The 60948-nt window shown below is 41.5% G+C and overlaps 1 protein-coding gene across 1 annotated transcript; it reads left to right on the top strand.

Moving 5' to 3' along the window:
* The first annotated feature begins 223 nt into the window (after window positions 1–223).
* LOC124125989 (low-density lipoprotein receptor-related protein 4-like) lies at window positions 224–37392 on the top strand. Its single transcript, XM_046489412.2, has 21 exons — window positions 224–371; window positions 11950–12406; window positions 14336–14582; window positions 14982–15123; window positions 16647–16760; window positions 17312–17584; window positions 18778–18931; window positions 19137–19271; window positions 19578–19695; window positions 22421–22574; window positions 22969–23091; window positions 24154–24390; window positions 24762–24933; window positions 25417–25547; window positions 26242–26398; window positions 26539–26648; window positions 28689–28811; window positions 29158–29409; window positions 35551–35616; window positions 36529–36628; window positions 37143–37392. Exons 1-21 carry the CDS (start codon window positions 305–307, stop codon window positions 37333–37335), a joined length of 3525 nt encoding a protein of 1174 aa, XP_046345368.2. The 5' UTR covers window positions 224–304; the 3' UTR covers window positions 37336–37392.
* The last annotated feature ends 23556 nt before the right edge of the window (window positions 37393–60948 follow it).

Below are 60948 nucleotides of genomic sequence, written 5' to 3'. Positions count from 1 at the left end.
TCCCTATCTCTAATTTATCTCACTGTGTACTCTCCCTATCTCTAATTTATCCCATTGTGTACTCTCCCTATCTTTAACTTATCCCACTGTGTACTCTCCCTATTCTTCTCGAGAGTAACAGAAGTATCAAGGCAATCACAAGTTTACATAACTGCGCTGCCTCAGGACTTATACATCACTCGGAAGTCACTGCCTCTTCCGCCACTGACTACACAGCCAACTTCCGCACTCGCCACCATTTTACTTCAGCAACGCATGCGTAGTAGAACGTCACCTATTGCCGTAGGGTGGTCCAAACAGAGCCATGCACATCCATAACGCGATATTTCATTTTGTATGGATATTTTCGTCCATTGCCAGCGTACATTCAAGTAAGTGTTTTCTTCAGTATACAATATCATTCCCAGACCTACTTTGTTGACAACGGCCACACGATTTGCATTGTTAAAGATACATACATCCAGTACTTTTCTTAAGAAAGATTTCTTTCTGTCAGATTTCTATTTATTCTTTGAGGTACCCTTTGTTGTGTTTTTTGTAATGTCCAAGCGGAAAGAAAATGTTTTGTGCAAGATGGCCGTTGGGGTAGCTACATGATGAAGCAGAACGCTGGTGGGTAAGCTGACGGTGTAGCGCTCGGCACAGCTGGGAAGGGCACTATGACCCTGTTTCCCGTATTGTCAAGTGTGAGCGTCACTGCGGCCACTTCATTACTTTACATTTTGGACACAATATCAGTTCCTGGAATTAAAATTCCTAATCGCAGTTTCTGAGATGTCGAATGCACTTTGTAATCTCAGCAACCTTGTGTTTCATTACAACCTCGTAAATCCGACCTAATCCTTGCTTTTATAACTGTAGATCACTTCGTGAAATGAATTGGGAATTACACAGCTTTCAGTCAAGGATTATGCACAAACATGACACGATTGCAGCGTTTTGGCTTTTTCTAAATTGTGAATTTTTGCTTTTCTTTGAATAAATATAGTTTTTTATGTAATTGGTTTCAAGCGCAGATGAGGGTTGAAAATGTGTTCTAATAATACTAATGCCCCTACTTGTGGTAAGCGGTGCTACTATTTTGTTTGAGACAATTCTCATTTTGAATAGGTATGAATGCACGCTAGGCTTTGATTGCATGTTGTTGATTTCATCGAGCAATGGAAAATGTGTAATAGTTTAGTTTAACTATTATATTTGTAGCAGAGCATGCTTTTCATAATGTCAGTTTTGCAATATGTAGGGTGAACATATCCATGTGGCTGATATTCACTTTGCTAGCTTTGGTATTCAGATCCAGACACAAACATCACACGCCTGTGTCTATCATGGTATTCAGATCCAGACACAAACATCACACGCCTGTGTCTATCATGGTATTCAGGTGCAGACACAAACATCACACGCCTGTGTCTATCATGGTATTCAGATCCAGACACAAACATCACACGCCTGTGTCTATCATGGTATTCAGGTGCAGACACAAACATCACACGCCTGAGTCTATCATGGTATTCAGATCCAGACACAAACATCACACGCCTGTGTCTATCATGGTATTCAGATGCAGACACAAACATCACACGCCTGTGTCTATCATGGTATTCAGATCCAGACACAAACACAAAACGCCTGTGTCTATCATGGTATTCAGATCCAGACACAAACATCACACGTATGTGTCTATCATGGTATTCAGGTGCAGACACAAACATCACACGTATGTGTCTATCATGGTATTCAGGTGCAGACACAAACATCACACGTCTGTGTCTATCATGGTATTCAGATCCAGACACAAACACAAAACGCCTGTGTCTATCATGATATTCAGGTGCAGACACAAACATCACACGCCTGTCTCGATCGTGGTATTCAAATCCAGACACAAAACACTTGTAATTATGCCACACATACATCACGTACAGATATAGGCCATCGGCTCATGAGGATGAGTGAGTGAGTATGGTTTTACTCCGCTTTTAGCAATAATTCAGTAATATCAAGGCGGGGTGCACCAAAAATTGGCTTCACAAATTATACCCATTCGGGGAATCGAACCTTGGTTTTTGGCGTGACGAGCGTACGCTACCCCACCGCCCTTCATCGGTCCACGGTACATTATCTGATACAGTCTTCAGCTCAACCCAGTACACATTATAACACTGCGTCGAGCTTGCAGATATCGCAATAATATAAGTTTCTGAACACCCATTTCATTGTGGATAAAGGGAACTAAATTTCTTAAAAATGTTTCGTTTGAGGAAGACATGAGTGTGTTAAATTTTCCCAGTGTTTGGTGGACATAATATTTATAATATAGTACATAATTGATAATAATACATCAGTACTACCAACTTTTGACTTGACTCTAAAATCTGAAGACATGTTCATTCCTCTTTTGTACTGGATTCCATAACAATCTGTACACATAGAGACAAAGTGCTGCAGTCAGCAAATGTACCACCAGGCCCCTGTCTCAAAGATTAACTGTAATGCTAAATACAGTGAAGCTAGGATGATCAATTCTGTCAAATCATTTGATTTTTCAACTTTGTATACCACTATCCCACTCGACAATCGTAGGGAAAAACTATTCCCTGAACCATGATGACAATTGGTCAAAAATGAAAGCAAATGCTGGAGTTCCTCATTGATAAATAAGACCTATGTAAACTTTTGGGGTAAGACATTGAGGCAAGAAGTGGGCATCCCCATCTCTTTCTGTATGCATATGAATAGGTATTTCCCGCTCATATTGACAACGTGTTTGTGACGGGGGCCACGGCTGAGGCAGAGTACGTTCACCTTCTCACGAACACTTGGTTTCATTCTGAGGTGATCGTGATTCATAAACACATGCCCGTGATATAATCGGTATCGTACAATCGACTTTTGTTACAGATATGGTTAGTGTTTTGACGCTTTTATGTAAATACCTCAAAATCACGAGGAAGTATTTATAGAATCGGGACACTTCCCGAGAGAACACTTGGATGGAGGGAAGTTTACATGCACTTAGCAGCAGGGATATACGCACTAGAGAGTCGTACTAGCAGCTCAGGAAGTGTGGCGGAGTCAGCTGACCAGGTACTGCTCCACAGAGTAGTATGTCAACAAACACATGACAGGATTTCAATTCGGTCCAGGGGTAGAGGGCATTTCAGGAGCATTCAGTGTGGTGTTTCTCCAAGGAACAGGGTAATTCAGGGGGAACTCAATAGTGTGTTACTTCAGGGGTAGAGGGCATTTCAGGAGCATTCAGTGTGGTGTTTCTCCAAGGAACAGGGTAATTCAGGGGGAACTCAATAGGGTGTTACTTCAGGGGTAGAGGGCATTTCAGGAGCATTCAGTGTGGTGTTTCTCCAAGGAACAGGGTAATTCAGGGGGAACTCAATAGTGTGTTACTTCAGGGGTAGAGGGCATTTCAGGAGCATTCAGTGTGGTGTTTCTCCAAGGAACAGGGTAATTAAGGGGGAACTCAATAGGGTGTTACTTCAGGGGTAGAGGGCATTTCAGGAGCATTCAGTGTGGTGTTTCTCCAAGGAAGAGGGTAATTCAGGGGAAGCTCAATAGGGTGTTACTTCAGGGGTAGATGGCATATAAGGAGCATTCAGTGTGGTGTTTCTCCAAGGAAGATGGTAATTCAGGGGAAACTCAATAGTGTGTTACTTCAGGGGTGGAGGGCATTTCAGGAGCATCCAGTGTGGTGTTTCTCCAAGAAGAGGGTAATTCAGGGGGAACTCAATAGGGCGTTACTTCAGGGGTAGAGGGCATTTCAGGAGCATTCAGTGAGGTGTTTCTCCAAGGAAGATGGTAATTCAGGGGAAACTCAATAGTGTGTTACTTCAGGGGTGGAGGGCATTTCAGGAGCATCCAGTGTGGTGTTTCTCCAAGAAGAGGGTAATTCAGGGGGAACTCAATAGGGTGTTACTTCAGGGGTAGAGGGCATTTCAGGAGCATTCAGTGTGGTCTTTCTCCAGGGAAGAGGGTAATTCAGGGGAAGCTGAATAGGGTGTTACTTCAGGAATAGATGGCATATCAGGAGCATTCAGTGTGGTGTTTCTCCAGGGAAGAGGGTAATTCAGGGGAAACTCAATAGTGTGTTACTTCAGGGGTAGAGGGCATTTCAGGAGCATTCAGTGTGGTGTTTCTCAAGGGAAGAGGGTAATTCAGGGGAAACTCAATAGGGTGTTACCTCAGGGTTAGAGGGCATTTCAGGAGCATTCAGTGTGGTGTTTCTCCAGGGAAGAGGGTAACTCGGGGAAGGGGGAATTCGTACAGGGGTAGAGGTTATTTCGGGAGGATCTCAATACGGTGTTTCTACGCTGTCGACACGAAGATGGTCAAAACCTACCAAGACGATTGGCTTCAGTGATCAGTTTGTCTCAGTGATGTTTAAGCCAACATTTAATAGCATTGAAGAAAGATCACAACAGATGTCACTAAAGTGTCTTTCATGAATTTTACCTTCGTGGGGTATCGAACCCAGGCCTTGAGCCATACAAATATAAACACCAGGTAACCGCTTGGTTCTAGGTCACTACATGTATGTTCAGCAAAACAAAAGTAAATGTTTACCTTTCAAGAACTTTATGTGAAATAACTGTGTCTTATTAACAATATTATTATTTATAAATATCTTTAAATTGGCAAAGGTCATGCTCGATTACGAGGTCCCTAGCACGACAGCGATTGTCGAAATACTGAATGATTTCTGTTGTCCTGTATCTACTGTTATTCATGCATTGATTCTATGCCCAGTACAAACATAACATCCAAGCATGAGAAATGTTATAGGAACATCATGTGTAGCGGCATGCAACTTGCCATGTATTGAAACTACATTGAGTAAAACATATTACTTTATCAGTTACCCCCAATTACAAAAATACAACACGGTTCGGTCTCTTGGCAACATTTTCGTGCAGAGTTACACATATGAGGGGAGTAATCTGCATATGAATGCCTTGTTAGTTCTTATCGTCATCAAGGCTAGATAAGACAGTCTTGATTTTTCAAATGCACTTCTCCTCTGTCAATCCCAACACAACATTTCTAACTGACAGTGTGTGCGAGGCGTCCAGTGACAGTGCAACCTATTGGGGTTCCATCATGGTTTAATAAACAAATAAATACATGAAGCAGCACCATTCCACTTCCTTGATATGTTTCCAAAGTACAAACATGCTTATGTATGAACACACGCAACAGATACCAACGTGTAGATACACTAGACATCCAGATGAAGGTAAACGGCTAGACAAACGCTTAGTCCCCGAAAATATATGATGTTGATAGAAACAAATAACCCCATTTAAATTGAAAAGGAGCCCCAGTGTGATGGGAGAAGCTGTTGAAAATCTAAACTTGCTTCATTTGGGGGCTTTGTTATTACAGAAAGGGCTGGGGTGAATTGAAATTAGGGTTCAGGGACTGTGAGACAGATCAGTAAACAGCTGAATGACTGGACTCTGGATATGAGATGACTGGCGTCACTTTTAGCAGACATTATGGATCAAACAAACTTATGATATACCCACAGAATCATGGAGTAAAGCTCTGTTTAACGACTGCTAAACTAACCTCCGATCAAACGCCTGTACTAACACAGTACTATTAAAAAGTGCTAACAATAGTGACGCACCAAACATAGGCTGGTTCCAGCGGCCATTGACGTATATTCCAATTAGCACGGGGAAGTTCAGTATAGTTTGAACAAACGTAAATCTGACAAAGTGCTGAGTAGAATTGCCTAACTCAACGAACTCTACAAAATATTGTTACAAACTTGGAACATGGAACGTTTAATAGGCTTCAACAAAGCATTTAGCTCTGAGCATAGATGTATATTGTGACATTATTAGTAAGTAATGGATTATATGTTAAAATGAAAAAGGTTACATTATTTATATATGAATGTAAAAGCATGTATAAGCACTTCTATTTAGTTTTCACGCCCAATTTGCCCTTTTCGCCCACTGGAACCTGTTTCGTCGGATAATCGATGCTGGTTATTCTCTGGCGTTGACGTTATTATATTTATGAGCGTTCAATTCGCTGCAGCCGAGCCCGAGGTGACAATGCATAATTTGACAGAATCTAGGACCGAAATGTTAGTCTATATATTCATTTGTAGTGTCAGGGCCATTGTTAAGAGTGTTAAGTTCTCTTAATGAGCACGCGTTAATTAAGAAGTGCGTTCCACAGTTTAAACGTAAGGGAGAAACAAGTTTCCATACCTTTCAGTCCTTCAGTTGATAAATTAGATCCATCTCTCATATGCTATTATCTGAACTTTGAGCTGCAATAAAGTTGACTAAGATATTCCGATACAAGACCGATATTCATTTCATAAAAGGTCTTCAATTTGAACTGGTATCTTCCTTGTTGAGAACTGGAACTTGTTTCGTTCTATGGTTTATCATGACCGGTGCCAAGAACCGCACCGCAAACTGTTCATAGCGCGGTAAATGCAGGTTGTTCTAATAAAAGAAATTGTTCTTTTGTGCCACTGTCCCAAATATGACAACACCAGTGGAAAATAGGCAGCGTCTTTATCTATATAGTTTTTCTACATACCTGGTATATTAAATTTCTTAAGCAAGATCATGGGATTTACGTTTTTGACAAAATCATCGATATGCATTTTCCACGAACAACCACTTTGAAGTGTTATACCCACGTGCTTGTGACTTTCTACTTCTTGAAGGGAAATATCGTTCACATATAAATTCGGTCTAAGACCGGGTCGGCTCAACGGTTAATGTTCGACGTTCAATCTTACCGGGATTGTATTCTATTTTCCATTCGTTCCAGTTTGAAATGTTAACCAAATCATTATTAATACCAAGCATAAATCCTGATTGTAAACTGTTATCTCTGAAGAATTTAAATACATATTTGAATATACATTTCTTAAAACATCTTTGATAAGCAACTTGAAAGGGCTACAGGTCTGTAATTTGAACAATCATATACACCACCCTCCCTTTAGAGTGGAGTAATTGATGCTTCTTTCCATGATAAAGGACACATTTTGTCTTTGGATAACAGGATATCACTAACTTCATTATCGCCATGACCGATTGACGATAATGGGTTATCAATTTTGCACGATTCGATTATCGGAAGGTCTGATTAATTCGAGTAGAATGCGTTTAGGACATTGACAATATCTAGAGTATAATCCTACATTCATAAGATACAAATGAGGGACAAAATACACTATCAGGTTGTGTTTTGACATACTTTTTTTTAACTAAGCGCCTTGGTTCCTTGTTCCTTTTTTATTCTTTATATTTTCTTCTACTTTGGATTCGTGAACCCTTTTGGTTTTTCTTACCGATGATATGACTGTGTTTCTATGTTGTCACAAAATAGTAGAATCTAACAATATCAAGAAAAATGTTGATGAAATACACGATATGATTATGGTTGATCAACGTCTCACCAGACGCCACACACCCAATACAGAAGGCATTTCTCATGAGAGCGCCTAGAACGATCTGGGGAAGGAGCTGAGCATAACAAAGGTCACGGCACACTGGGGTCCAGGGCTTCTGACTTCTGATCAGAAAGACTCCATGTTCATCATCTCTTGTGAGAATGTACGTCGTTTTGTGAGCGGTTGTAACAATGGATGAGCCGTGGGTTCGCCACTATCAGCCAGATACTCAACAACAGTCAAAGCAGTGGCATCATCTAACATCTCCTCCTATGACGTATACGTCTGTTCCGCCAGCTGGCAAGTTCATTGCTTCGCTTTTCTGGGATTACAAAAGAATCCTACTTGGGGACTACCTCCGCAAGGTCAGACCATTAATGACCAATAATATGCTAATATATTCAGGCAACTGTATGAGAATATCTAGACTAAACGTCGGGAAAACAGAACAAGGTGTGTTGTCATCTAGGCTTTGGTGCCTGAGCCTGAACTTATTGGACATTCTCCGTATTCACCAGGGCCTCGTTCCACAACGCAATCATAGCGCTCCCACACTGAACTTTCCAACTTGAAGAAAGCGCTGTCTGGCAAGCATTATGAAAATGATGATGACGTCATATCTGCTGTGGAGGACCTTTACACTACCAGGAGAAGCCACCAGTGGGATATAGACACTTCAGTATCGCCGGGAGAAGCCACCAGTGGGATATAGACACTTCAGTATCGCCGGGAGAAGCCACCAGTGGGATATAGACACTTCAGTATCGCCGGGAGAAGCCACCAGTGGGATATAGACACTTCAGTATCGCCGGGAGAAGCCACCAGTGGGATATAGACACTTCAGTATCGCCGGGAGAAGCCACCAGTGGGATATAGACACTTCAGTATCGCCGGGAGAAGCCACCAGTGGGATATAGACACTTCAGTATCGCCAGGAGAAGCCACCAGTGGGATATAGACACTTCAGTATCGCCGGGAGAAGTGTGTGGACCTATGAGGGTACTATAGGATGAGAAATAACTCCATCAACACAGTCCATCATAGTTAGGCCCAGAACCTTTCAGCCACCCATCTATGTGCTCGTTCTTGACAAGATTGATAAAAAATGAACTTTATAATGCATTATGATACTGAAATTGTCTTTACCAGTGTTTTTTGTGATTGGTCTGAAGCCTGAATCCAACTATCATATATGTTCAGCTGACATCAAACATAAGCATCGTTGGGATTAGTACAATCATATCTCAGGTATAAACTAAATAAATGCATATTAATAGAATGTATTATTCAAGTGAACAGTTTTTAATGGTACTTCATTTACATTCTTGCCAAGTAACTCATAACGAATTGAGTAATTTAAAGTAATTGACTACGATTGTAAGTAAACTAATGTGAAAATGAAATCCTTAAATTAATCAATAATTACCGTTTAGGAAATAATATCAGGATAAAAATGGGTGCAATGACATCCTGCAACTTGTGTCACAGACAAGTACCACAAACCATTGTGGATATTCTGACACGTTGCTGTGTAGGGAGCTCACGTAGCACTGCCCCGGGGGCTCACGCCGCCTTCCCATTTCCGACACCAAACTCCCACCCCAGGGTGACGTATACAGTGATAATGACTGTCCGCGGATCGCACGCTGCTCTCGTGTGTCCGTATGCTGTGACGGTATGCTCTATCGACTCGTGTAAAATGAAACTTTTAAACATTAGCTGATGTAGTAAAAACACGGGGTCATGGCAAGCAATGCATCGAACTTCTCTGTTTACGCTTCGTGACGCTTCAGTTCATATACTCGATAAACGCCTAGTTTTAGGTCAGATACAGTTGCTATAAACAACCTTGATTATCAGCAATTATTAGAATGCTTATTAAAGACTGAGTTTAAACATTTTCTCAACTTGAAGTGAGTTGAACATTACGAAATGAAAAATGCGGGTTACTCCTGAAGACGTCGCAATGCGTAACAATAGTCGGACTATCTTGACGTCATGACGTGGCTATAAAGTTTAAAATATGACATTGACGCAATCGAGAATTTACGGAAATACCTAGATACGTCAAAGTGTGTCTACGTGAAAGTGTGTCTACGTGAAAGTGTATCTACTTGAAAGTGTGTCTACGTGAAAGTGTGTCTACGTGAAAGTGTGTCTACGTGAAAGTGTGTCTACGTCAAAGTGTGTCTACGTCAAAGTGTGTCTACGTGAAAGTGCTTTATGAGTTTGATAAGAGACACTCATCTCCAGTGAATCAAACGGACATCATTGCATTGCAAGTTCTTTCTCAGCTGCCAAAAACGAAATGTTTGTATCTTTAGGCAGGAGTACTTACTTTAGACGAGAGATGGGGTTCAAAGGGGGCATTCTCTTCCACTTAGGACTTTGGTCACACGATGTCCACAAAACTGCGTCATATGTTTTACAAACAGGTGTAACAATATGGGCTCTAACAGGTGTGACAATATGGGCTCTAACAGGTGTGACATGGGGACATTCCTCACCGAGACTTCTGGCAATATGTGAAGTGGGATGGACAATGTCATGCCGCAGCTATGTCAAGTTCGGTAATGAGAATATGATAGATAAGGGACCGAGATCTGCGAGATTCTTTGTAGCAACAAAACCAGATTATTTTATTTAAACATATGAGCCAGATTTTTTAAGAAAAATGCACCTTGCAACAATACAGTTTTTGTGGTTGCTAATTTCATTTTTTCAACATTCTGAAGCATAATTATATTTATCAATACTTTTCGGGGATAATTTACTTTTTCCATAAAATCCCAGCAGCAACCTAACCGACATCTAACCGTAACCTAACCGTTATCTCTTCCCTCTCAGGGAGACACTCACACATATGAAATATCGAATCAGAAATCTTAAATGAAGTACCCCTTCATCCCCTTGTTCAAACAGCTTCGACAGTGGCAATATGTGCCAACATGCAGGCTAGTTGTTGGAAGTGTGTACTGTAGTTTGTTTCTTGTACACGAGCTCTGTGCAACTGACGTAATTTATTTCCAACTCGACAAGTATTGACTTCCGTCTCTTTGAGTACATGTTGCCGTCTTACACTGTATTTATATGACTGTTCTTTATGCTCGCCTACTGGCTGACTTCCGTTCATGTCTACTCTTTCCGGTTGCTGTTTTCTAGGTCACGAACGTCCCCCAAGACACAACTATGGGGGCACACACACAATTGTGTATACACGTTTTGTTCAGCACGAATCACAAATTGTACCCATGTGGGGAGTGAAACCCGGGTCTTCGGCGTGACGAGCGAACGCTTGAACCACTAAGCTACCCCTCCACCCTACCCCTCCATGGGCGGATACAGAGAGAGAGAGAGAGAGGGGGGGGGGGGGGGGGGGGGGGGGGGGGGGGGGATGCGCGCACCCCCCCTTTTTATTTCGAAAAAAATCTTTATTTCTGTATAAATTACCACCAAAGACAATAAATAGGTCTTAATTGTGCACCCCCCCCCCCCCCCCCCCCCCTTTTCAAAAAAGCTATATCCGCCCATGCCCTCCACCCTACCCCTCCACAAGGATCTATAACAAATATGACAAATTATATACAGTGAACTCAAGTTGGATTGACAACATGTACAAGTACCTTATCACGAATAGCAGCAATCAATAGCGCTCAACAACAACTTAGTGGCACATGTTTTTATATTTACAAAACACCTGAATTCTATTTTTTGCGAAAAATGTCAGCGTCCGATGTTTCTTTGTACTTAATGTCTCTGGCTTTTGTGGATGAAACATAGTTTGACAATGTGTATATTTTATTTTCAGTGTATGACGCAACCATGTTTACATGCAACCCAGTAGGGACATGACAAAAGAACGTGTAATGTGACAACTTGTTATACAAGTGACCAAACAAAGTATATGTGATACAGTTATGTTACTTTGCATGGGGCATAGGTATTATGGACGTACACGTGACACAAGCACGAGACAGGGACGTGACAGATATATACGCGCACGTTATAAAAGTATTTGTCTACGCGCATGCCACAACAACGGGTACGTGGACTTAGCATACTAACAGGCAGAAACCTGCACGTCGTAGACCCGTGGTAGATGTAGGAGACATCATGATGAGAGTATATGCACATGTGTGTCCCAGGGACGTTTAACCATATTCAAGTAGATGGACGATCAATGTAATCTGTTTACGATCTAAGGACAGAAATGACCTCAACATATATGTCCACAATCCCCTTGATGCACGACGGCAGAGTACTCATCCTTGTGCACCATTAATTGTTGTTTGGTCCTGATAGAATAATAATGGAAACAAACAAGAAATACAAACTGTAAATACGTCATACCTGACACTCTTAAAAAAAAGGCATATATACGATCGATAAAATTGATTTATTTAATGTTCAGCTTCTGATCATTTCTGGAGATACCCACAGGCGACCTTTGTTCATTCAGCTGGATTGTAACTCACACATTGTCGTCATGGTGCTTGTTTCAGTTCGACACGGACAAAATCTTATCTGGGCCCAAGTCCCGTCCCTGAGGAACTCTGTGTCCCGACTGGTGGGGATTGAGGGAGACCCTGATGAGTGGGTAGTTAGTGGCAAGGTTAAGATCAGGCACATCAGCGCGCCACATCTTGGATGGGAGTTTTCTGCTCTGGCTTTCGACTACACCACCCAAACCTTGATATGGAGCGAGGCCATGAACAAACGAATACAGAGCCTCGTTCTGAACGGCAGTACCGACACCTCAGACGTCTTCACGGGAACGTCTCCAGAGGTGTACGGCATGGCCGTGGATTGGCAGTCCGGTAACCTGTACTGGACGGACGCCCTGTATAACTGGATCATCATGGCGCCCCTACACGCAAGTGACAAGACCAGAACATACAAAATCATCATACAGACGGGCCTAGATTCCCCACATGGCATAGCCGTACATACAACAAGAGGGTGAGTCGACTTGAGTTCTAACCTGTAATATTCTCAGGTAGTTTACATACTAGTATTGAACGAGGGTGAGGCATGTAGGTTGACTCAACAATAAATAGTTTACCTACAGAAAGAGTCGGGACGGGGTTGCCTCAACACAGGATAGTTCACATATAGAAAGATGGTGAGTTGGGACGGAATTACCTCAACACAGGATAGTTCACATATAGAAAGATGGTGAATTGGGACGGAATTACCTCAACACAGGATAGTTCACATATAGAAAGATGGAGAGTTGGGACGGAATTACCTCAAAACAGGATAGTTCACATATAGAAAGATGGTGAATTGAGACGGAATTACTTCAACACAGAATAGTTCACATATAGAAAGATGGTAAGTTGGGACTGAATTACCTTAACATAGGATAGTCACATATAGAAAGATTATGAGTTGGGACTGAATTACCTTAACACAGGATAGTTCACATATAGAAAGATGGTGAATTGGGACTGAATTACCTCAATACAGGATAGTCACATATAGAAAGATGGTGAGTTGGGACTGAATTACCTCAATACAGGATAGTCACATATAGAAAGATGGTGAGTTGGGACGGAATTACCTCAACACAGGATAGTTCACATATAGAAAGATGCTGAGTTGGGACGGAATTACCTCAACACAGGATAGTTCACATATAGAAAGATGGTGAGTTGGGACTGAATCACCTCAATACAGGATAGTCACATATAGAAAGATGGTGAGTTGGGACTGAATTACCTCAATACAGGACAGTCATATATAGAAAGATGGTGAGTTGGGACCGAATTACCTTAACACAGGATAGTAACATGTAGAAGATGGTGAGTTGGGACGGAATTACCTCAACACAGGATAGTTCACATATAGAAAGATGGTGAGTTGGGACGGAATTACCTCAACACAGGATAGTTCACATATAGAAAGATGGTGAGTTGGGACGGAATTACCGTAACACAGGATAGTTCACATATAGAAAGATGGTGAGTTGGGACGGAAGTACCTCAATACAGGATAGTCACATATAGAAAGATGGTGAGTTGGGACGGAATTACCTCAACACAGGATAGTCACATATAGAAAGATGGTGAGTTGGGACTGAATTACCTTAACACAGGATAGTTCACATATAGAAAGATGGTGAATTGGGATGGAATAACCTGAACACCGGATAGTTCACATATAGAAAGATGGTGAGTTTGGACTGAATTACCTTAACATAGGATAGTCACATGTAGAAGATGGTGAGTCGGGGCGGAATTACCTCAACACAGGATAGTTCACATATAGAAAGATGGTGAGTTGGGACGGAATTATCTCAACACAGGATAGTTCACATATAGAAAGATGGTGAGTTGGGACGGAATTACCGCAACACATGATAGTTCACATATAGAAAGATGGTGATTTGGGACGGAAGTACCTCAACACAGGATAGTTCACATATAGAAAGATGGTGAGTTGAGACTGAATAACCTGAACACCGGATAGTTCACATATAGAAAGATGGTGAGTTTGGACTGAATTACCTTAACATAGGATAGTCACATGTAGAAGATGGTGAGTTGGGACGGAATTACCTCAACACAGGATAGTTCACACATAGAAAGATGGTGAGTTGGGACGGAATTATCTCAACACAGGATAGTTCACATATAGAAAGATGGTGAGTTGGGACGGAATTGCCCCCAACGCAGGATAGTTTACATATGGAAAGAGGGGGACTTTGAAGTCAACAATTTTAAAGAGCTTATTTTTCTCCAATTTCCCATCGTAGTTAATTAAGTACCTATAGCAAATTAAGTAGCCTGTAAATGATGGTACTGTTATTGTGCCTTACTGGTTAAGTAAGGAGACCTCAATCCTTGTACGTAGTTCTTGTAACATGTTATGCCGGGATGTCTTCAGATTACTTATATGGTCGGATTTCGGCGAGCGTCCGCGGATCGAGATGTCCGACCTGCTGGGAGCTGACCGCCACGTGTTGGTTGACCAGAGCCTGGAGCACCCCCGGGGCATCACTCTGGACGGAGACACGTTGTACTGGGTGGACAGTCAGAAGGACACAGTGGAGGCCGTCAACATTGACGGCACTGGACGGCGGATCGTCGTCGTAAATTCAGGGTCCAATTTCTTTGGCATTGCAGCCTATGGGGTATGTTTAAAGTTACTGACACTCTGGAGTTTAAGGTTGTACCGAAAATCCAACTCATGTCACTGGTGCTCCGTATCATTTCAGCAACAACCAATGATAAAAATGACATACTACACTCACTTATTCACTTTAAACATAATTCACAGGGCCACCATTGGCTCAGATTCGACTCGATCCGACCGTCTGTTATTGTTAAGTAGCACGAAATAAGGAGACACATCGTGATATGGTTGAAATAATGTTATCATCGGGGCTACACAACTGACTTTCCTCAACACAATCAGAACGTATTATCGGATGCCTGCTAATAATAGGTGCTTTGTCACCTATTTCACCATGTCATTTGTCTGTCTGGTGATGCTCGCCCACTGCTTATCATTGTTTCTATTGCTGTTTCAGAGCTACCTGTTTGTGACCGAACAAAGTAAAGGCCACCTTAAAATCGTAGACAAGAACGACGGTCAAAATAAAATCAGTTACCGCCTCGGCTACATCCCCTATGACATCATCATGTATACCAACTACACAACAGGGTCATCACGTACGTATATCACATCTACATCACAGTGTCATCACGTAGGTATATCTAATCTACACGACAGGGTATCACGTACGTATATCACATCTGTAAAACAAAGTTTCACGAACGTATGTCACATCTATACAACAGGGTATCACGTACGTATGTCACATCTATACAACAGTGTATCACGCATGTATATTACATCTATACAACAAGGTATCACGTACGTATGTCACATCTATACAACAGTGTATCACGCACGTATATCACATCTATAAAACAATGTTTCACGTACGCATGTCACATCTATACAACAGTGTATCACGTACGTATGTCACATCTATACAACAGTGTATCACGCATGTATATTACATCTATACAACAAGGTATCACGTACGTATGTCACATCTATACAACAAGGTATCACGTACGTATGTCACATCTATACAACAGTGTATCACGCACGTATATCACATCTATACAACAATGTTTCACGTACGCATGTCACATCTATACAACAGGGTATCACGTACGTATATCACATCTATACAACAGTGTATCACGTACGTATGTCACATCTATACAACAGTGTATCACGCATGTATATTACATCTATACAACAAGGTATCACGTACGTATGTCACATCTATACAACAAGGTATCACGTACGTATGTCACATCTATACAACAGTGTATCACGCACGTATATTACATCTATACAACAATGTTTCACGTACGCATGTCACATCTATACAACAGGGTATCACGTACGTATGTCACATCTATACAACAGTGTATCACGTACGTATGTCACATCTATACAACAGTGTATCACGCATGTATATTACATCTATACAACAAGGTATCACGTACGTATGTCACATCTATACAACAAGGTATCACGTACGTATGTCACATCTATACAACAGTGTATCACGCACGTATATCACATCTATAAAACAATGTTTCACGTACGCATGTCACATCTATACAACAGGGCATCACGTACGTATATCACATCTATACAACAATGTTTCACGTACGCATGTCACATCTATACAACAGTGTATCACGTACGTATATCACATCTGTAAAACAATGTTTCACGTACGCATGTCACATCTATACAACAGGGTATCACGTACGTATATCACATCTATACAACAATGTTTCACGTACGTATATCACACCTATAAAACAATGTGTCACGTACGTATATCGCAGCTATGCAACAATGTATCACGTACGTAAATCACTGCTATACAACATTGTTTCACGTACGTACATGTATATCACATCTATACAACCAGGCAACCATGTACTTTCATCACATCTAAACAGCTGCAACGGTACAATTTAGGGCTCTTCATCATGCGTCGACAAATTCCTGACGAGCTGATATCTACAGGAGTAGGAGCTGATTGTGACACTGTAATGTAACTGAGTATATCTATATATGAGTATATCGCAATGACCATTGGTCAACACACGAACATGACAGGATGGGAAAACAATTAACCATGTTTTTATCCTGTGTGCAGATAGGTGCGACACGTTGCAGTGTGACCAGTTCTGCGTGGACATGCCCGACCCCGGCGCCAGATGCATCTGCGGGGAGGGATTCAACATCACCGACGATGATCGCTCTTGTGAATGTGAGCGCCTTTCACTTTTCAAATACAATATCATACCCCAATTCGTGATCATAAATACATGAACACACATACAGTATTCATGATACAAATGGCTGTATGTACTGTTGGTTATTCAACAGAAGCACGGGTGGCCCAATGATCTAAGGCGCTACAATTCGTTGTGCGGAGTTGAGTCCCTCAGCTTTGCCAGGATCCGTTGATATAATGAAATCTTGCTTCGGTTATTATCTCTGGTATGTGAGCACCACGCCGGCGTGGGAAAGGTCGGTGTCACTGACGGCGTTCCTCCCACGTTAGACTAACATGCCGCGATATGGCTGAAATACAGCTCACAGTGATGCTAGATACAACTCACTCACTCACTGCTTCTAAGTACCGGCATCTATCATCTCACATTCTCAACCATCTTAGTGGACTTGACAGTTATGAATTTTATATTGTTCAAAGTTAACATCATTTCACGCCTGATATTGTTGGACGTGATCAAGGTGGACAACAAACGGCTTTTGTCGGCGACGTAACCTTTGCCTCATTCTTATCATTTCTTTCAGTGACGGAGGTGTTCGTTCAGCCCTCTCACATCTACGCTGTGCACGACGCCATCTGTCACTATCCCGCCAACGTGGCCGACATGTCGCTGCTAAACGTCACTCTAGACAAACAGTGCTTCCTGGATAAACGTCATGGATACCTGGCGTTAGCATTCGATGCGAGGGAAAACTTTCTCTATTATTCTGAAAACAATACAAAAACTATCAGCAGGATTAACCTTGAAGTGGGAGCCACAGCGGAGACGATAGCTGGTGGAACTGGGGTTGTATCAGGTGAGCTACAGCGGAGACGATAGTTGATGGAACTGGGGTGGTATCAGGTGAGCTACAGCGGAGACGATAGTTGATGGAACTGGGGTTGTTATCAGGACTCTAGGCCTCTGCCTGGACTGGGTGAGTGGTGTACTGAGTATACAGTATAGTACAGTGGCTGTGTATGCTCTACGCCTCTGTCTGGACTGGGTGAATGATGTACTGAGTATACAGTATAGTACAGTGGTTGTGTATGCTCTAGGAAACTCTGGACTGGGTGAGTGGTGTACGGACTATACAGTATAGTACAGTGGCTGTGTACGCTCTAGGCCTCTGCCTGGACTGGGTGAGTGGTGTACTGAGTATACAGTATAGAACAGTGGCTGTGTATGCTCTAGGCCTCTGTCTGGACTGGGTGAGTGGTGTACTGAGTATACAGTATAGTACAGTGGCTGTGTATGCCCTAGGAAACTCTGGACTGGGTGAGTGGTGTACTGAGTATACAGTATAGTACAGTGGATGTGTATGCTCTAGGAAACTCTGGACTGGGTGAGTTGTGTACTGACTATACAGTATAGTACAGTGGATGTGTATGCTCTAGGCCTCTGCCTGGACTGGGTGAGTGGTGTACTGAGTATACAGTATAGTACAGTGGCTGTGTATGCTCTACGCCTCTGTCTGGACTGGGTGAATGATGTACTGAGTATACAGTATAGTACAGTGGTTGTGTATGCTCTAGGAAACTCTGGACTGGGTGAGTGGTGTACGGACTATACAGTATAGTACAGTGGCTGTGTACGCTCTAGGCCTCTGCCTGGACTGGGTGAGTGGTGTACTGAGTATACAGTATAGAACAGTGGCTGTGTATGCTCTAGGCCTCTGTCTGGACTGGGTGAGTGGTGTACTGAGTATACAGTATAGTACAGTGGCTGTGTATGCCCTAGGAAACTCTGGACTGGGTGAGTGGTGTACTGAGTATACAGTATAGTACAGTGGATGTGTATGCTCTAGGAAACTCTGGACTGGGTGAGTTGTGTACTGACTATACAGTATAGTACAGTGGATGTGTATGCTCTAGGCCTCTGCCTGGACTGGGTGAGTGGTGTACTGAGTATACAGTATAGTACAGTGGCTGTGTATGCTCTAGGAAACTCTGGACTGGGTGAGTGGTGTACTGAGTATACAGTATAGTACAGTGGCTGTGTATGTTCTAGGCCTCTGCCTGGACTGGGTGAGTGGCAACCTCTACTGGACCGACTCTAGCAACCAGCTGATTAAAGTGGCCAGCCGGCACGGCACCTTCCAGAGAGACCTCATCACCACCAACCTTGACAACCCCCTCGGGATCGCTGTACACCCGGGACGCGGGTATGTGATGCTACCCATAACTCTCGCTCTTGTAGATACAGTCGCTTAGTATATGCTGTTATAAAAAACGTAACTCAATTCGAAGAAGCCTCAGAGAACCAGTTTAACCATTTTTCCGAACAATCGATTCCTTACCTTTGCTTGGAAATATAACGTTGCAGAAATAGTGCATGTTGACCATAGAGCCCCTGTGATCATGTTCCAGTCGCCTGTACTTCACGGACCCCGGAGATACGCCCAAAGTGGAAACAGCCTACACTGACGGCAGCGACAGGCGGGCCATTCTCGACCACGACCTCGGCTCCCCCAACCACCTCTACATTGACTACACCAATGACATGTCAGTACTGCTGGCCACATCGTATGGAACACGGAGTAACACATCAGCAGAATAGGAAACAGATATAAGACAGACACGTATAAGAGGAAAAATATAACATTTGAAATATAAGCAACATTTGTCCCCGAATGTTAAGCAATGTTCTTTATTAAATCTGGCTTTTATACCTTTCTTCACCTGGCTGTAAAATACCTTTGGGTCTCTGACGAGCAAGGACAGTACTATTTGTTGATCGACAATAAACATAAGGTCGAGTGGGGATCCGAGACAAAGGTGCTCTAATCTGGTGCTACCCTTGCGTTGCAGCATGTACTGGAGCGACTCAATCAAGAACCATGTGAGGAGCTACAATCTCAAGACAGAGCGGCTGACCATCATCTTCAACCTGGACAACAGCGGCTTCTACGGCATCAGCATCTTCCAGGTGACAAGCACATCTCGCACAGACACACCCGATAACTCACATCTCACACATACATACACGACAACTCAACCCCTCACAGATACACCCGACAACTCACACAGACACACCCGACAACTCACACAGACACACCCGACAACTCACACAGACACACCCGGCAACTCACATACCACACAGACACACCTTATAACTCACATCTCACACACACGCAGACAAGCCCATCTCACACAAACAAAAGTGACAACCACATACCACACAGACACACCGGACAACTCACACAGACACACCCGACAACTCACATACCACACAGACAAACCTAATAACTCACATCCCACACAGACACAGACTGTGAAGATCCGGGCGGGAAGGTCTTCAGCAACCTATGTTTGCCGTAAGAGGAGACTATATTTGTCGTGAGAGGCGACTAACGGGAGGGGCTGGTAATCCTCGCTGGTTTGGTTGATGCATGTCAGCGTATCCAAATTGAGTAGATCGATGCTCATGATGTAAATCAATGGATTGTTTGGTCCAGACTCGGTTATTTACAGACCGCTGTATATTATTGCTGAGTGCGGCGTTAAATAACAAACTAACACACAGACACGAGTGACAACCACATCTCACACAGACACAAGTGATAACCACATCTCACACAGACACAATGACAACCTAATCTCACACAGACACAAGTGATAACCACATCTCACACAGACACAAAGGATAACCACATCTCATACAGACACAAGTGACAACCACATCTCACACAGACACAAGTGATAACCACATCTCTCACAGACACAATCACAACCTCATCTCACACAGACACAAGTGATAACCACATCTCACACAGACACAAGTGATAACCACATCTCACACAGACACAAGTGACAACCACATCTCACACAGACACAAGTGATAACCACATCTCACACAGACACAAGTGATAACCACATCTCTCACAGACACAAGTGATAACTACATCTCACACAGACACAAATGATAACCACATCTCACACAGACACAAGTGATAACTACATCTCACACAGACACAAGTGATAACCACATCTCACACAGACACAAGTGACAACCACATCTCACACAGACACAAGTGATAACCTCATCTCACACAGACACAAGTGATAACCACATCTCACACAGACACAAGTGATAACCACATCTCACACAGACACAAGTGATAACTACATCTCACACAGACACAAGTGATAACCACATCTCACACAGACACAAGTGACAACCACATCTCTCACAGACACAAGTGATAACTACATCTCACACAGACACAAGTGATAACCACATCTCTCACAGACACAAGTGATAACTACATCTCACACAGACACAAGTGATAACTACATCTCAAAAAGACACAAATGATAACCACATCTCACACAGACACAAGTGATAACTACATCTCAAAAAGACACAAATGATAACCACATCTCACACAGACACAAGTGATAACTACATCTCACACAGACACAAGTGATAACTACATCTCAAAAAGACACAAATGATAACCACATCTCACACAGACACAAGTGATAACTACATCTCACACAGACACAAGTGATAACTACATCTCAAACAGACACAAATGATAACCACATCTCACACAGACACAAGTGATAACTACATCTCACACAGACACAAGTGATAACTACATCTCACACAGACACAAGTGACAACCACATCTCACACATGCACAAGTGATAACCACATCTCACACAGACACAAGTGACAACCACATCTCACACATGCACAAGTGATAACCACATCTCACACAGACACAATGACAACCTCATCTCACACAGACACAAGTGATAACCACATCTCACACAGACACAAGTGACAACCACATCTCACACATGCACAAGTGATAACCACATCTCACACAGACACAATGACAACCTCATCTCACACAGACACAAGTGATAACCACATCTCACACAGACACAAGTGACAACCACATCTCACACAGACACAAAGGATAACTACATCTCACACAGACACAAGTGATAACCACATCTCTCACAGACACACGTCTGACACAGGAACACAGGGCTACCTACCACACGTCTGACACAGGCACACAGGGCTACCTACAACACGTCTGACACAGGCACACAGGGATACCTACCACATGTCTGACACAGACACACAGGGCTACCTACTACACGTCTGACACAGACACACAGGGCTACCTACCACACGTCTGACACAGGCACACAGGGCTACCTACCACATGTCTGACACAGACACACAGGGCTACCTACCACATGTCTGACACAGGCACACAGGGCTACCTACCACACGTCTGACACAGGCACACAGGGCTACCTACAACACGTCTGACACAGGCACACAGGGATACCTACCACACGTCTGACACAGGCACACAGGGCTACCTACTACACGTCTGACACAGGCACACAGGGATACCTACCACACGTCTGACATAGACAACTCTAGAGACTGTTACACGAGGAACTGCAGTGTTCTCAATGACACGTGTCGGCCGTAAATATATAATCAAAAGATCATTTTGAATTTAATTACGAAACTGATTAACGATATGAGAGACACCTGACCAGTCCAGTGACATCCTGCCAGCTTGTTGTCCGGTGACGGTATCGTGCATCATTCAAACCACAAACCTTCTACCTGCTGTCCATGGATTGATCAGTGAACGTTTGTTTATGCGCCTCTTCAGGACATCATCTTGTGGACCGACAGGAACGACATGAACGGTATCCACATGGCCAGACTCGACAAGGAGGAGAAGATCCGCGGCATCCTACACCCCCATTACGGCATCGCTCAAGACCTCGTCACCTTCGACATTCACAACCAGCCTCCCTATAACAGTAAGCGGTCTTTCTCTGGCACCCATCTATTGTCTCGTTCCAGATGCTGTAACACGAGCCACGTGTGAAACTGAGGCATTGTCTCTGTTATCAGGGTCATCAGTAACTGTTTTATGAACAACATCAAACTTGACTTTTCAATAAAATAAACATGGTACTTGGTCAATTTGATTGAAACTTGCTGGTTCTGCCAATTTTCCTAATATGAATCTGTAACAAGAAACAGAAGCGGTTCAGAAGAAGGATCTCTAGCTAAGATAGACACAATGCTATTAGACAGCGGTTGTGTTAGGATAGTTATATTAACGTGTGATATAATCTATTGTGGGGTTAAGACATTCTGTGACTCATTATAGAGAAAATAAGCAAAGGACTCTAACCTTCCCTGTTGCAGGCAGCTGTCGGGAGGGTGCCAACCCGTGCAGCCAGCTGTGTCTGAGTGGGGCTGAAGACGCGACCTGGTGCACGTGCGGTCTGGGATATCACCTGGCAGAGGATGACGTCACCTGCATATCAAGTAATGCAAAAGATTTTCCTTCAAAGGAATAATAGTTAAACATTCCAAATAAAGAGCTGTTCATGTAAAGCAGAACGGAAAGTTTGAACGCATTTTTATTGAGATACCCATGTTAATACCCAGGACAATGAGGTGTTAACCCTGCCTCACTAAGTCTGCTTATTTATTTTAGTTCTAGCGATATCAGATTAAGATTGAACATAAACTATGTATCACATTTGCAAGAATATTTCGAAATCTCTATCATGTTGCCTGTTATTCTGACATTAAAGAGAAGCTCAAGTATCATTCTAATGTTGCCATGGTGTTCTAACATCCCTGCCGTGTAACGACATGGAAAGCCAGTGATATCAAAACAAATCCTAAATGCTACATTATGTCCAACAACCCTCCAAACACCTTGACACAATAGCCTGATGTGTGAAATAATGACATTTCCTAGAAACTGTGTGTCATGACATCCCGACACATAAGCTGCATGTCACAACAGCATCACATGTCATGGAAGATTGATGTCATGACATCCTCACGTCATGCAATGATGTCCTCCCATGACCTCGAAACGATTGGTCATGAAATCATCACATGATCTAGAAACTGTGTCATGAAATCATCACATGATCTAGAAACTGTGTCATGAAATCATCACATGATCTAGAAACTGTGTCATGAAATCATCACATGATCTAGAAACTGTGTCATGAAATCATCACATGATCTAGAAACTGTGTCATGAAATCATCACATGATCTAGAAACTGTGTCATGAAATCATCACATGATCTAGAAACTGTGTCATGAAATCATCACATGATCTAGAAACTGTGTCATGAAATCCTCACATGATCTAGAAACTGTGTCATGAAATCCTCACATATCGTAAAAGCTGCATGACAACATGTCATGTCCTACAAGCTCTGTCATGACATTCCGACTTGTCCTTCTATATGTTGTCACGACATCTCCACATTTCTAGAAGCTGCATATCATGACATCCCGACATGTTCACGAGGCCTCATGTCATAAGAAACCAACATGTCCTAGAATCTGTCATGTTTCCTAGGTATATCAGAGAACAACTTCCTATTGGTGACCGACGCCTACCAGAGACAGGTTTTCCAGGTGAGCTCCAGCAACGGGGTGGTCCACGCCATTCGCCATTCCACCAGGCACTCGCCCATCGCCATTGGCTTCGACCCCATCAAGATGCGCCTGTACTGGTCTGACAACACAGTCCGCATCATCAAGGGATCCAACCTGGACGGAGACTTCGCCGAGATCGTCGTTGGGATGGATGAAGGTAGGGTGATGACGAAAATACATCTGACATCTGGGCAGACCACCCAGAGTTTGACTATACATATCCTCTCCGGTTCTAGAAACTGCCGCAGTATAAATTACTGTTATCACCGCCATGACATCATGTTTGGTATACAGTGTACCTCGTTTGATTTAAACTTGTTCTCAAGGGTTATAATTGAATTGAATTTGTTTCAAATTTAGTAAAATACGTACAATTTAGGAATTGGCATAGGGTTCCAACTTCGGAGGAGTTTTCAGTATCTAAATAATAACAATATTATATAAATAAAAACATAACCGCAGTTACTTGTTGGAATACCGTATCGTCAACACAGACGTATCTTTCTGACCGCTGACGACGTGTTGCAGGTGCGGTGGTGGACGGCCTGGCTGTAGACCACATAAATAAACTTCTATACTTCACCGATGCCGGACATGACCTGATCGGAGTTGTCTCCCTTACCAACTACACACACCGCAAAATTCTAATAACTGAGGCTGTGGACGAGCCGAGGGCAATTGCTTTGCTTCCTCTGGAGGGGTCAGTACCTACAGTTCCACTTCAACTTCTGTTTTTGTTTTTGTTTTTTGTTTTTCCTTTGAAGTGTTCAGCTAACAGAAAAAAACAACAACATTGGAGTACCAGATCTTACTCCAATTATATTGATTTATGCCAATTCTTAAAAATAAATAAAATAATACCGTGACGAGATTTGACCAAAATCTAGCGTTCCCGCGATCTCGCATTCTCTAGTTTTTGGTACATAGCACTTTTTGTCAAAAGTCGACAATGCGAGATCGCGAGAACGCGAGAACGCGAGATTTTGGTCATTTGGACATGATGTTAAATCTCGCAATCTCGACTTGTCAAATTAGGCCACAAAAACACGAAATCGCGGGAACGCGAGAATGCGACATTTCATTTTCTCGCGATCTCGTGACCAAAGTCCCCAAGGGTTTCTGTCCTACACCCGTCTGGGGATACCCAATGTCGATGGCTTGACCATTACCCTTCTACTTGCAGGACATTCTACTGGACAGATTGGGGTAAAGAGCCCCGGATTGAGCGGGCATCCATGGATGGGTCAGACCGCACCAAGTTTGTCATACTGGACAAGAACTCCTGGCCGAATGGTCTCGCAGTGGACGGAAAGAGTAGGTCCTAAGGATCAACATTTACATAGATTGAACTTGTAAACCTCATTTTCCTTGAAGGGGACGTTGTCGAATGGAGTACTTCTTTAGGAACCTATCTTTATGAATACTGAAATATACCCTGACCTAAAACGGACACACGTACCCCAGATAGGCAACGAACGGTACATGGAGCAGAACGCGACTACAGCACAAGGCACGACATCAGATCCTTTGCAGACTTGTTGTCTAGTCTTCCTGACAGGTTTCGCTCAATGATAAAATGGACCCGACCAGTCGTGTTAAGAATACATTGCCAAGGTATGGCACTTTCGAGTATTCCGGTTCAGGTTCGGTTACATTATGGATGAAGTTACCTTAGGGACATATCTGCTGTATTCCATACAACACGGATCCATTAAGTGAGTGAGTGAGTTAAAATTTTGCATCGCGTCGGCAGTATTGCAGCCATATTGCGATGAAAACAAGTGAATTATCATGAAATACCTGTCGACTAAGAAAAGTGAAACAGTAAGGCAAGTGTCCCTGTTAAAGTATAAAACAAACCAGACTAATAAGGAAACTCTCAGTATGATCACGTATGGTATAGAGATAAGTTTATGTATGATACAAAAGACTTTCTGACACAAATTCCAGCTCCACTATTTACAACTGAGATGAATCTTCTGATGGACACTGCTTAACTTTGCAATAGGTCGACGCCTGTTTTGGGTGGACGCACAGTATAACACAGTGTCCATGATCTTCCTGAATGGCACCGGACAACGCGTTATGCTTAAAGAGGACGTGGCACACTATTTTGGAATCGCCATCATGGGCGACTACCTTTACCTCACAGACTGGAAGAAAACGTGAGTAGTCTTCCCTGTCATTGACCAACTTGCAGTGCTGTACTTCACGATCTAGTGACTATTTAATTCTATTTCCAGTTGTCCTATCTAATAGTTAGCGAACTAATTACAACTGTTTACTAACAACTGTGAACTTACAGTTACATATCCCGGATGCACAAGGACGGCGGTGCCTTGGAGGAGTTTGGCACAGATTCCTTCACCAAACTGTACGGCATCTATGGCTTCAACAGGACGGAGGTTGTCCTAGGTGAGACTCCTGGCAACATGCCAACTTTCAAACTTTAAGTGGTTAGCGAGAGGTTACAATGTGTGTACTGTGGTGGTTTGCGAGAGGTTACTATGTGTGTACTGTGGTGGTTAGCGAGAGGTTACTATATGTGTACTGTGGTGGTTAGCGTGAGGTTACTATGTGTGTACTGTGGTGGTTTGCGAGAGGTTACTATGTGTGAACTGTGGTGGTTAGCGAGAGGGTGCTATGTGTGCACTGTGGTGGTTAGCGAGAGGTTACTATGTGTGTACTGTGGTGGTTAGCGAGAGGTTACTATGTGTGTACTGTGGTGGTTTGCGAGAGGTTACTATGTGTGTACTGTGGTGGTTAGCGAGAGGTTACTATGTGTGTACTGTGGTGGTTGGCGAGAGGTTACCATGTGTGTACTGTGGTGGTTAGCGAGAGGTTACTATGTGTGTACTGTGGTGGTTTGCGAGAGGTTACTATGTGTGTACTGTGGTGGTTAGCGAGAGGTTACTACGTGTGTACTGTGGTGGTTAGCGAGAGGTTACTATGTGTGTACTGTGGTGGTTAGCGAGAGGTTACTATGTGTGTACTGTGGTGGTTAGCGAGAGGTTACTACGTGTGTACTGTGGTGGTTAGCGAGAGGTTACTATGTGTGTACTGTGGTGGTTTGCGAGAGGTTACTACGTGTGTACTGTGGTGGTTAGCGAGAGGTTACTATGTGTGTACTGTGGTGGTTAGCGAGAGGTTACTATGTGTGTACTGTGGTGGTTAGCGTGAGGTTACTATGTGTGTACTGTGGTGGTTTGCGAGAGGTTACTATGTGTGAACTGTGGTGGTTAGCGAGAGGGTGCTATGTGTGCACTGTGGTGGTTAGCGAGAGGTTACTATATGTGTACTGTGGTGGTTTGCGAGAGGTTACTATGTGTGTACTGTGGTGGTTAGCGAGAGGTTACTATGTGTGTTCAGTGGTGGTTTGCGAGAGGTTACTATGTGTGTACTGTGGTGGTTAGCGAGAGGTTACTATGTGTGTACTGTGGTGGTTGGCGAGAGGTTACCATGTGTGTACTGTGGTGGTTAGCGAGAGGTTACTATGTGTGTACTGTGGTGGTTTGCGAGAGGTTACTATGTGTGTACTGTGGTGGTTAGCGAGAGGTTACTATGTGTGTACTGTGGTGGTTTGCGAGAGGTTACTATGTGTGTACTGTGGTGGTTAGCGAGAGGTTACTATGTGTGTACTGTGGTGGTTAGCGAGAGGTTACTATGTGTGTACTGTGGTGGTTAGCGAGGGGTTACTATGTGTGTACTGTGGTGGTTTGCGAGAGGTTACTATGTGTGTACTGTGGTGGTTAGCGAGAGGTTACTATGTGTGTACTGTGGTGGTTAGCGAGAGGTTACTATGTGTGTACTGTGGTGGTTAGCGAGAGGTTACTATGTGTGTACTGTGGTGGTTAGCGAGAGGTTACTATGTGTGTACTGTGGTGGTTAGCGTGAGGTTACTATGTGTGTACTGTGGTGGTTAGCGAGAGGTTACTATGTGTGTACTGTGGTGGTTAGCGAGGGGTTACTATGTGTGTACTGTGGTGGTTTGCGAGAGGTTACTATGTGTGTACTGTGGTGGTTAGCGAGGGGTTACTATGTGTGTACTGTGGTGGTTAGCGAGAGGTTACTACGTGTGTACTGTGGTGGTTAGCGAGAGGTTACTATGTGTGAATTGTGGTCGTTGGCGAGATGTAACAATGTATATACTCAAACGCAAAGGAAACGCAAGTAAAGTCATGTCAAAAAATGCACAAAATAGTAATTTATGAAAGGAAATGTATACAAACATAAAGAGACGCTTTGAAGAAGCACAAGTTACTATTTACATTATTCATTTGAGCACGTCGCAGGAAATCACATGCAAAACTGCGTGCATTTCTCCCTCTGGCCATCCTTTATCATGAATATCCAATGAATATGTATCACTTTCCAATCTGTACAGCATGACGTAAATGGCCGCTAGATCTAGCTACTAGATGACTATAAAGACGTTATTGTGTGTATTCATGACAGGCAACAGTGTGTGTGTCTTCAAAGAGTGCCAGCAGCTGTGTCTGCCCCGCCCACATAACATGTTCACGTGTGCCTGCATGGAAGGCTTTCGTCGTAATGATGATCGGAGGACCTGCATTCGAGGTAATATCAGTGTGACTTTATTATTCACATTATCATGTAAAAAACACACTATAAGCACAACACCCTAAGGGGTATTAGTGAAAATAATATTATTGTATTGTATTTTTCATTTCTCAAAAATCCAACTTTTGGTTTAACTTTTCGCGAACACCTGGTATCATCACTATTTGATAGTGATTCCTAAACACATAGAATACTCATGATATAGTCGGAGTCGTAAATCGATGAATATGGCAAGGGTTTTGTAACTTTTATTTATTATTATAATATGATATAATTTTGGCTTATTTTAGATACCTCGAGCTGCACATTGTTAACATGTATGTTATATTCTCCCTCTGCACAGAAACGACACCAGCACCTACTACAACACGACTCACGACCACACCGACAACTTCGCCAAACGCCGTCACAACTACAACTACAGTTAGAACTTCATCGTCCATACACACAACGTTGATGTCTTCGCCATCTTCTGTGACGAGTTTATCATCATCGCCAACATCCAAATCTCCAGTAACAAGTGTAATACCAACGGCGTCTCCAGGTCTCTCGAAATCAACCCACACGACATCTACATCACCGAGCTCTAGCACAGGTACTTTAGCACGCGATGAATTTGCTGTATCGCTTAGGATTACATATGTTGAAGTCGAGGTCCTCTCGTGGACACTGATATCTTCACGACGAAGTGTGATGGACCGCGCACAACATGCCACAGATTTAAACATGAGATCATAAGTGTCTCAGGTATGGTGGCCGAGAGGGGACATCGCTTTTTCGCTTTCTCGCACTATCGCTTTCTCGCTCTATCGCTTTATCGCTTTCTCGCTTTATCGCTTTATCGCTTTCTCGCGGTAAACTATATCCCCTCTCGGCCACTGCAGGAGCCGCATGTGTTATCTGTTTCAATTGGGAGGGAATGTTGAACTTTTCTCACAATTTACGTAAAACATAATTTAACTGTTCAGCCGTATGTGATTTTAAAACAATCCACAGATTTCGGCGTAAAATGTAATTGATTGATTTATGGCCCTATTTAGTTTTATGTGACCATCACGCATGGCGGATCATGGCCATACGCTCTAAATAAATCAGGTTAAAATATAAATATAATCTTTTCAAAAGAAGTTAAGAAGACTACGGTTAATTAGTCATGGCTGATTGTATTGCAAAATACAATCTTATAATTGTGGGTGTTCTATAACTTGTTTTCAGTAGTATATGATGTTACAGTGTGTCATACTGTTGTCCGTAAATATTCTTTTGGAAATTTGATTTCTATTGTATTGTATTGTATTTCAACTTGTATTGTGTCTCTTGTCTTGTGCAAATATACAAGTATATGTACTTGCATATAGTAATTTGATAAACACCGCTGTGAGGGAGTGAGAATAGTCTTACGTCGCTTTTAACATTAATTCAGCAATATCACGGCGGGGGACACCAGAAATGGGGTTCACACATTGTACCCATGTGGGGAATGGAACTGGGTCTTCGGCGTGACGAGTAAACGCTCTAACCACTAGGTTACCCCACTGCCTCCATCGCTGTGGCGTTACCACAGTTGATATGTGTACTTGTATAGTTGTATGTATAGTTTTGTTAAAATTATGTATGTATGTATGTGTGTGTGTGTGTGTGTGTGTGTGTGTGTGTGTGTGTGTGTGTGTGTGTGTGTGACTCATTGTCTGTGTATATATGTGGTAAGATAGAAAAGAAACGCACAGGAAGTATGTAGTTCATTGAACCTGACTACACAAAATATCCAGTATATAAATTGGATATATGTTATTGGAAAATGTTGGTGGCCTGGTATTCGACAAACGGTACGTCAAAACGCAGCCATTGTCGATTTGCAAAAATGTCATGGAGGAAAACAGTAAAGCAAAATGCACGTGCAAGTTATAGCATTCGTAACTCGTGATAGTGGCTTTAAAAAGGCAAGCATAAGCCAATAACTTTTCATTTAATTGTCAACATATTTCAAGTTCGCAAATGCCGTGACTCAGCTCTGCCGATCGGAACATCGCCATAGGACGTATCAAAAGAGGGGAATCGCAGTTTTCTGTTGCACGCCACTTCAACGTCCACCACAGCACCATTTGCCGCCTTTGTGACCGATACACAGAGTTCAATTCCACTGCAGAGCGTCCGAGAACCGGCCGACCAAGAGTTACCACCCCTGCACAGGATCACTACATTCGACTGTTCCACCCACGTCATCGCAATGGCACAGCTATGGAGACTACAGGACGCATCCCTGGTTTGAGGTGGATATCGGACCAGAGTGTCAGGAACCATCTTCGCGAGGCTGGAATCCGACCAAGAAGACCAGTTATCGTCCCTGTATTGCAACAGATCCATCGACAACGACGCTTGCGTTGGTGCCATACCTTTCACCCTTGGAATGTGAAAAACTGGAGACGAGTGTGGTTTAGCGATGAATCACGATTTCTTCTACACCGGCGAGATGAAAGACAAAGTGTTTATCGTCGTCGAAATGAGCGTTTTGCCCCACAATGTGTACGTGAATTCGACAATTTCGGTGGCGGTAGTGTCATGGTTTAGTGGGCCATATCCTACACCACGAGATCTGACTTGGTTGTGTTTCAGAGAAATTTGACAGCAAATCGCTACCTTCTTCCAATCATTGACCGCCAGAGGGAGCTGTTTGAACAGGACAACACTCCACCGCACACAGCTTGTGTCACGGTAGACTACCTTCATAATGCCAACATCAATGACTTGCCCTGGCCATCGAGATCTCCATATCTCAACCCAATGGAATACCTCTGGGTTGAACTCGATCGACGTGTACGTCAACGTCAGAACACGCCGCAGACACTCCCAAATTTGGCCAACGCGTTACAAGCAGAATGGCGCTGAATTTCGCAGGACAGAATTCGTACGCTTATCCAGTCAGTGCCAAGGAGAAGCAGATTCGTGATTGCTTCCCGGGGCGCTCACACGAGATACTGAGTTCAGCGCTACCTTGTGGCCTTATGTGACATTACAATGAACAGTTTTCAAAGTCTTCGTACAACGACAACATGTGACTATCGAGCTCCTGTCTACCTGTGCGTTTCTTTTTTTGGAGAGTGTATTCTATAATCGGATGTCTAGTCTCCCCGTGTAGGAAAGTTAAACTCTATTTTACAAGCACTTTAGCATTAAATTTAATTCCCGAAGACGGTTTTGTCGAAAGGACTTATAAGAAACGAGTCGGTTTTTTAAATAATATTTACAACGCATTTCATTTCTATTGTCCGATGAATGAGGTTACGGGTTGATGACGCTCTCAAAAGTCGTATATGTGACTTAAGGTAGAGACACATATCTTATCGATCTGTATTTTGTAAGGGAACCATAACTTTGTTCATGTAAAACGTTTGTCTGCATTATGTACATGTATCTTTATCTATATGAAATTAATTGTTTGTTCCAGTTCAATTTATCCTTTAAAGTTTCAGCTTAAGATTGATGGAAGAATGGGGTGGTATTATGAACAAAATGAATATCGACTATTCTGTTGTAGTCTGTGAATCTTGCTATTTACTTCACAACAAGAAAATAAACATATGCGTGTATACAAACTAAACGAGATAGCATTATATATGTAAGTGAGTTTTTAAAAATCTAATTATAAGAGGCAAAATAGCGGTGAGAATTATAGGAATGGGTCACTGAATATCAGCAAAAACCCTTTTAATGTACGGCATTATGGGAAATATCGCTTTCTCGGTCTAATGCTTTCTCGCTTTCTCTCATGGCTAACCATAGTCATATGAAAGGATCGGGTGTTCTTTAACTTCTTTTGAATAGTATACTCAACAACAAAAGTTCCTGTGACACCAATATTTTAGTTTATTTTTTTCAAACAAGTAAAGTTGTTTTTCAATATTGTAGTACATGTATGGAATCAAGTCACAAAAACGCAACTGCTACAGAAAAGCATGCATTCCATACAAAAGTTGACTTCTATACAAGCCCCATGCATTTCACTACCCAAGAATGGATATAAAACATGTGCGTTAACGGGATTCCATATGCATTGTTTAGCATCGTGCTGACAACAACCACTCAGAAAAACAACAAAATTAGCAAGTATTCAACATTACGAAATGCCACGCCTGTCCGAAAATGAGCGTCTGCGAGCCATTGGTATGCTTGAAGCAGCATCGAGTCAACGTGATGTTGCAAGACAATTTAACGTCCACAGAAACACCATTTGGTGTTCATGCTAACGTTGGCAACAGACGAATGCAGTCAGAGACCATCCTCGGAGTGGCAGGCCACGCGTAACCAATAAGACAAGACAACTGGATTCGAACAACACACCTACGAAATCGATTCCAGCCAGCAACAGTGACTGCAAGAAGCATCCCTGGCCCTCGACGAATATCTTCACAAACCGTACCTCGCCGCCTCAGATGTGCAGGGATTGTCGCCAAAAGAACCGCCAGACGTCCCATTTTGACAGGAAACCACCGTCAAGCACGTCTACAGTGGTGCAGACACCGTCTACGCTTGACGGCCATGCAATGGGGACAAGTTCTATTCACTGATGAGTCTCGTTTTCACCTCAGCCACAGCGATGGACGGATTCGAGTGTACCGACGTCGAGGTGAACGTTACGTCAATCATTGTGTCATGGAAGAAGATCGGTTTGGGGGCGGCAGTGTTATGGTATGGGGTGGGATTACAGCAAGACAGAGGACCTGTTTGATAGTGGTAGAGGGAAATATCAATGGACAGCGCTACCATGACGAGATCATCAGCCCTGTTGTTCTACCGTTTCTGCGTAGTCATGGCCCAGGCATTACCTTTCAACATGACAACGCCCCGCCTCATATTGCTCGACTTGTTCAGAATTCTCTTCAACAAAAGAACGTGAATGTCATCCCCTGGCCGGCTCGCTCCCCTGATCTCTCACCAATCGAGCACATGTGGGATGAGATGGATCGGCGCCTTCGACGTCAACCACGTGTTCCACAGACACTCCAGGAACTTCGAAACATGCTCCAGCAGATATGGACAGATATCCCACTGGACATTGTGCGACGTCTGGTCCATTCCATGAGACGAAGATGTGTTGCTTACATCGCAACCAGAGGTGGACACACACGCTATTGATTTGTAAATTGCCATTTTGGCATGTTTATGTGTGTTGTTTTTTTTAGTTTCTAGGTTTGTCAGCACCATACCCGTGCTCGTGGGTTTCATCGAAGTGGTAAACGTCTGAGACCTGTATCACTTCGGGCTTTCCTCCCACATTAAGCTGACACGCCGTGATATAACTGGAATAATGTTAAAAGCGGCGTTAAACCCAACTCACTCACTCACTCACTCATGTTTTTTTTTTAATGAAATCACGCATTTTCTGAAGTCAGTATGGCAAATTAAACCATTTGAACACGGACGGAGTCTTTTATCTGTTGCAAACCGAAATTATTTCAGATTTGGTAAAAAACCCAAACTTTGCATTAAATCTTATTCAATGTCACAGGACGCCGTGATATAACTGGAATACTGTTAAAAGCAGCGTTAAACCCATCTCACTCACCCCAATGTCACAGGAACTTTTGTTGTTCAGTATTTGTACTGTCAATCTTGAAATTAACTTTAGAATCAATTATAAATGCAAAAAATGAGAGTTGACTTAATTAAATAAACTTGCATTTTTGTCTCAGAAATTACTGTTAATAAGACAGCCTAAATTCAGACTTTGAATAGCGGAAATACCAACTTGAATGTAAAACCAAACAACCATCTATTTCCACATACGGTTACTGAGAACAATATGTCATGCAAACAATAGAAATTACATAATTGACATCAGGTAGTGTTACCATTGCTGGGGTGAGGACTTGCAATTTGATCCCATCAACTCCGCTAACAGAATAAACATTGATATTGATATGAAGTGTTGTTTTGAGGAAGTACACTACTCAGTGCTAATACGCGGTGTTATTTGCTGTTTGGTTTGATTCCTGGGCCTGGGGGCGGGGGATCGCATAACACTCCTAAGTAGGGCAATACATAAATCAATTACTATTTACGCAGAAATCCGTGGATTGTTATAAAATCATCTGCGTCTGTACAGTTAAGTTATGTTAAGTAGATAGTGAGAAAATTTTAACATACCCTCCATATGTATAATTTGAAATGTAATCTCTGAGGTCAGGTTTAACAATTCATTAATGTTGTTTTATATACTTTTTATCGTATAGAAACACATAACACATGCGAGAGGGAATATTGCTATACCGCGAGAAAGCGAGAATGCGAGAAAGCGATGTACCCTCTCGGCCACCATACTCACGCCCTCTGAGACTGCCTCTGTTGTCTAGTTGTAGAGCGTCCGCCCGGAGAGCGGAGTGCCCGGGGTTCGAACTGCGGCAGCGTCATGCCCCAAAACGTTAAAAGCTGGTACTTGTTGTAACCCTGCCTGCCGCTCTGCATTTGAGGGCTAAAACAAGGGCTTGTCGGCTCGGAGTCAGTGTCTGAGTGGGGTATTCATGTTAAACTGCGGGATGGTATCTTAGTTCAGACTGGTACAAGCAGCCACATACACTCAGACACGTTAAACCCCATTTCACCACACCTCAGACTCTCTAAAATAATATTGAAAGTATTACAATTCTTAAAAAATCAGTTGGCAAATATATGCAAAAGTGTATCACACCTCCACATGTATCCTCGTCTTCGTTAAAGCAGTTCCCTGTATATATTTCAGTGACACCCACGAGTGAGTACCCCACCACGGAGTTTGAGGTTCATGTGGTAGCCCCAGTGAAAACCAGTAAGTCAACATCCATTACCATGTCCTATGTCAGTAGCCACCTTGGCATCCAATAAGTCAACCCCCAATACCTATACATATGTCCAACGTCACAAGTCACCACGGCAACTAGTTGTAAACCTGTCCTTGGTATCTAGTCACCATGGCAACTAGTACATCCACACTCTCTACCAGTAAGCATGTCCTTTTTCTGTAGTCACCATGGCAACTAAAACATTTAACACGTCCTTGGTCCCAATGGCATCCGATACTTCAACTCTGTATACATGTATACATGTCCTTGGTCACAAGTCACTATAGCGTCCAATACTTCAACTCATTATACCTGTATACATGTCCTTGGTCACAAGTCACTATGGCGTCCAATACTTCAACTCATTTTACCTGTATACATGTCCTTGGTCACAAGTCACTATGGCGTCCAATACTTCAACTCATTTTACCTGTATATATGTCCTTGGTCACAAGTCACTATGGCGTCCAATACGCCAACTCATTATACCTGTATACATGTCCTTGGTCACAAGTCACTATGGCGTCCAATACGCCAACTCATTATACCTGTATATATGTCCTTGGTCACAAGTCACTATGGCGTCCAATACGCCAACTTATTATACCTGTATACATGTCCTTGGTCACAAGTCACTATGGCGTCCAATACTCCAACTCATTTTACCTGTATATATGTCCTTGGTCACAAGTCACTATGGCGTCCAATACGCCAACTCATTATACCTGTATACATGTCCTTGGTCACAAGTCACTATGGCGTCCAATACGCCAACTCATTATACCTGTATATATGCCCTTGGTCACAAGTCACTATGGCGTCCAATACGCCAACTTATTATACCTGTATACATGTCCTTGGTCCACGAGTAACCTTAGCATCACGGCAACTGTTTGCAGCTTCGTCGAGGTTATCCCCTGGAACGGTGGCTGCTGTTGTCATCGTGGTGCTCCTGGCCAGCGTCATAGCACTGGTGGTTGCTGTCATCATGTATCGAAAGTAAGTTGAAACAACTAGTCAGACCAGTGCGTATATATTGTATTCAAAATTATTCATTTATACAGTAAGGCAGTGACGACTATTGTCACAATACGTGCTGAAACTATACGTTCAAACAGTAAGGCAGAAGTATATATTTTCATCTAAATGCTGAAACTATACGTTCATACCGTAAGGCAGAAGTATATATTTTCATCTAAATGCTGAAATTATACGTTCATACAGTAAGGCAGAAGTATATGTTGTCATCTAAATGCTGAAACTATACATTCATACAGTAAGGCAGAAGTATATATTGTCATCTAAATGCTGAAACTATACGTTCATACAGTAAGGCAGAAGTATATATTGTCATGCTGAAACTATACTATAACTAACTATACGTAAGGCAGAAGTATATATTTTCATCTAAATGCTGAAACTATACGCTTATACTGTAAGGCAGAAGTATATTATGTAAGTGACCTTTCCTTACACCTCCCCAAACTAACGTGCTGCCCCCTGCTGTCGACAGACACCGCCAGTACAAGATCCCCCACGGCAAGCTACTGGAAGACGACCCGAAGCGTGTGGACACCTTCTACCGCATCACCTTCCCCGACAACAACAAAGACGAACCGGTCATGATGGATAACGGCATAGAGAATCCCGCCTACGACTGTGTCAGTGACGACGACGGCGACAAAGACGCTTACAACGTACACTGAAGACAGTGATGTAACCGTACCGCGGTGTATCATTAAACATTGTCACATTCCACTTCATTCCAAGGATTGTTCCAATTGCGTATTTATTGACCACCACGTGTCATTGCTTGAACTCATTATGGTGAACCGGGATACGTTTTACAAAAACATTGCTGAGAATATTCACCAAGAAAGCAAATGATAAATGATGTGAAAATATTTTACAACAGTGGAGTACTATTTGTTATGGCTAGCAGGCTAATTCAACGTGAGCAGTGTATGCATGCGCGAAATGCAACTTTTACTGCCAGTTACAACATAGGAATTAGCCGATAATGATTACCCACAATTCTAAAAATTCTACAATTGTTATTATTCTAAAATTGTTGTCACGATTTTACTCCCTGAGCTGTTCAGTAGCTGGCGCTACCAGCTCAGTCACATCACCCCGAGTATATCTCTCTTTGTAGTATGTGTGCACCCGTCATGTAAGAATTACCACTGAACATATGTTAGGTCAAAATACATGTATTGTTTATTTGCCACAATAGTCGTCAACATTTAACATACAAAATATAATGTTCATATAGAATTCCGCCACTTTACATTTCACTTTAAGACATAGTTGTCATGCCATGTTGTCATGGTGATAACTCGAAAATTAAGTAGATGCGACTGTTCACAGAATATCGTTTCCGTTGCAACATTTCAATCGTACTTGTATTCCGGAAACTGCCGAGAGTTATTGATAAGAGTTGTTATCAAGTGATCTGACGTCATAGTGGAGAGATGACTTGCAGATCACTGTTTCTGCATAGTGTTTGATAGATGACTTGCGTTCGCCATGGCATCACCAGGCAATGCTATTTTCGCTCAATGACCTTACACATATTCGTCCATGTCAATATGAGCCCGTGGTTAGTAGTCTTGACAGCAGCGAGGAAAGCCAGGTAGATCTGTGAGTGAAGGCTATCAATCAGATGTCAACACGGAACGACAAGGGAACACAATCTGGTGATAAAAGGCTATCTTGACGTTTCTAAATAAAATGGATGTTTATCAATAAAAGAATTTCTTTTTCCTGTGTAAAACACTTACCATTGTCAAAACCTTGCTCATCGTGTTGTCTTTAATGCAAAACAATTAGTAGAGGTCTAAACCTAAATTTGTTTTGAACATGAATGTTCTGTGTTAATGGTATTTCTAGTGATGGTTGGTTCAGTTAATACTGCCCTTTAAACAGTCGTAATAATACATACTTCACTGACCAATAGAGGGATGTTAGTGGCCGGCAGATGGCCGCCTACATGCACAATGACTCCACTCGGCATGATTATTACATGGACTACCATATACTAGGGAGAGACGAGAAATGAATACGTATCTAACCTAAAACAGTTTTTTGTCATACAATAACTTACCTTAGGTTTAGAGAGAATATGACTGAAATAATTATCGCTGGTGGAACCAGAGGCGTGATTCAGGGGGTTAAACCCCCCCTGCCCCTTGAAATCCAGGAGTTAAAACTACCCCCTCCCAACCAAGGTAGAATGAGTTCGTTTGAAAAAGCCCAGATCCATTTATAAATAATAAATAATAAACATGTATCCAATAAGACTGACACACAAATTCTTTTTTTCACATTAACATTTATCGTAAAATCATTCCAAAGGCAATTACATGTACTTCATATTTTTTTATATGTTTCGATTTTCATGACTAAAACATCTTCATCTAAATCCCTTCCCCGTTTTGTATAAAGAAGGTGTATAGAATGTACGTGGTAGTGAGTATTAATCTGTTTGCTCTTCTTTTTTTAAAATGAAACACTCAGTTGATTTCAGGGCTTACAGATAGCAATCAACTGTGCATACAGATCATTCTCACCTTCAAGTCTAGTTTACTGAAGATGTCCAAAAAATGTAAAAACGTTCATCCTGTATGTTTTGTGAATAACATGAGAGGTCTTTCCTGACACATGCAAGGGCTTCAAGTATGCACGACCATGAAATGAATATGTGCCTTTATGTACACCAAAACTGTAGCATATGGTATTGCCTTAACATGTAATCTGATCAATTAGCATGGTCTTTTGCAATTGTTGTACGGCGGTAGTCAGTCAACAATGAATGCTATATATACTTCGTAAACAAGTACTTTTTGTTTGTCTGCATCTCTCTCATAGACAGAGACGCTAAATCGGCCCTTTCTCTTTGACATTTGAAGACATCACACTTTGTACATTTGTTTGATGAACGAGTACATGTACACCCCTTTGCAACACAATACCCAATTTCGCGTCTTCAGTACACCGAAAATCACCTAATTGGCATACAGATTAATGCACTATAAATACAAGAAAATGGCGGACGTCTCTCCACTGTGACGTCACAGCTACAGCTCGGCCCCCAACTGGGATATCAATATTGTTGTTTGTTGCTTTTAAGATAACAATGAAATCACGTATGACTTTTTTGGGTGTAAATATGTACTTTGTATGATTATTTAACATGTTTTAAAAACGTTTTTTTCAATAGATCTCCTTTAAACAGTCGGGCTTACAATCAACTAAGAGTATGAGTAAGTACATTTTCCCGAGGCAAGGGAGTTAACTGACTTTACAAGTACAGTTTCCACCCTTGCAGAACAAGGCTGGAATTTCTGGACTCGATCGTAGCGCCACCAGTGGCTATTACGAGTTATGTCCTTTCTATGTCCCTCCTATTGACTTATCAGATCCCACCTCTCATATCACTTGCATTTGCTTCAAACAAGATGGCGGCGCCCAGTCAAGACGATCTGATCGATAAATCAAACGGGTCTTACTTCGCGAAGTGCATCAAATCACGTGATCATATAGTTTAAAAACATGAAAAGGTTTTGAATACATATTTTGATGCTAAATTGACGGTACATATGCTTTGCAAATCTGCACGGCAGTTTACGAACCGGATGTCGATTTCGTTACGCGATTTTGATTGGTTTATGCCCTCGTTAGTCCAGGGAAGATGGATCATTAGATTCCCAAGTCACATCTACAAACTCCTATTGATGGAGAAACAGTGGCTTAATTCCATCAATACATCGCCTTATTTGACTTGTGTGAAACCTCAAATTGACTGGTTAACTGTCGGGGAAGCGTGTGCATTGCCGATAGCTACCACTGCAATGATCACCATGTTACAACACTCTAACTACCACATGACGAGATATGACCAGAAGCCGCAGGAGTGGATCGCCTGTGATCCTTAGGCAGGCAAGCCCTTATGTTGAAGAAAGGAGATGAAAGTTTCGTTTGGCCGTGTCCTCTTAGCACTTAGTTTCCTAGTAGACATTCAGACCGTGTCTTCACATGGTACACACACTGTCCACTGATCGGGTTACTAACGTCAATGTATATAGCTGTACGTATAAATGTGTATGTAATATCTGTCTTTGATAATTATGATAGTATGGATTGCCCATATATGATGAATATTGTGGCTTTGTACAATATATAATCGTTCTCTCTTCTCTCTCTCTCTCTCTTCTCTCTCTCTTCCTGTTATAATTACACGGATATTTAAAACTATTCTTTATGAATGATAAAACAGAAACGACTATCCTGTTAGTCATGATCAGATTGGAATGACGGGTCTTTGGTATCACTACACTTTGTTCATGATCAGAGAAATATCACGACACTTTGTTCATGATCAGAGAGATATCACGACTCTTTGTTCGTGATCAGAGAGATATCATGACACTTTATTCATGATCAGAGAAATATCACAACACTCTGTTCATTATCAGAGAAATATCACGACACTTTGTTCATGATCAGAGAAATATGACTACACTTTGTCCATGATCAGAGAAATATCACTACACTTTGTTCATGATCAGAGGGATATCCCATTTCTTGTTTCTCAACACCAATAAATCATTTGATCAAAGATGCCATACCCAAATTGACGATGTAAAGTAGTTAATGAGAAGGGGAGTTTTTTATTGAGTGAAACGACCTTACTTCTAGAAATGGAATGCGTACATAGAACAAAGTGTATCCATATGGCGGTTTCAGCCTGCATGTATTAATGTATCACATAAGCTCAAAAGAAAGCAAAAGAAAGTATACAACTCAGTTGGGTATTATATTATTTTTTATTTTCAATTGAATATATCCTAAGATAGGTATAGTATATCCAAAACATGAACTGTACTGGCGCTTATAGTCAGCACTCATAGAAACATCTACTTGGTTGTATTTAAAAAAATGTAATTTAGTCTTTAGAACAAAAACAATACAATTCGCATAATACACAACTGCCGATGAGTATCTTAGACATCTTATCTTTGAAAATTAATAAATTTGCTTTTTTCGGCACTGATTTACAACATTTTAAACATGGTAGGAGTCATGTAATTGCGAATTCATTGAACCATTTTTTTTTACACGAAATTACCAAGCAACAGATTACTTTTTACAAACTGTTACAGGAATGAGTGATGGTTAAATAGACATAATTGAATATAACAACAGTTCTTCCAATTTTCAATTCCATAAAAAATAAACTAGGTATACTTTCTTTCAGTTTCCTTCAGTGTAGATGTTTAGTCATATCCAAATCAGCACTATGATAATTCCGAATGTAAAAATATTAAGATATGTCCTTGCTCGTATGTACCTAAAATGGTCATTTTTGTTTGTTTTTAGTAACCGTTTGAATAAATGATAAACCAAACTAAATAGTTTGTGTTTTTGTCATAATTGTATGAAATGACACGTTACACCAGATCGAGGTATATCTGATCAGTTAGGTGTTATCATTGTATCAAACGTCAGCCTGATCAGGTCGGTGTTGTATCAAAAGTCAGCCTGATCAGGTAGGTGTTATCATTGTATCAAAAGTCAGCCAAATCAGGTAGGTGTTATCACCGTATAAAAAGTCAGCCTGATCAGGTAGGTGTTATCATTGTATCAAAAGTCAGCCCAATCAGGTAGGTGTTATCATCGTATCAAAAGTCAGCCTGATCAGGTAGGCGTTATGATTGTATCAAACGTCAGCCTCATCAGGTAGGTGTTATCATTGTATCAAAAGTCAGCCCAATCAGGTAGGTGTTATCATTGTATCAAAAGTCGGTTTGATCAGGTAGGTGTTGTCATTGTATCAAACGTCAGCCTCATCAGGTAGGTGTTATCATTGTATCAAAAGTCAGCGTGATCAGGTAGGTGTTATGATTGTATCAAACGTCAGCCTGATCAGGTAGGTGTTATCATTGTATCAAACGTCAGCCTCATCAGGTAGGTGTTATCATTGTATCAAAAGTCAGTCTGATCAGGTAGGTGTTATCATCGTATCAAAAGTAAGCCTGATCAGGTGGGTGTTGTCATCGTTATATGCAAAATCATGTGTGTCAACAGCCAGTCAGCCTGTGATTCAGCAGGGTCACATGGATTTTATCATAGTATCAGCCTGTGAACATGGATGTTATCATGGTATTGGCCTGTGAATCATCAGGGTCACATGGATATTATCATGTTATCGGCATGTGAATCAGCAGGGTCACATGGATATTATCATGATATCGGTCTGTGAATCAGCAGGGTCACATGGATGTTATCATGTTATCGGCCTGTGAATCAGCAGGGTCATATAAATGTTATCATAGTATCGGCCTGTGAATCAGCAGGGCCACATGGATGTTATCAATGCATCAGCCTGTGAATCAGCAGGGTCATATAAATGTTATCATAGTATCGGCCTGTGAATCAGCAGGGTCATATAAATGTTATCATAGTATCGGCCTGTGAATCAGCAGGGCCACATGGATGTTATCATGGCATCAGCCTGTGAATCAGCAGGGCCACATGGATGTTATCATGGCATCAGCCCGTGAATCAGCAGGGTCACATGGATGTTATCATGGCATCAGCCTGTGAATCAGCAGGGTCACATGGATGTTATCATGTTATCGGCCTGTGAATCAGCAGGGTCATATAAATGTTATCATAGTATCGGCCTGTGAATCAGCAGGGTCACATGGATGTTATCATGGCATCAGCCTGTGAATCAGCAGGGTCATATAAATGTTATCATAGTATCGGCCTGTGAATCAGCAGGGTCATATAAATGTTATCATAGTATCGGCCTGTGAATCAGCAGGGCCACATGGATGTTATCATGACATCAGCCTGTGAATCAGCAGGGTCACATGGATGTTATCATGGCATCAGCCTGTGAATCAGCAGGGCCACATGGATGTTATCATGGCATCAACCTGTGAATCAGCAGGGCCACATGGATGTTGTTATGGCATCAGCCTGTGAATTAGCAGGGTCACATGGATGTTATCATGGCATCAACCTGTGAATCAGCAGGGCCACATGGATGTTATCATGGCATCAACCTGTGAATCAGCAGGGCCACATGGATGTTGTTATGGCATCAGCCTGTGAATTAGCAGGGTCACATGGATGTTATCATGGCATCAACCTGTGAATCAGCAGGGTCACATGGATGTTATCATGGCATCAGCCTGTGAATCAGCAGGGTCATATACATGTTATCATAGTATCGGCCTGTGAATCAGCAGGGCCACATGGATGTTATCAATGCATCAGCCTGTGAATCAGCAGGGTCATATAAATGTTATCATAGTATCGGCCTGTGAATCAGCAGGGTCATATAAATGTTATCATAGTATCGGCCTGTGAATCAGCAGGGCCACATGGATGTTATCATGGCATCAGCCTGTGAATCAGCAGGGCCACATGGATGTTATCATGGCATCAGCCCGTGAATCAGCAGGGTCACATGGATGTTATCATGGCATCAGCCTGTGAATCAGCAGGGTCACATGGATGTTATCATGTTATCGGCCTGTGAATCAGCAGGGTCATATAAATGTTATCATAGTATCGGCCTGTGAATCAGCAGGGTCACATGGATGTTATCATGGCATCAGCCTGTGAATCAGCAGGGTCATATAAATGTTATCATAGTATCGGCCTGTGAATCAGCAGGGTCATATAAATGTTATCATAGTATCGGCCTGTGAATCAGCAGGGCCACATGGATGTTATCATGACATCAGCCTGTGAATCAGCAGGGTCACATGGATGTTATCATGGCATCAGCCTGTGAATCAGCAGGGCCACATGGATGTTATCATGGCATCAGCCTGTGAATCAGCAGGGCCACATGGATGTTGTTATGGCATCAGCCTGTGAATTAGCAGGGTCACATGGATGTTATCATGGCATCAACCTGTGAATCAGCAGGGTCACATGGATGTTATCATGGCATCAGCCTGTGAATCAGCAGGGTCATATACATGTTATCATAGTATCAGCCTGTGAATCAGCAGGGTCACATGGATGTTTTCATAGTATTGGCCTGTGAATCAGCAGGGTCATATAAATGTTATCATAGTATCGGCCTGTGAATCAGCAGGGTCATATAAATGTTATCATAGTATCGGCCTGTGAATCAGCAGGGTCATATAGATGTTATCAAGCAGTGCATCACAATCATCAAACCAGAATAGTTGATTGGTGTATTTACATGAATTTGTAGGGGGCAAACTCCTGATATGCTTCTGTAGATATGAAACAGACTATACCCATACTATACCCGTCATTATCATCAGCGTTTTGTCATTATCACCCTTTACAGCTATTGATAATGCATGTATTTTGTCCTGGGCAATACTTGCACATGTTGTTGACAACACATGGGCAACAGTAGCATGGGTCATATGACATCATATGTCTATCATCAGTTACACATTTCCTGTTGTCTTACGTAAAACTGTGATGTCAGCATTATTGCTTTTTTGACAAATGTAGTGCATGTAACTATACGACGCTCATGTTGTGGCAGTATCAGTACATACATGTAGTTATACCATAACCGACTTACTGGTGGGTGTGGCCTGCGTTCGTCACCAGACGCCCCCAGCATAGCACACACCTATGATTAAATCACTGCCTCAGATAGCTGTATTGTTTAAATGGTCGACAAGACTCCGAACTAGCCTTGGGGCTCTGGTTCTAGTGGAGATATAGTGTGACATAGAATTCCCTTGTGCCAGTAATGACAGCCTTCATGACCGGGCCATGACCAAACGATCTCCTGGCCGTCCTGGCCGCGTCATCCCGCACTGCTGGTATCTTCAGCAACCACCAGACGTCACGAAAACCTGACAATTTGCTGCTTTTTAGCAGCAGTTCGAGACATGTTGTAAACACGGCTCCTTGTGCATGTCATTACTGCGCGCACTTGCTATAACACAACTTGCTGTCATGAATTCAACACCATACATCATTATTACAAAAAAATAAACACAGGTTACAAGAGAAGATGTTCTAGAATAGAATTCTTGGAATCGTCACGAGGAATGGTGTCAAGACCCTCCCCTGCCCCTCCCACTGCTCCTACCTCACCCATGTAACTGTATCCCTGCAGGGACAAGGCTATATTTACACCTGTGCTGGGCCATATAAGAACTGGCCCCTTGCTCGCCTGTAGCACCTGTGTGTACATCTGCCGCCGTCGATTCAGGTAAGATCACAGATCATCATTTGGTTTTATCAGTGTCACACATACCATCCTGTATACCGTGTACGTGATATTTTATCACGATATATCATGATATCTCTCGGATTATCGGTTGCAATACATGTTCATCAAGGCGCTCTTCTGGATCTGTTATGTTCTTCAATAAGTTCATTTAAGACGCCATGGTGATGGGGCGACATTGATGTTGTAAACATGTCAACAGAGTAATTGCGATTTTCAATCCAAGATGAGAAGTATTATTGAAAGTTTTACATGTTATCTTGGTCTCACCGTTGTTATGCTGTAGAGGTGCGCTTGGACAACCGATGAAGTTGTTTGAAGTTCACCCTGCACTATTGTGATGGCGTAAACACGCTGACAATGGATGGCTTAGCCACTAAACCAGAGCCTGAACCTTTTAACACTATGCGTCAATGAATGTGGCAAACAATATTTTCAACAAACTGGAGCAGAATTCTTTTTTTTCATGATTATAGAGGACAATATATTATTTTCGATAGTAGAATACCAAATGGTCGGTCCCGTACGTGTCATTGACATGCATCTGGTCAGAGTGTCTTTTCCATTTCATTTATGGTAAATAAATGACACACTGGTTGCAAACTCAAATATGGGAGTATAACCTTAAATATATTATATCAATCATATTTTTTGTTAGAACGTGTTGTTGACACAGACATTCATTAACGCTGCAAGTACGCGAACTGTAACAGTAGTCAGAATAGAACTTTATTTACGCTCAGGGATATTTGACAGGGATTTTGTGCCACCTACTTAGTTCAATAGGTAAATGGTGGCATGAGGTTCTAAATAAAGGGACTTTTACAGCCAACGAGAAAGGGATAACTAATAAATACTTTTCAAGGGAGAGTTCAGCTATAAATATGCGATATGTGATACCTTTAGAAGAACATGTAATCTCTGCATTCCATGTTTGAGTTGCTTTTTCAGATAATCTTAACGAAATGATTGAGGAACTGCTTGTTGGCTTAACCAATAAAAACTATAGCCCGTTTCATTGAAAACACTTTCCACTTTCCATATTTTATCCATTTTTGACAGCTATTGTTTATACAGACATCATTATATAACATTTGATATAGAATTCTTGATAACTTTTGTTCTTTGTCAGATAAGACCTTAGCCCAAAAACATACCATTCGACATTTGATAGAATTATTTATAGGTACTCTTCCAAGTTCTCCATACAACATGTGTAAAAGTGTACTTTCCTTAATGGGAAGAAATTTACGTAAATAATTAACGTGAACAGTTTCTATTTGTTTACAATTTTCAAAACCCAAGATTTTACAACCATATACTAGAATTGGTGTTCCGGTTGCATCGAAGAGATATAATTGACATTTTATGGAAAGATTAAATCTTCTACTTTTACGTAATACAAAGTACATGGCCTTAGTGACAGATTCACAATTTGCTTTAATAGGAGTTTTGAAAGAGTTTTTATTTGTAAAGTGAATTCCAAGATATTTATGCAGACATATTCGATTGGTGAGCCAATTAATATTATATGTTTACTCTTGTCGCCTTTTGTACCAACAAAACTATAATTTTTGTTTTACTAGTATTGATATGCAATCTCCATGTTTTGCATATTTTGTAAATGTTCATGATTAAAAGCTTACAAAACAGTATGAAACAGCATAATGCGAACAAAACAACGGAGAGACCTAACAGACCATTAAGTGACAGAGATTAAATCGAAACACTAGGGCAGTTATGAGATACAAAAACGGTTCCAGGTCATTAGAAACAATGAAAACAATATAAGGAATCATTATTGTATGATTTTGTGTGCTTTTTCAAATCATTCTAGAAATTGATTTTAGTAAGGATATAATGATGTTATTGGTCAAGTAAATGTTGTATAAGACAATTCCAATCAGTATATGGGCGTGGTTTCATGCCCCTGGTTGTATTACAATCAGTATATGGGTGTGGTTACATGCCCCTGATTGTATTACAATCAGTATATGGGTGTGGTTACATGCCCCTTGTTGTATTACAATCAGTATTTGGGTGTGGTTACATGCCCCTGGTTGTATAACAGTAAGTATATGGGTGTGGCTACACGTCCCTGGTTGTATTACAATAAGTATATAGATGTGTGGTTATATGGCCCTGGTTGTATTACAATAAATATATGGGTGTGGTTACATGCCCCTGGTTTTATTGCAATAAGTATATGGATGTGTGGTTACACGCCTCTGGTTGTATTACAATCAGTATATGGGTGTGGTTACATGCCCCTGGTTGTATAACAATCAGTATATGGGTGTGGTTACATGCCCCTGGTTGCATTACAATAAGTATATAGATGTGTGGTTACATGCCCTTGGTTGTATTACAATCAGTGTATGGGTGTGGTTACATGCCCCTGGTTGTATTACAAACAGTGTATAGATGTGTGGTTACATGCCCCTGGTTGTATTACAATCAGTATATAGATGTGTGGTTACATGCCCCTGGTTGTATTACAACCAGTATATGGGTGTGGTTACATGCCCCTAGTTGTATTACAATGAGGATATGGGTGTGGTTACATGCCCTTGGTTGTATTACAATCGGTGTATGGGTGTGGTTACATGCCCCTGGTTGTATTACAACCAGTATATGGGTGTGGTTACATACCCCTGGTTGTATTATAATCAGTATATGGGTGTGGTACATGCCCCTGGTTGTATTACAATCGGTGTATGGGTGTGGTTACATGCCCCTGGTTGTATTACAAACATTATATGGGTGTGGTTACATGCCCCTGGTTGTATTACAACCAGTATATCGGTGTGGTTACATGCCCCTGGTTGTATTACAATCAGTATATGGGTGTGGTTACATGACCCTGGTTGTATAACAATCAGTATATGGGTGTGGTTACATGCCCCTGGTTGTATTACAATCAGTATATGGGTGTGGTTACATGCCCCTGGTTGTATTACAACCAGTATACGGGTGTGGTTACATGCCCCTGGTTGTATTACAATCAGGATATGGGTGTGGTTACATGCCCCTGGTTGTATTACAACCAGTATATGGGTGTGGTTACATGCCCCTGGTTGTATTACAATCAGGATATGGGTGTGGTTACATGCCCGTGGTTGTATTACAATCAGGTTATGGGTGTGGTTACATGCCCCTGGTTGTATTACAACCAGTATACGGGTGTGGTTACATGCCCCTGGTTGTATTACAATCAGTATATGGGTGTGGTTACATGCCCGTGGTTGTATTACAATCAGGTTATGGGTGTGGTTACATGCCCCTGGTTGTATTACAACCAGTATACGGGTGTGGTTACATGCCCCTGGTTGTATTACAATCAGTATATGGGTGTGGTTACATGCCACTGGTTGTATAACAATCAGTATATGGGTGTGGTTACATGCCCCTGGTTGTATTACAATCAGGTTATGGGTGTGGTTACATGCCCCTGGTTGTATTACAACCAGTATACGGGTGTGGTTACATGCCCCTGGTTGTATTACAATCAGTATATGGGTGTGGTTACATGCCCCTGGTTGTATTACAACCAGTATACGGGTGTGGTTACATGCCCCTGGTTGTATTACAATCAGGATGTGGGTGTGGTTACATGTCCCTGGTTGTATAACAACCAGTATACGGGTGTGGTTACATGCCCCTGGTTGTATTACAATCAGGATATGGGTGTGGTTACATGCCCCTGGTTGTTTTACAATCAGTATATGGGTGTGGTTACATGGCCCCGGTTGTATAACAATCAGTATACGGGTGTGGTTACATGCCCCTGGTTGTATTACAATCAGGATATGGGTGTGGTTACATGCACCTTGTTGTATTACAATCAGTATATGGGTGTGGTTACATGCCCGTGGTTGTATTACAATCAGGATATGGGTGTGGTTACATGCCCCTGGTTGTATTAGAACCAGTATATGGGTGTGGTTACATGCCCCTGGTTGTATTACAATCAGTATATGGGTGTGGTTACATGCCCCTGGTTGTATTACAATCAGTATATGGGTGTGGTTACATGCCCCTGGTTGTACTACAATCAGTATATGGGTGTGGTTACATGCCCCTGGTTGTATTACAATCAGTATATGGGTGTGGTTACATGCCCCTGGTTGTATTACAATCAGTATATGGGTGTGGTTACATGCCCCTGGTTGCATTACAATCAGTAGATAGGTGTGTGGTTACATGCCCCTGGTTGTATTACAATCAGTATATAGATGTGTGCATGGTTACATGCCCCTGGTTGTATTAAAATCAGTATATGGGTGTGGTTACATGCCCCTGGCTGTATTACAATCAGTATATAGATGTGTGCATGGTTACATGCCCCTGGTTGTATTAAAATCAGTATATGGGTGTGGTTACATGCCCCTGGTTGTATTAAAATCAGTATATGGGTGTGGTTACATGCCCCTGGCTGTATTACAATCAGTATATAGGTGTGTTGTTACACGTCCCTGGTTGTATTACAGTCAGATGTGTGGTTACGCGTTCCACACGCCCCTAGTTGTATTACAATCAGTATATAGATGTGTGGTTACACGTTCCACACGCCCTTGGTTGTATCTATCCTATTCCTACATATAGGAGTGAATTGTTCTCTTGTTGCACGGCTACTCGTTAGAAATAAAGTGACGAAATGATCCGCTTCCGGTTCAACTTGAGATACTCACCTTGTTCTCGCCCCGAAGTTTCATTCTTTCTAAAGTGGCACTGCCATAACATCAGAGTTTCATATTGAAATTAGTGCAGGATCAAATGTGTTCATTAGTTGAAAAGCTAGCTTCCGGTCATTAAGTGTCTTGAACATTCTGAACTAGTTTTACTAAACCCTTAAGTGAATAATGTGACAATGGCAGCACATATTTTTCAGTTTATTTTGGCAAATGTCACTGGTTAAAATATGGCCCACACATATCTTCAAACGCATTGTGACGTTTACATCACAAGTCCTGCAGTTGAAGGCAACTGTTTAAAAACATGGACAATTCAAAAATGTTTTGTCAAAACTACAGCCAGTATATTGACATGCATGGCTATTGTATGCATCTGTTTCGTGAAGATGTGGAGTGTCTCTCAGGAGTAGATCATCCGTCTGGGAGCAGAGTAAACGTTGTATACAGTTGCAATGCGCTACCGCCGCCTCCATTAAAATGATCAGCTGATGACCAAAACTAGTCCTGTCCGCAAGTGTTGTTATTACACAATATGTAATACAGCTTTATGTTCATAAAACAATGATATCTCCAACGGGTGAGGGGGGCACGGGTGGCCCAGTCGTCTAAGTCCGATGTGCAGAACAGTATAAAGTTAATTGTGACACGGTAATGGGGTAGACCGTCCTTTTACAAAATAATGCTAATAATAATGCTGCTGCTGATGATAACAACAACAACAACAACAACAACAACAACAACAACAACATATGATAATTATAATCGTTGCTGCTTTGTTGATAGTATCATCATTTGTTACATAAAAAAAGATTTGTGCTTTGATAACTGCAACTGTAGTACGAAGTGATTCGTGTCAAGTTTGTGTATCCATAAATATATTGCATTTTCTGCAGTTTTTCGTCCAAATAATTTCAAAATGAATATCTGTGTAATCTCGTCCGATAGATATAGATAACCATCACAAATTAAGAAATGGTGTGCAGGTTATAAGACATATTTTGTAAGACTTTGCTTTGCATTAAATCATGTCATCCCGCTACTACCCGCCCTTGGAATCTGCTACCAGATGATGGTAAGCATTCCAGCACGTACGTTGGTTTTAAAAAGGCATTGACTAATTCTGAAAACCTTAGCATTTTGTTCAGCTTAGGTTCAGCTTAGGTTTTGGGCTGGTCTGGTAACATTAAGAAATCGGCTATATAACAATGTTCCTAAATGAATTTCAACAAAGCCTATCAGATCACCTGTATCCAAACTAGCATTCTTCAATGAAATTATCTTCGAAATGTAATTACTTTGTTCAGTACAAATCTATGTTGAACACAGAACGATATTTAACAAACGATATTCCACATTACATTAAGATATATATTTCAAACTTGTATAATGTCTGTTTAAATGTTGAATTTGCATGAAACACTTACACCACCCATAATGAACGATTTTGTAATTTCTCTTTGTCCAAAAACTTTAGATATATTGAAACTGTGTGATGTTTATATGTGAACGATATGCCACTGTAAAAGAAAGTATATATCGCCATTTTACACTGAATATCCATCTCTAATAAAATTCACACAGCTAATGCAAACAGGTGATAATCTTGTTCTTCATAATATGGGTTTATACTGAACAAAAAGGTACAAATTAAGAAATACCCAACAACTTTTATTCATTAATGGAATTGTTATATATATAAATGTATGTAGTTTACTCTAGCATGCATCATATTATTTCGACAGCTAATTGCCTTTTTAAGTGGAATCTGTTTCGGCTGAAAATCTAGGCTGGTTATTTTCTTCCATTGGCAATATATATTATGATGCTATATCAATGTATAAGGGGCAGATGGCCTGTTACTGAAATAAAATGTCTTTCTGTTTTTTGTTTGGCTAGTCTATGTTACATTTTCCCTCTTAATAATACAATGCTAAGTTTATGCACGCAGTCTAATTTCAAACCACGAACCAATTTACAGACATTTTATGATGCTTCCTCTACCCTTGAGAACTTCTTTGTGGTCGTACCCCGCAGACGGCGCGAGTGGGTGAATATTTGAGAATATTGACAGTAGCGGGTGACCTCGCCCAGGTGAACACCACCAAGCTGACTGTCGTTCATTTCCCGATGAACGTCAGTATGTCACGTGATTACGTTGTCAATCGAGCGGAGACATACAAAACTACTTTAGGGGAATTCCTCAATGTCTGAAAATAACGTGGAAGAATGAACTGGCAATGGCTGTCAAAAGAATGTACTCAACTGGCGAGTCTTATCGTCCAGTTTAAATGCTAAAAACCTTTATCAGTAGAACCGACACTCAAGCTTCCTCTCTATTTAACCAGTGTGTTAAGGGGGTCATTTCAAAGGTTTCATGGCAGATGTTTCCAAATAGTCAAAGTGTTCAATACGTTTCACAGCCCACACTGTCTGAGAGCGACATCGATTCAGGCTATGAATGATGCAGGCTTTGAGTGAGTGAGTGAGTGTGTAAGTATGGTCTTACGCCGCTTTTAACAATATTCCAGCAATATCACGGCGGGGAACACCAGAAATGGGATTCACACAATGTACCCATGTCGGGAATCGAACACCGGTCTTCGGCGTGACGAGCGAACGCTTTAACCATTAGGGTACCCGACCACTCCTGCATGCTTTGAAGCCAGACAGATCATGTTTATGTCGGGTCACCGAAATGAAGCGTCCATTGGAAGCTATAACAGAGAATGCTCGACTAACCAAAAGATATCACTGAGCTCCACACTCTCGTATATTGCTTCGGGAAACCGCGCCTGACTCAAACACAACCCCAAAGTACACAGAACGTTAATATCAATCTATTTTCAGCATCAGACGGGTCTGGATTTCTTTTCAACTTTTACTTTACTGGGTGCAACTTTTATTTCGAGTGAATGACATTGCCGTAGCCGCCATTTTCAATGCGCTACCGCCGCCTCCATTAAAATGATCAGCTGATGACCAAAAATAGTCCTGTCCGCAAGTGTTGTTATAACACAATATGTAATACAGCTTTATGTTCATAAAACAATGATATCTCCAACGGGTGAGGGGGGCACGGGTGGACCAGTCTCTAAGGCGCAGCGATTCGCTGTGCAGAGTTGCCTCCCTTGGGCATGCCAGAAACCTATGATTGTGGGTTCGAATCTCGGTTCGCCCCGATTATGTTTCTAGATTTGTCAGCACCATACTCGTGCTCGTGGGTTTCCCCGAAGTGGTAAACGTCTGAGACCTGCGTCACTTCGGGCTTTCCTCCCACATTAAGCTGACACGCCGCGATATAACTGGAATACTGTTAAAAGCGGCGTTAAACCAAACTCCCTCATTTCATATCACAGGCTTCATTGAACGCTCCAGCTGCGCAGAGGTCTATGAAATATGCAGCTTGTCGGATAGCTGTACTCGACCTGTCCATGCACCCGGTGTAGGAACAAGAACCTTCTTTTGAACAGTACGGCATTTTCAATACGCTACTTTAGCATTATATTGAAAAATATTCAGGAAATATAATGTATCTCAGCAATACACTGAAAGCTATTCAGGAAATATACATATGACGTTACTTCAGTATAGAATATGGGAAAACATTCTGTAAAAATACGTTACTTCAGCAATATGTTAAAAGATATTCAGGAAAATACCTTACTTCACTAACATAGAAAAAAACATTCTGTAAAAATACGTTACTTCAGTAATATGTTAAAAGATATTCAGGAAAATACCTTGCTTCACTAACATAGAAAAAAACATTCTGTAAAAATACATTACCTCAGTAATATGTTAAAAGATATTCAGGAAAATACCTTACTTCACTAACATATCAAAAAACATTCTGTAAAAATACATTACTTCAGTAATATGTTAAAAGATATTCAGGAAAATACCTTACTTCACTAACATAGAAAAAAACATTCTGGAAAAATACGTTACTTCAGTAATATGTTAAAAGATATTCAGGAAAATACCTTACTTCACTAACATAGAAAAAAACATTCTGTAAAAATACGTTACTTCAGTAATATGTTAAAAGATATTCAGGAAAATACCTTGCTTCACTAACATATAAAAAAACATTCTGTAAAAATACGTTACTTCAGTAATATGTTAAAAGATATTCAGGAAAATACCTTGCTTCACTAACATAGAAAAACACATTCTGGAAAAATGCGTTACCTCAGCTGTATATTAAAAAACAATCTGCTGACTGCAATGACATACGTTGCGGGTGTCTCTAGAGGCCGGCACGCACTGAATCGGATCTGCGCAGGCCGTCAGCACAAAAGAACCGCGTCAGAGATTTTCAACAACAAACCATATTAACGTAGCGCTCAGATACGAACATGTTTTGACAGGTCAAAAAAAAGATTGCTTCTCTTCCCTTCTCCGATAGAGATACTAGTACATCATTATAAACGCTTTCTTCTCCGAAGTAGATACATCATTATTAACGCTTTCTTCTCCGAAAAAGATGCATCATTTTTAACGCTTTCTTCTCCTATGAAGATACTTCATCATCAACGCTTTCTTCTCCGAAAAAGATGCATCACTATTAACGCTTTCTTCTCCGATAAAGATCCTTCATTATCAACGCTTTATTCTCCGAAAAAGATGCATCATTATTAACGCTTTCTTCTCCGATAAAGATGCATCATTAGTAATGCTTTCTTCTCCGATAAAGATACTTCATTATCAACGCCTTCTCCCAAAAAGATGCATCATTATTAACGCTTTCTTCTCCGATAAAGATGCATCATTAGTAATGCTTTCTTCTCCGATAAAGATACTTCATTATCAACGCCTTCTCCCAAAAAGATGCATGATTATTAACGCTTTCTTCTCCGATAAAGATACATTATCTTTAACGCTTTCTTCTCCGAAATAGATACATTATTTTTAACGCTTTCTTCTCCGAAATAGATGCATCATCATTAACGCTTTCTTCTCCGAAATAGATACAGTATTTTTAACGCTTTCTTCTCCGAAATAGATACAGTATATTTAACGCTTTCTTCTCCGAAATAGATACATTATTAACGCTTTCTTCTCCGAAAAAGATGCATCATCATTAACGCTTTCTTCTCCTATGAAGATACTTCATCGTCAACGCTTTCTTCTCCGAAAGAGATGCATCACTATTAACGTTTTCTTCTCCAATAAAGATCCTTCATTATCAACGCTTTATTCTCCGAAAAAGATGCATCATTATTAATGCTTTCTTCTCCAATAAAGATACTTCATTATTAACGCTTTCTTCTCCGAAAAAAGATGCATCATTAGTAATGCTTTCTTCCCCGATAAAGATACTTCATTATCAACGCCTTCTCCCAAAAAGATGCATGATTATTAACGCTTTCTTCTCCGATAAAGATACATTATCTTTAACGCTTTCTTCTCCAATAAAGATGCATCATTGTTTATGTTTTCTACTCCAATAAAGACACTTCATTATTAACGCTTTCTTCTCCGAAAGAGATGCATCATCATTAACGCTTTCTTCTCCGAAATAGATACAGTATTTTTAACGCTTTCTTCTCCGAAATAGATACATTATTAACGCTTTCTTCTCCAATAAAGATGCATCATTGTTTATGTTTTCTACTCCAATAAAGACACTTCATTATTAACGCTTTCTTCTCCGAAAGAGATGCATCATCATTAACCCTTTCTCCTCCGAAATAGATACAGTATTTTTAACGCTTTCTTCTCCGAAATAGATACAGTATTTTTAACGCTTTCTTCTCCGAAATAGATACATTATTTTTAACGCTTTCTTCTCCGAAATAGATACATTATTAACGCCTTCTTCTCCGAAAAAGATGCATCATTATTAACGCTTTCTTCTCCTATGAAGATACTTCATCATCAACGCTTTCTTCTCCGAAAGAGATGCATCACTATTAACGTTTTCTTCTCTAATAAAGATCCTTCATTATCAACGCTTTATTCTCCGAAAAAGATGCATCATTATTAATGCTTTCTTCTCCAATAAAGATACTTCATTATTAACGCTTTCTTCTCCGAAATAGATACATCATTATTAGCACTTTCTTCTCCGATAAAGATACATCATTATTAATGCTTTCTTCTCTAACTGATGTAAACCCCATACCTTAACTCCATATAAAAGAATTGGAATAATTATGTTTGTGTCAAAGATGTTAAAGAATACCTTGAAGTTGACACTATTGAAATATCTGAGATTCAAAAGTAATTTTTGGCTTTTGTTCCAACTTGTTTTAATTTAAAAAGCCAGGATATTTTAATAGACATTTAAACTCCCAAATATTTGTAGCTTTTAACTACATCCAAGATTCTGCCTGTATAAAAATATCACTCGTGCTTTGCTAACGTCTTTCGAGCTTCGTATTAAAATATAACTACCTTAGTCTTTTTGTGTTAACACTGCAACAGGGGGCTGTCAGGTAGCCTAGTGGTTAAAGCGTTCGCTCGTCACGCCGAAAACCCGCGTTCGATTCCCGACATTGTGTGACGCCCATTTCTGGTGTCCTCCGCTGTGATATTGCTGGAATATTGCTAAAAGCGGCGTAAAACCATACTCATTCACTCACTCACTAACACTGCAACACGATCTACCACAAAAATTGTTTGCATAACACCCATAATGCATAAACTCTTCAGAACACTTGCCATTTCTCCTTATGCAAGCATTTACTCGTTAATATATATACAGGAAATATAAACTGAAGTACAAAAGAAAGTACACACCCCTAAAATATCATATATTACGCATATGGTTGAAAAAGTTGTTACATTTTTGGCGCTATCGTAATGTAATGAACAAAACCATTGAGAGCATATCGCAGAAACGTAACCTTGACATTATGATAGGCAACAAAAGCACACATTGTGAAAATGGCAATTTTCTCCATTTGCACGTGCAATGTGCGTAGAAACAGTATAAAAGGCAGTGGATTCTATCGTTTATTACACATTCAACGAAAAAAAGACAAATGCCACGTTTAACAGCAGCGGAGCGAGAGAGAGCCGTGGGAATGTCCCAAGTGGGGGCGTCGAACAGTCACATCGCAAGGACCCTTGGCTGCACCAGGCAAACCATTATCAGACTCCTTCGTCGTGTCAACCAGACTGGCCAGACATTCGACCGCCCAAGAAGAGGAAGACCGAGAGTGACGACCCCTGCAGAAGACCGGTACTTACGCACATTACACCTGCGCAACAGGTTCCTCACCATGGCATCAACAGCGTCGACAGCGTTAGGTCACCACATCAGCAGGAACACAGTCATGAGACGAATACGAGCTGCCGGTATCCGGGCTTATCGACCATTCCGTGGGATGACCTTGACCGCTCAACACCGTATCAGCCGTCTTCGCTGGGCACGAAGAGTCAGTCGCTGGCAACGTCGTGACTGGTCACGAGTCCTCTTTACCGATGAAAGTCGATTCAACCTCTACCATGCTGACGGTAGAGTGAGAGTCTACCGACGTAGAGGCGAGCGACTGGCTGGAGCATGTGTCCGAGAAGTTAATCCTTTTGGCGGAGGCAGCGTTATGGTTTGGGGAGGCATTTGCGGCGAACAGAAGACGGATTTGGTCATTCTCCACCAGACCCTGACAGCCCAGAGGTACAGGGACCAAGTGTTACAGCCGGTGGTGATCCCCTTCATGCAGGGGCAAAGGCAGGGGTTTCTTTTTCAGCAAGATAACGCCCGACCACACACCGCTAGACTCACTATGGACTTCCTGAACCGTCAGAACATTCAGCTTTTGCCTTGGCCGTCACGCTCTCCGGACTTGTCACCCATTGAACACCTGTGGGACCATCTCGGTAGACAGTTGCGACGACGTGCACATCCACCAACCACCATACCACAGCTGGAACAGGCTCTGCGAGAAGAGTGGCAGCGGATCCCTAATGACGTCATCCGACGGTTGACCTTTTCCATGAGAAGGCGTGTCCTGGCTTGCATTAACTCAAATGGGGGTCATACGAGGTACTGAGACCACTCGCATGGCCTTCATACCTGGGACTGTCATCATTTCTACAAGTGTGATTTTTGATGAGTGACCGCCTATGGACGTTATTGTCAACTGAAAAGTTTTATGTGGCCAAAAATCTTTCAATCCATTCTAAACATGTTTGAAAATGACTCAACAATGACATTAAACATTACAATCACAATAAAGTTTGCCCTGTCTTCTTTTACTGTCAGAATAGTGGGGGGTGTACTTTCTTTTGTACTTCAGTTTATATACAGGAAATATATATACAGGAAATATCTTACAGGAAATATGTATAATCAGGAAATATGTGTATTCCCTCACATTTTCCGGGAATATATTTATTGTCTGATTCACTCAGGGAATATCAATGTACATAATCCCTAAATTTTTCAGGTATTAAACATATTCCCTGATTTAACATCAGGTTTGTTAGACATATTCCCTAAAATTACTTTTGAGGCTCTCATATGGTCAAACTTGATAAAAAAAATTGGAGAAGACAAATTTATTTGACATGATAACAAATACCTTTCACTTAACTTAACTTATATATTCGATGAGAAGTTCAACATTTTCCTGCGACTTCATCGATACCCAAGAAGTGTCCAGGGTTTGCCATGGTTTGCAGGGTCGAATGCTTTCAATTGTTAAAGTCGTCAGACTTCACTCACTTATAATACTTGATAAATAACGCTGGATTAGAGAACTTAACACAAACATAATTGTTATAGTACCCCTAGAGTAGATGTTTGGGTAGCCCTCTCTGAAACCAGCTTGTGCTGCATCTAGTTTCCTGAATGGTACAGCCCAAAACACTAGTCTCTTATTATACCCAGAGATGAATGATAATACCCACTGGCCAATCTCGGAAAAACTTTGAATTTCAAAAATAACTTCTAGATATAGAACTATTACATAAGATGAATGCTCAAATAAATTCCGGCTTTTCATTGTCAATACCTGGAGTGATGGGGTCCTCCCATTTGTCAGACAGTGGAATAGTTTTTAACTGATATGTTCACTGAGTAGATCTGTCCGTCTCATAGCTAAATTCATCCGAGTTGTTTTTACTGAAATTATTAGCAGCTATAATATATAAGACACATGATCAAAAGAATCACGGGATACTACATGACGTCCACTTCACCCCAGCTATCTGGAGGAAGACCTAAGACATAGGATTGGCGGTTCTATACCGACAAGACCCCCAAGTGCAGAAGTGGCCATGGATCCGGAGACCAGCTGGTCAGACAGAATTGTTGTTGACGACAGGACTAGTCTATTTGGATTTAGGGAATATAGCACACACCTGGTCATGATGTGCCCTCAACTATAAAAGTTGTTGTTTTAAACTGTCTGACAAATTGGGTGTCTGACACATTTGGAGATGACCGGTTATATAAGTGTGATGATTCAGCTCCTGTTGCGATAGTAAAATCAGTACAGTGGTCATTAGATACCATTCTTACGAAACGAGTGGACGAGCGAGAGCGAGGTCAGATACCATAGAAAGTTCAAGAGTTTCTTAAAAATGGTATCTAACGAGAATGAGTATGGTATTTTATTTATTACCCACGTTGAATATGTATTAAAGTAAAAATACCTAACAATTTATTGTTCGTAAACAGACCAAACTGAAACCGGTTGCAAATCTGGTTGCGCCTGAATATTGATATATGCCCAAACATGGGCATTGTTGACATTTCTATGCATACGCATTAACAACTTACATGTTCCTTCTGTTGCATGCAAACGTGGCAGCACCAATGCTCAAAATCATTATTTAAGAATTTCTGCAACTTTTGGTCATTTAGGCGCATTGTTGTTGGTAGGCAGTACAACTGTAAGAAAACCTAAAAAAGTCAAACAGCGCGGCGCTTTGAATCTCGGACCAACAGTCGGTTACTCGCACCGCCGGGATCCCGGCTGCTCATTTACCCATGGTGCGGTTTCCTTGATCTATCAGCTGAATTTATATCCTGTACGTACCGCTTTGGAAGAGGGAAACCAGAGTGTTAGCCAAAGACATTCATGTTAACTGTTCGACCCTGTACTGAAGACGTGAGTATCAACAAACTTAAGCCTGCTTTCATGCCAGCGACAGCTTCGAACGAAGGGCAAGGTCACCATCTGAATAAGAAAAGACAACCGTGGTCTACTCACATCGTTTTACGCTAGGGATAGGGAATGCTATGGTTCACATTTGGGATATTTTGGACCACATAATCAGAAATCAGGCACACTTCTACCGAGTTTTCGAATGATTTGTATCGGAAATGTTCACTTTGAGTGATCTGGTCGTGCAGCCGTGCACAAACAACTCCCGAAACAGTGCCACGCTCCTGGGGACCATCGATCTATTGATCGGTAGTC

This window comes from Haliotis rufescens, unplaced genomic scaffold, assembly GCF_023055435.1.
Source record: "Haliotis rufescens isolate VD_foot unplaced genomic scaffold, xgHalRufe1.0.p SCAF_9, whole genome shotgun sequence".
In the NCBI taxonomy this organism is placed as follows: domain Eukaryota; kingdom Metazoa; phylum Mollusca; class Gastropoda; order Lepetellida; family Haliotidae; genus Haliotis; species Haliotis rufescens.
The sequence above is the reverse complement of the archived record's forward strand: the minus strand, read 5'-3'. Positions and strand labels throughout refer to the sequence as shown.

Bases quoted from the DNA above. Each gene is read 5' to 3' on its own strand.
- LOC124125989 (XM_046489412.2), top strand. From the start codon at position 305: ATGCACATCCATAACGCGATATTTCATTTTGTATGGATATTTTCGTCC. The intron at 14,583-14,981 runs GTATGTTTAAAG...TTGCTGTTTCAG, and splicing joins TTGGCATTGCAGCCTATGGG to AGCTACCTGTTTGTGACCGA. The intron at 24,934-25,416 runs GTCAGTACCTAC...TTCTACTTGCAG, and splicing joins GCTTTGCTTCCTCTGGAGGG to GACATTCTACTGGACAGATT.